The sequence below is a fragment of the Salmo salar genome, chromosome ssa01 (assembly GCF_905237065.1).
Source record: "Salmo salar chromosome ssa01, Ssal_v3.1, whole genome shotgun sequence".
NCBI classification, from domain to species: Eukaryota; Metazoa; Chordata; class Actinopteri; order Salmoniformes; family Salmonidae; genus Salmo; species Salmo salar.
The window spans coordinates 48,833,401-48,905,489 of NC_059442.1; the positions used below are offsets into that span (position 1 = coordinate 48,833,401).

Genomic DNA, 72,089 nt, shown 5'->3' on the forward strand with positions numbered 1-72,089 from the left:
ATCCCATCTGGTTTGCACTTAGTGGGACTATCATTTGTTTTTCAACAGGACAATGACCCAACACACCTCCAGGCTATATAAGGGCTATCTGACCAAGAAGGACAGTGATGGAGTACTGCATCAGATGACATGGCCTTCACAATCACCCGACCTCAACCCAATTGAGATGGTTTTGGATGAGTTGGACCACTGAGTGAAGGAAAAGCAGCCAACAAGTGCTCAGCATATGTGGGAACTCCTTCAATACTGTTGGAAAAGCATTCCTCATGAAGCTGGTTGAGAGAATGCCGAATATAAGGCAAATTTTTCATCAAAGAAAAGGGTGGCTACTTTGAAGAATCTCAAATATATTTTGATTTGTTTAACACTTTTTTGGTTACTACATGATTCTATATGTGCTATTTCATAGTTTTGATGTCTTCACTATTGTTCTACAATGTAGAAAATAGTAAAAATAATGGAGAACCCTTGAATGAGTAGGTGTGTCCAAACTTTTGATTGGTACAGTATATCTTTTTTCATACATATTTGTTTTTTTTTTTAGATCTGGCTACTGTCCCCCTGCAGTACCTCAGAATTCCACTTTAAGAACCCCTACCATAGTAGTGCGCAATATACTCTTTACGTTTTATTTGAGAATGGTCTACTAAGGAAGAATTTATTTATCAAATCAGTGTAATGACTTATCAATGTTTGCTTGCACTGGACACTTAACAAGCTACATTAGACCCCATCAGTCTAAAAGCCCCACCTGAGAGAAACCTATAGCCAAACAGTGGCCACAGTTCAGAATAGAAACATTCCATGATTCCTCAGTTAAAACACACCAAATATATCTACCCGAGTTAAGACAACTATAGAATGAATATGCATCTTCTTTTTTTTATGTAACCTTTATTTAACTAGTCAAGTCAGTTAAGAGCAAATTCTTATTTACAATGACGGCCTACTGGGGAACAGTTCGGGGGCGGAACAACCTTGCCAGCTCGGGGATTCGATCCAGCAACCTTTCGGTTACCGGCCCAATGCTCTAACCACTAAGCTACCTGCCACCCCGTCCCTGCCGCCCCATCTTGTTCAATTAAGGATCCAGAATTTGAAAAGTATAATATTTAAATTGTCTCTGTTGCAGACTGGACGTGTATAACATGAAGGATGATGCTGCAATCTTCACTGGGAAGCGAGCACTCATCTCATTCCTATCTTGGCTCGATTACTGCGACCAGCTCATCAAAGAGGCACAGAAGGTACAGAGCAACAACATTGACACACCATTGACTGGTAAATGCTTTAAATAGAAGACAGTGGCTTGAAAAAAGTTACTTACATTTTTTGGGGAACAACAAAGACAGAAGATAATACAATTAGCTATACATACAAGACTCGCATTACATACATTTTCTATCATGAGTTTTTATATCAGTGACTTCGGGAGTAATGAAATGTTTCCTGGTCTTGTACCCTCAGACTGCAGCTGTAGTGTTGGCTAAAGTAGTGAGAAAGATGTTCTTTGTGACGGTCATGGAGCCCCAGCTGATGCAGACGTAAGTACCCATTCAGAATCATCAGGGGAACACTCATAGATGCCTCTTTGTGTGTGTATGTCTGCCCAATACATCCATTGACAATGAACGAAGACTTGGTCATAATGCCAACACACGTCATTCAGTGATGAGACATTGTTATGGGGATGTGGGTATAATCTAGGGCTGACTGACTCCAATTAGTCGACTGGTCGATTGTTTGGGCGACCGATATTTTTTTTAGTCGAGCAGGAGCAAATATATATCTATATATACAGGCCATACAAACGCTTCACACCGCGTGGCCGTTGCCACTCTAACCTGGTGGTCCCAGCGCGCACGACCCACGTGGAGTTCCAGGTCTCCGGCAGCCTCTGGAACTGCCGGTCTGCAGCCAACAAGGCTGAGTTCATCTCAGCCTATGCTACCCTCCAGTCCCTAGACTTCCTGGCGCTGACGGAAACATGGATTACCACAGATAACACTGCTACTCCTACTGCTCTCTCTTCGTCTGCCCACGTGTTCTCGCATACCCCTAGAGCATCGAGCCAGCGGGGTGGTGGCACTGGAATCCTCATCTCTCCCAAGTGGACATTCTCTCTTTCTCCCCTGACCCATCTGTCTATCTCCTCATTTGAATTCCATGCTGTCACAGTTACCAGCCCTTTCAAGCTTAACATCCTTATCATTTATCGCCCTCCAGGTACCCTTGGAGAGTTCATCAATGAGCTTGACGCCTTGATAAGTTCCTTTCCTGAGGATGGCTCACCTCTCACAGTTCTGGGTGACTTTAACCTCCCCACGTCTACCTTTGACTCATTCCTCTCTGCCTCCTTCTTTCCACTCCTCTCCTCTTTTGACCTCACCCTCTCACCTTCCCCTCCTACTCACAAGGCAGGCAATACGCTTGACCTCATCTTTACTAGATGCTGTTCTTCCACTAATCTCATTGCAACTCCCCTCCAAATCTCCGACCACTACCTTGTATCCTTTTCCCTCTTGCTCTCATCCAACACTTCTCACTCTGCCCCTACTCGGATGGTATTGCGCCGTCCCAACCTTCGCTCTCTCTCTCCCGCTACTCTCTCCTCTTCCATCCTATCATCTCTTCCCTCTGCTCAAACCTTCTCCAACCTATCTCCTGATTCTGCCTCCTCAATCCTCCTCTCCTCCCTTTCTGCATCCTTTGATTTTCTCTGTCCCCTATCCTCCAGGCCGGCTCGGTCCTCCCCTCCTGCTCCGTGGCTCGACGACTCACTACGAGCTCACAGAACAGGGCTCCGGGCAGCCGAGCGGAAATGGAGGAAAACTCGCCTCCCCTGCGGACCTGGCATCCTTTCACTCCCTCCTCTCTACATTCTCCTCTTCTGTCTCTGCTGCTAAAGCCACTTTCTACCACTCTAAATTCCAAGCATCTGCCTCTAACCCTAGGAAGCTCTTTGCTACCTTCTCCTCCCTCCTGAATCCTCCTCCCCCTCCCCCCCCCTCCCTCTCTGCGGATGACTTCGTCAACCATTTTGAAAAGAAGGTTGACGATATCCGATCCTCGTTTGCTAAGTCAAACGACACCGCTGGTCCTGCTCACACTGCCCTACCCTGTGCTTTGACCTCTTTCTCCCCTCTCTCTCCAGATGAAATCTCGCGTCTTGTGACGGCCGGCCGCCCAACAACCTGCCCACTTGACCCTATCCCCTCCTCTCTTCTCCAGACCATTTCCGGAGACCTTCTCCCCTTCCTCACCTCGCTCATCAACTCATCCTTGACCGCTGGCTACGTCCCTTCCGTCTTCAAGAGAGCGAAAAACAAAAATCTGAAAAAACCTACACTCGATCCCTCCGATGTCAACAACTACAGACCAGTATCCCTTCTTTCTTTTCTCTCCAAAACTTTTGAATGTGCCGTCCTTGGCCAGCTCACCTGCTATCTCTCTCAGAATGACCTTCTTGATCCTAATCAGTCAGGTTTCAAGACTGGGCATTCAACTGAGACTGCTCTTCTCTGTGTCACGGAGGCTCTCCGCACTGCTAAAGCTAACTCTCTCTCCTCTGCTCTCATCCTTCTAGACCTATCTGCTGCCTTTGATACTGTGAACCATCAGATCCTCCTCTCCACCCTCTCCGAGTTGGGCATCTCCGGCGCGGCCCACGCTTGGATTGCGTCCTACCTGACAGGTCGCTCCTACCAGGTGGCGTGGCGAGAATCTGTCTCCGCACCACGTGCTCTCACCACTGGTGTCCCCCAGGGCTCTGTTCTAGGCCATCTCCTATTCTCGCTATACACCAAGTCACTTGGCTCTGTCATATCCTCACATGGTCTCTCCTATCATTGCTATGCAGACGACACACAATTAATCTTCTCCTTTCCCCCTTCTGATAACCAGGCGGCGAATCGCATCTCTGCATGTCTGTCAGACATATCAGTGTGGATGACGGATCACCACCTCAAGCTGAACCTCGGCAAGACGGAGCTGCTCTTCCTCCCGGGGAAGGACTGCCCGTTCCATGATCTCACCATCACGGTTGACAACTCCCTTGTGTCCTCCTCCCAGAGTGCTAAGAACCTTGGCGTGATCCTGGACAACACCCTGTCGTTCTCCACTAACATCAAGGTGGTGACCCGATCCTGTAGGTTCATGCTCTACAACATTCGCAGAGTACGACCCTGCCTCACACAGGAAGCGGCGCAGGTCCTAATCCAGGCACTTGTCATCTCCCGTCTAGATTACTGCAACTCGCTGTTGGCTGGGCTCCCTGCCTGTGCCATTAAACCCCTACAACTCATCCAGAACGCCGCAGCCCGTCTGGTGTTCAACCTTCCCAAGTTCTCTCACGTCACCCCGCTCCTCCGCTCTCTCCACTGGCTTCCAGTTGAAGCTCGCATCCGCTACAAGACCATGGTGATTGCCTACGGAGCTGTGAAGGGAACGGCACCTCCATACCTTCAGGCTCTGATCAGGCCCTACACCCAAACAAGGGCACTGCGTTCATCCACCTCTGGCCTGCTGGCCCCCCTACCTCTGAGGAAGCACAGTTCCCGCTCAGCCCAGTCAAAACTGTTCGCTGCTCTGGCACCCCAATGGTGGAACAAGCTCCCTCACGACGCCAGGACAGCGGAGTCAATCACCACCTTCCGGAGACACCTGAAACCCCACCTCTTTAAGGAATACCTAGGATAGGTTAAAGTAATCCTTCTAACCCCCCCCTAAAAGATTTAGATGCACTATTGTAAAGTGGTTGTTCCACTGGATATCATAAGGTGAATGCACCAATTTGTAAGTCGCTCTGGATAAGAGCGTCTGCTAAATGACTTAAATGTAAATGTAAATGTAATGTAAATGTACACAATATATTTTTCAATAGCTATATTTTGTTTGTTTTTAGTCCTGTCCTTCCTCTACCCTCAACGTCACCCATGTATTTCTTATGTCCATCCAATTTGATTTATATTTGCCATATATTTTTAAACTGTGCTGTTTCACAAAAGTTCTGAACCTCTATACATTTTACAGACACAGTATATTTTACATCAGTTATCTTGTTGTTATTAGTCCCACCCTTCAGCTCCATTCTACCTCTCCCATCTATCCCTTAACACCATCCATATTGGATTTCTATTTGTCATATATTTTTCAACTGTGCTGTGACAAAAGTTCTGAACCTTTCTATTCTCATAGTTTCTACAGATTGTAAATTAAAGAACATTTTTTGCTAAAAGTATTACTATATTATTGATCGATTGACTATGACTTCTCAAATCACCTAGTAGTGCTTTCTGCAGAGTTAGCTCCAGGTAAATGTTGCAATTCTTCAGCCATTCCTGGACCTGTGACCAAAAACATGCTACTACATATGGACCGTGCCAAAATAAATTATCTAATTACTTTTTCTCTTCGCAACAAAGTCGGCAGAGCTGGGAAGGTTGTATCCCCCATTTTATATAACATTATATTGCAAGAATTTTGAATCTGGCTTTTTGAATACATTTTGCGTATCAGTTCATAAACCATGGAATCAGTACATCGAAAATCTCTTCAACAATTTTATAATCTATATAGCACAGCTGTCAATTGTTTTGGTCCTTAATTAAACTGGTATACTTTACTATTTACCACAATTTTCTTTAACCAATTTTGGTCGTTAATGCTGGGCCGACAGACAAGTTCCTTACTTTTTCCCAATTCCACTTCCCTCTTTCATTTGTGCGGTAATGCTGCAATTAGTTGGTTGTAATTTTGGGTAGAGCAGACATTCCCATATATTTGTGTTAGCTGCATGTATGACATAACTCCACCAGTCCTATTTAATGATATAATTTACAAAGATAAAAAAAATGTTTTTATCAATTAGTATATTTGAGTTTAACCACAATATTTGTTGTATTATTTGTTCTGACTTTTCCGGTGGATTCAACTGAAATTCAACCAACTTTCTATGGCTTGTTTTAAGAATAGTGATATTTTGGAGATTATATCATTTTCAAATAACTGAAAGTGAGAGGTTGTAATCTGAATAAAAGGAAAAAGGCCATTCTTGAACATGGGGTGATACATTCTTACTAATTTACTAGAGAACCAGTTCGGATTTAAGAATACATTTTGTATGACTGAAGCCTTTAGTGAGAGGTCTAATGCTTTAATATTTAATCATTTCTGCCCTCGAATTCATATTCATTATAAAAATAGGCCCTTTTAATTTTGTCTGGCTTGCCATTCCAAACAAAATTGAATATTTTTTGCTCATTTGATAAAATAGTTTTTTCTTTTTTGAAACAGGTCTCTAGGTGTAGGCAAGACCATAAGCAAATCAGTAAACTGGGATATGACTAAAGAGTTTATCAGGGTGATTTTTCCACAAATAGACAGGTATTTTTCTTTCCATGGTAGCAAGATCTTATCTATTTTTGCTTACTTTATATTAAAATGTATTGGAGTGAGCAATTCTTTCTTTTGGGATATGTATACTGAGTATGTCCACATCACCGTCAGACCATTTTATTGGTATACTACACGGTGATGTAAAAGTTTTTTTTTGTGTGTGTGTTCCAATACGTAATATAATCCAGAGGTTAGAAAAGGTATTGAGATCCTCAATGAGGCTGTGGAGGGATCCAAATTGTGGATTTAAAAGAAAACATGAATCAGCTTACAATGACACCTTTTGTTTTTAAGCCCTGGATTTCTAACCCCTTGATATTATTGTTGGATCTGATTTTAACAGCTAAAATGGCAATAATAATGGCAATAATAAATAGATATACCGATAGTGGACAAACTTATTTTACGCCTCTTGAGTTTAAAACCTGAGAAGTAGCCATTATTTCCAATTTTACATCTAGGGTTACTATACATAACTTTAACACATTTCATAAGCGATTCTCCAAAATTTAAGTATTCCAGGTATTTATAAATAAACTCCAGTCGTACAATATCAAAAGCCTTTTCAAAGTCAGCTATGAATAGTAGAACTGGTTTCCCAGATATTTCATATTGTTCTATTGTTTCCAGTACTTGTCTTATATTATCACCAATGTATCGTCCATGTAAAAAAACCTGTCTGATTAGGATGAATAATATCCGACAAAACCTTTTTAATTCTACGCACTATACATTTGCACAGAAGTGTAAGAGGTCTCCAATTGTTTTAATGGACTGTGTCTTTATACACACACACACACACACACACACACACACACACACACACACACACACACACCACTTGGATCCTGTTTCAGTAATAATGAAATAAGACCTTGTTGAGTGTCTGATTATCTACCATTTATATAGGTGTGGTTAAAACATGCAAATAATGGTCCTCTGAGTACATCTGTTACGTACGCCTCTTGGAGGGAACGCAACACCCCGCTACATCTCAACACCCCGTGGAGTGATAAAAAGTATGTGATCGTAGGTGCGGGGAAGGACAACAGAGGCAAAGAAAAATACCTTTGGACGGAAAGGGGCTGGACGGAACTAAAGCAAAGAAAGTAAAAGTTGAAGAGGCCTTCCCACTTCTTACCTAACCTTTAGCACCACCTGGCACGCTAAACAAAATATAGGGGGTGGTCTGCCAAGGTCTTACCTAGTGTGCATAGACAGATTAAATACTACGGGTTACGTATGCCCGCAGGCCTCTTGCCGAAACACTTCCAAGGTGCATTCCCCTTCCCCCCTGGTAACAAATGAAACAGAATAACTACCAATACTTTAAGTGAAAAATGTCATCAACCAAAAACACTAAGTCCTATTGGCATACACATATCTCTGAAGGAGTGGCTACAATACAAAATAATATCAACAAAACTTTTACTGACCACCACAACAACCAACACAGGACATAACAAAAAGAAGCTCTTCTCCCTAAGGGAGGAACACTGGCTTTTATCAAGCTGGAGAACGAGTTGGTAATTGAAGAGACAGCTGTATCCCCTGACAAGAGGGAGGGGTCAGAGCGCCAATCAGCGATGGGGCCGACCAATCAGCTGCTTTTGGAATCCAGGAAGCCATTTCCTGAAATACACACACTTACAAACCCAAAACAACACAAACTGTGGAATGTAACAATATCAAAAAAAGGTTTGGTATACCTCCACCGTTATGCCATCCAGCCCTGGAGTTTTCCTGGACTTAAAAGCTTTAATTGCATCAAGAATTCTCTGAAATGTGTCTTTTACATTATTAGCAGAAAAAAATCCACACAATTAGCTTTGGTTAGTAGAGATGGAGGAGACTGAAAGGAAAGCATATGCTTAAAGTACTTCCTCTTTCAAAATATTGTTTGGTGAATCATGGATGACAAGTACAGTAAATTATTTTTGGTAGCATTTCTATGTTGAAGATTTTCATGTTCCATCCAGTCCACTTTATATGTATAGTATATAACACTTGATCTTTGTTGAATAAGTTCCTCCATTTCTTTTTGTTTTTTCCAACTTATTCTGAGCCTCAATGGTACAGTTTTTATTGCTATCTATCTGTACTGTTAGTCCTTCCATTTCCTTTGTTAATATGGACTCTTTTAACCTAAAAATGCTTTTCTTTTAGAGATGAGTACTGAATTGCATGGCCTCTAAAGGCACATTTAAAAGTGTCCCATATAATAAGGGGTTCTGCTGTACCTACAGTTGAAGTCAGAAGTTCACTAAGTTGACTGTGCCTTTAAACAGCTTGGAAAATTCCAGAAAATGATGTCATGGCTTTAGAAGCTTCTGATAGGCTAATTGACACCATTTGAGTCAATTTGAGGTGTACCTGTGGATGTATTTCAAGGCCTACCTACAAACTCAGTGCCTCTGTGCTTGACATCATGAGAAAATCAAAAGAAATCAGCCAAGACCACAGAAAAAAAAATTGACCTCCACAAGTGTGGTTCATCCTTGGGAGCAATTTCCAAACGGCTGAAGGTACCACGTACATCTGTACAAACAATAGTACGCAAGTATAAACACCATGAGACCACGCAGTCATCATACCACTCAGGAAGGAGACACGTTCTGTCTCCTAGAGATGAACGTACTTTGGTGCAAAAAATGCAAATCAATCCCAGAACAACAGCAAATGACCTTGTGAAGATGCTGGAGGAAACTGGTTTCAAAATTAGCTATATTCACAGGAAAACGAGTCCTACATCGACATAACCTGAAAGGCCGCTCAGCAAGGAAGAAGCCACTGCTCCATAACCGCCATAAAAAAAGCCAACTACACATGGGGACAAAGATTGTATTTTTTGGAGAAATATCCTCTGGTCTGATGAAACAAAAATAAGACTGTTTGGCCATAATGACCATCGTTATGTTTGGAGGAAAAAGGGGTAGGCTTGCAAGCCGAAGAACACCATCCCAACCGTGAAGCATGGGGGTGGCAGCATCATGTTGAGGTGGTGCTTTGCTGCAGGAGGGACTGGTGCACTTCACAAAATAGATGGCATCATGAAGAGGAAAATATTGTGGCTATATTGAAGCAACATCTCAAGACATCAGTCAGGAAGTTACAGCTTGGTCGCAAATGGGTCTTCCAAATGGACAATGACCCCAAGCATACTTCCAAAGTTGTGGCAAAATGGCTTAAGGACAACAAAGTCAAGGTATTGGAGTGGCCACCACAAAGGCCTGACCTCAATCCCATAGAAAATGTGTGGGCAGAACTGAAAAAGTGTGTGCGAGCAAGGAGGCCTACAAACCTGACTCAGTTACACCAGCTCTGTCAGGAGGAATGGGCCAAAATTCACCCAATTTATTGTGGGAAGCTTGTGGAAGACTACCTGAAACGTTTGACCCAAGTTAAAGGAAATGCAACCAAATACTAATTGAGTGCATGTAAACTTCTGACCCACTGGGAATGTGATGAAAGAAATAAAAGCTGAAATAAATAATTCTCTCTACTACTATTCTGACATTTCACATTCTTAAAATAAAGTGGTCATCCTAACTGACCTAAGACAGGGATTTTTTACTAGGATTAAATGTCAGGAATTGTGAAAAAATGAGTTGAAATGTATTTGGCTAAGGTGTATGTAAACTTCCGACTTCAACTGTATGTTATGTCGGAAAAAGTCAGTTATAAATGATTCTGTCCTATAGTTATCATCCAATAGGCTTTGATTCAATTTCCAATATCCTCGCCCATGTGGAAATCCAGTAAGAGTAATATATATGCCAATTATTTGATGGTCCGACCGCATTCTGTCCCCTATCAACACATTTGGTGCCAGAGAGAATGACGACTAGCATGATTGAGCCTCCGCCATGTGTATCTCACTAGGTCAGGATATTTAAGCCTCCGTATATCCACTAGTTCCTATATATCCATGACATTTGCGATTTCCTTAAATGCGTGAGGGTGATAGTTTGTAGTGTGATTTCCTTTACAGTCCATAGAGGATTTTAAAACAGTATTATAATCTCCCACCATAATAATAGAGTCTTGTATTGCTTGCAGGGTTGATAAATTATTATATATTTTTAAAGAAGTGTGGATCATCATTATTTGGACCGTATAGGATAATGAGCCACATCTGTATATGGTCCAATAACTACCTTGAGGATCTGTTTGAACAATCAAAATTACTGTTCATTAATATCATCACCCCTCTTGAATTTCTTTTTGCCCATGGGAGAAATATATTTTGCCCGTCCAGTCATTTTCCCCCACAACAAAATTGAATGAGTTTCCTGTAAAGAATAGATATGCTTTTCCTCCTCTTTTAGCCAGGTAAATACTGATCGTCTTTTCTTATTATCTTGCTAAACCATTATAATTATAACTGACTCTACTTATTTCACCATTTACAATAATGAGATACAAGTTTCAAATCCATTTATCACAATATATGTTTGTAAACCCACCAAGACTCTTCCTAGAGCTGGGCACCCGGTCAAACTGAGCAATCGGGGGAGAATGGCCTTGTTCAGGGAGGAGACCAAGAACCCGATGGTCACCCTGACAGAGCTATTGAGTTCCTCTGTGGAAATGGAAGAACCTTCAAGAAGGACAACCATCTCGGGAGCACTCCATCAATCAGGCCTTTATGGAAGAGCGGCCAGACGGAAGACACTCCTCAGTAAAAGGCACATGAAAGCCCGCTTGCAGTTTGCCAAAAGGCACCTAAAGGACTCTCAGACTATAAGAAACAAGATTCTCTGGTCTGATGAACCCAACATTGAACTCTTTTGCCTGAATGCCAAGTGTCACCTCTGGATGAAACCTGGCACCATCCCTACGGTGAAGCATGGTGGTGGCAGCTGTGAGGATGTTTTTCAGCGGCAGGGACTGGGAGACTAGTCAGGATTGAGGCAAAGATGAACGGAGCAAAGTACAGAGAGATCCTAGATTAAAAAATGCTCCAGAGCACTCAGGACCTCAGACTGGAGCTAAGGTTCACCTTCCAACAGAACAATGACCCTAAGCACACAGCCAAGACAACGCAGGAGTGGCTTCAGGACAAGTTTGTGAATGTCCCTGAGTGGCACAGCCAGAGCCCGGACTTGAACCCGATCAAACATCTCTGGAGAGACCTGAAAATAGCTGTGCAGCAACGCTCCCCGTCCAACCTGACTGAGTTTGAGAGGATCTGCAGAGAAGGATGGGAGAAACTCCCCAAATACAGGTGTGCCAAGCTTGTAGCGTCATACCAAAGACTCGAGGCTGTAGTTGCTACCAATGGTGCTTCAATAAAGTACTGAGTAAAGGGTCTGAAAACTTATGTAAATGTGATATTTCAATGTAGCATTTGAGTCCTGCCTCAAGCAGGGCAGATACACAGTTTCCAATAGGCCTATGGACGCATTACCGCTTGACCGACATCACTGGTATAGAGACGGACACCGTGGAATACTGCATAAATCCTGTCTTCAATCATTAATTTCGCTAAATGGATAGGCTATACTTTTGGCCTATTCAATAGTAGCTTTTTTGTATCGTAGGCTAATTGTCCAGTAGCCTATACTTATACAGAACATTTCCCTGACAATCAAGGCTAGGATACTGCAAAAATACCAATGTGTGAAATCACTGGGAAGTAATTTATCCGATGCCCCCCATCAAGCTATATGGCGAGCTGCTCTGCGCCCCTGCATTGTAAAGGCATAGTAGCCTACATATTTAGACAAATAAACGTTGTAAATTATAGCTTAATAGCATTGCCAACTTGGCTGTTGAACTGTGAGGGACTTTTCCCCGGGAATGTCACCTAAGGTGATGCAGTCCAGGAGAGAACGGACGGGTCAGGTCTTAAACACTCGGTTGCGCATCTGAGAGTTTCAAAGGACACATCATCTCATAGGTCTGTTGAAAGAGCTAAGTTTTTATATCATACCTAATTATTGATGTAGGTTTATAGGCTCATCAGAAATATCCAGATCCTGAAATCGACAAAACTAGAAACTGTTCACCCTTGGTTATGACCACTGTGTAAATCATTGGTCATTGGCACGAATTTTACCAGACCCCGGCTTGCCTGCCCATGGTAAATAATGCCTCTATAATTGAATATCGAATGACATTCATGCTTTCCTGTAAAATCTATTGATTGTTGTCTAAGCTCGTAGGCACTGAAGCTTGTGGTGATGAGTTGCATGTTATTGAGCCTATCCACAAGACTACAGGTTAAAGTGCTTAAGGTTGTAAAAGTTGTGGAAGTGGCTGTCTCACTGACCTAGGCAAATTTGGACTGGTCACATGACCCAATACCATAAGTTATTCTGTGGGTTTTATGGCAGCAGGTAGCCTAGTGGTTAGAGTGTTGGGTCAGTAAGCAAAAGGTCACTGGTTCAATTCCCAGAGCCGACTAGGTAAAAAATCTACTGATGTGCCCTTGAGCAAGGTACTTTGCCCTAATTGCTCCTGTCTGCGAAATGACTAAAATCTAAATGGTGTATTATAACCCAAAAAGCCTCCACCAACTGGAAGGGGTTGAAAAAAAACAAGGTAAAAAGAACATCCATAGGTGATAGGGGAAACTAACAATCCATTCAAGTAAAAATTGTACAAAACCAAGACTCCCACTTCAAATGTCCATATCTCAGGCTCTAGGCCAGGGCCTGAGAGGGTTGGTAGGGCTTGTGACAATACTCCATTCAACTCCTCTGCTGAGAAGTCTTTCAGTCTCTGGAACTGCTCTGTTGCATCCATAATGATATCTATTTTCTAGGACTTCCTCTCCACCTTGGCAGTGGCTATAAAGGCCACAAATTCCACCTTCTTAACCTTTAAAATATCTGGGCACTGCTGGTGAAAGGCATCCCCTGCAGTGAAGGCCTATCCACCACCATGGACTCTTCAGGAGCACCATTCAAACCCTCAACCCTTTTAACAGTTGTTGCATATGAAATTCTCTAGACAGCCCTGACTTTGGCCACCTCATTCTCTTTCACTTTTGTTGCGTATTCCAAAGACGTGGCTTCATGGTTCCCACCACAATTGCAACATGTCACATTTTCATCACTTTTAAAACATATGATACTTTCCACAACTTGTACATCTTGGCTTCTCCCTTCTGCAAACACTTGAAACATGTCCAAAAGCTTTAGTGATCACACTGCATTGGTTTTGGGTTAAATGCTCTGACTCTGTAGTTTATATACCCCAACTGCACTTGAGAAGAGAGACTCCACTTCAAAAAACTAAAGAACAGATACTCTTCACTTTTTCTTCATTCACCACATGATTCACCCTACATGCATCAATCATTCCAGGAATATTTTTCATTTCTGCAACATCGACTTCCCTCGAGACGCCAGATATTATCCCCTTGAGTGGGCCTGTTCCGAAGAGACACACACGACATGTTAAACTTCTCAAATCGAGTGAGATGCAACACACGTTCCTTCCGATCCTCAGAAGTACAAAACATCTAAACAAGCCCGCCTCTCGTGATCCTCATAGCCTTCACTTTACCCAGAACTCTCCACCAGTTTGGATATCTCAAATGGATTCTTCAATTTTGGTAAGAAGGGACATTCTCAGCATTGTACGCTACTTTGCTCCATTTTCCATTCTTTTAGACAATATTACAATTCTCCTTGATTACACCATTAGATTCAAGATCCACATCAGCGTCCACTTCCGCCATCTTTTCCTTCTTCTTCCAACATCTGTTCGCCACTACAATGACTGTCAATGATCACATCATTGGAATGAGAAGAAAAAAAGAATCAATAGGCCTAAATAATCTTTATGTTTATTCAATTACATAATATGTAAGATAAAAATCATGAAGATCAACCCATTTATAATTTTCTGTGTTGTTAGAAAGTCACAACTATTAATAGGCCAAAACGTGTGCATGGGTTGAACCAGAACTTATAATTAAAAACAATATATTTGAATAATCAAACCATTATTCAGTTTCTCGTTATTTCATATTTCCTTTAATTTAAACAATAAAAACTAAACCGTTTGTGTTGTTTGACTTCAAATTCAAATCAAATAAACAAAGAACGATCCTGTACTCGTTTTGTATCATGTCTAATATGAAATATTAATTGGCCAAAAAGTACACGGACCTTTAAATATATCTTATGTCAATTTGTAATTGATAACCACGAAAGTTTGTTGTTGACTAAGTAGGAAACCGTTGAACTGTCGCACGTTTTGAACGTCATGGCCGTGTGACAACGAGGCACTTTCCGCGTTCAAAACAACTGGGAACGAGGAACTCGTGAAGCTCCGACTTCAGTGCGTTCAAAACAACTGGGAGCTCGGGGAAAAAAACTCCGTCTGGGAAAAATTATTTTGTACGGTCATCCAACTCGGAATTCCAACTTGGGCACTTTCTCTTTATTTGACTTCCTATTTTCCGAGTTCCCAGTTGTTTTGAACGCGGCAACTCTGCCTTGGCATTACACGGCCATGACGTTCAAAACAACACACTTTCGTCGTTATCGGTTCGTAATGTCAGAGAACTTGGTAGTGACATAAAATCCTCTTTCGCAAACTAGCTACAATGCTGAAGCCTGAATTGATACAGATTTTGACAGCGAGTGATTTGGTTGATTTACGAATCGACGAAATTCCTAAATTGCAGGTGGGCTTCAGACCGGGGAGTTTGTTCAGTTCGTTCACATCACAGGACAGGGAGGCGAGGTTAACGTTCACCTTCATTCCACATCAAATACTGCTCAACAAGGACCACGAGTTTTTTGAGGTAATCTAGCTGCTGCTGCTGCTAAATCTATAACTGCTGAAAAACTGAATGTAGCCTATGTGTTCTGTGTTTTTCACCAATTTTGTTACGGAGTCTAGTTGATAGGTAATCGACTAGCCGGACTGTTCCCCGGACTCCGCGTGTAGGGATTTGTACAATGCATGAACAAGGCTATTGAACTAGACATTGGTGTCTGTCTTTATTACTTTATCCAATATATCATACTGAAACATGGTGTCAGAAGTGGGATCGTTTCAATGCTTGGTTCAGATGCTTTGGGTCGATGCAGACCCTCAGCTTCTCTGGTTTTTTTCACTATGACCATATTGCTGATCCAGTCAGTTGGTTCGGTCACAGATGTCATGTGGCCATCGGCCTCATACTTGTCCAGCTGGGCCTTCACAGCCACTTTCATTGCAATGGGCACATTGCGAGGAGCACACTGGACTGGAGTGATGCTCTCATCCACTTCAAAGTGTACCTCACCAGGCACTGATTCAACGGGCATGTTGAATACATCGTCATATCTGCTGAGTAGTTGTTCTTTGGACAGGGGTCCATGCTGGACATGATCCACAATGTGCAGGTCATTTGGTACAGTGAACTGCATCAGTCCCAGGCGTTCGCATGTAGAGCCTGAGAGGAGAGGATGTTGACTGGTTTTCACAATCTCAAACTCCAGCTTGTGTTTGCGTCCCCGAATAACACATTCGGTCTCAAAGGTGCCCATAGAGCTCATTAGCTCTCCTGAGTACAGCTTTAGTCTAGTATCGCTGGGCAATAGATGTGTGTCAGGTGCCAGATTGATTTTGTCTTTGTAGCTCATTACATTGCATGTAGCACCGGAATCCAGTTGACATTGTTGTTGCTTGTTGTGTAATCGTAGTGTCACAAACCATTTCTTCCCTCTTGAGTGTACAGCCCCAATGGATTCATGCATGTAAATGTCACTTTCACTGTTCAGCTCTGAACATTGAGTGACATCATCAACACAGTGAATCTTGCCCTCACTCACCCTTCTTTTGCTTTTGAGACACACTTTTGCAAAGTGATTATTAGTTCCACAAGCTCTGCATGGTTTTCCATAGGCAGGGCAGTGCTCTTTGCCACGTGTGTGCGTATTCCCACATTATTTACATGCTACTGGGCTCTCTGTGTTCACCGTTCGTGGTGAATTACTCTGCCTTGATTGGTTTTGCCTGAATGTCTGCCTAGCAACAGCGTGAACAGTGTCAACGTCGGAGCGTGGGGTTTCGATTTCCATTGCTCTCATTCTCATGTCAGTGACTTCAGCAGTGCGGCACATTTCGATGGCAGTTACTAATGTTAAGCCTCTCTCTCTCAGTAGACGCCGGCGTGTATGCTCATTTGCAATTCCCAGTACTATTTTGTCACGAATCAATTCATCTTTCAATCCCCCGTATTCACAAGTGGCAGATTTTTCTCTCAAACGGGTTACAAAGTTGTGTACTGACTCACCCTCTTCCTGTTTGCAGCTTCCGAAAACGAACCGCTCGTAAATTACGTTTCTGGCGGGTTTGAAGTAATTCTCCAATGCATCCAATATAGCCTTTGCATCACACTGTTGTCGCGCTGTGAGGGTGAGATTGTGCCGGTAGATATGCCTGCATTCGCTGCCCATTAAACTCCTCAGAGTTGCCGCTTGTACCTCGTTGGGTTTCTCATGTAGACCGGTCGCCAGCGCATAGTCCTCGAATTCATCCCTGAAATTGTCCCAATTAGTATTCCAGTCCCCTGTGAGAACCATGGGATTAGGTGGCGGAATGTTCGCTGCCATAGCGATGGAATAGGAGACTTTGCCTTCAGTCATCGAGGTAGGTAGTGATGCTAGCTAACCAGCTAACAACTAGTTGATCAGTGTTGTGAGTAGGAATCTGCGTGTGTTCGCATATGGAACGTAACCGCGCCTATACTGTACTTAGCTACAAAAATAACAAACGTATGGTTTTCGAGCCACTTCTGATACCATGTTTCAATTCTGCACAAGATGACAATTAAAGAAAAAAGAAAAATAAAATTTAAAAAGAAAGGAAGATGACAACTGAAGTAAAAAGAAAATGTCATGCGTTCTTAATTGTTATGACTTGATTGTTAAGAATTTAATGTTATGCTGTTATGTTTGCACTTTCTATTGAAAAGGATGATGTTACGGAGTCTAGTTGATAGGTAATCGACTAGCCGGACTGTTCCCCGGACTCCGCGTGTAGGGATTTGTACAATGCATGAACAAGGCTATTGAACTAGACATTGGTGTCTGTCTTTATTACTTTATCCAATATATCATACTGATATATTTAGCATTTTGATGACCGCAGATAAGGAAATGCAACCAGGTCAACCGTTTCATATTATTCTGTCCATTTAACGTAGTATTGTATTCATTTGTGGATGTCCATCACTCATTTCGTATATGTAACAAATTACTATTCATATTATGTTACGAATTTTCAAAACGTTCAATATTTTAAGTATTTGCTAAACGTATATGTTCAGATTCTAGTTAGGTGGCTAACTTTAGCTAGACAATGGGTTAGTCTTAACTAAAATAGTTAAGGTTAGGGGAAGGGTAACCATCTGTCTTATGTAACCATAGTAATTATATTATATGCTATATAAGATGGGCTATTCGGGGTAATAAAATGTATGTTTATAATAACTAAAACAATACATATTTTTTTACAGTGTGGTAATACACCATCATTGCCACCACCAGCAGTGTTATAGTCACATGCAGAGAAGCTACAGCAGTGTAACTGACGTGTGTGTGTGTGTGTGTGTGTTAGGATGGGGACATACATAGACACCTGTACCTCCAGAACCTCTCAACCTGCCCAGCTTATGACTCACCTACAGCCAGGTAACAATATTATCATTATCATGGTGATCAACAACAGATTTTACAGTATAACCCATTCACATGGTAATACAGTGGGGCATGGGAAAGAAGGACGTATGTGGAATAATGTTACAAATAGCTGATGACTGTTAAAGAGCAGTATTTTCAGATAAGTTTACTTAGTCAGGTGACAGACTTGAGTCAGTTAAAAAAAAGTTAAAGTCAGAGGCACGGTCGAAGTAACAGCTTTAACACAGTGTTCTGGGTACATGCAGTCACATTCACAAATGCAAGATGCTAAGACAAGTCACATTCAAGATAGGATGGCTTCCTTAGTCTTGATTATTCAATGTCTTCCTGGCACAAAACATAAGTTTATTGTCAGTGTCTAGTTTCTGCTAAATGGCATTAGGCCTAATTGATAGAGAGCTGATCTTCAGCTTCTGCCTTCTCACATGGAACTAAAAGTATCTTTTGACTTCAGCTACTTTTTATTTCTGTCCCATGGTGTCCAGTATACAGATCAGCAGTTATATTAGTACAAAGTTAAATTGTGGAGGGATTCATGAGACTGTTCTGTGTCCCGTGATATCTGGAGAAACACTGACATAGTACTTCAGACAGTTTTTTTAGTAAGTCAATTGAAGTCATTAGAATAACCTTCATGTTGACTTTCCGTTTTTCTCTCTTCCCCCCTCCTTTTTTTCCTTCTCTCAGGCAGTGTGAGTTCAGGTGTCATATATCTGGCTGTAGCCAGGTGTTCAGTACTGTGGAGGACTATGAGCATCACTATAACATGCTCCACAGACACGTGTGTTCTTCCTGCCAGAGGTCGCTGCCCTCCGCTCGCCTGCTCGACATCCACATCCAGGAGTGGCACGACTCGCTCTTCAGCATTCTGGCTGAAAGGCAGGACATGGTAGCTAACATACATGCACACAAACACACGTGCACACACACTCACTATGTTGCTCACTCTGGCCTTGACTTGGACCAGTCTATGCACCCTGTTTCTCACTCTCTCTTTTTCCCCCCAAGTACCAGTGTCTAGTGGAGGGTTGTGGTTTGAAGTTCAGAACCAGAGAACAGAGGAAAGACCATATGATCAAGATCCATAAGTACCCTTCTGACTTCATGTTCGACAAGGCGAAGAGGATCAAGAATATCAAAATGTAAACACAAATTCAAGGGTTGTTCTCACTGTGTCCAACAGGTGGTGGAAGCGTGTCAGAATGAGTCATCTATCAGCATTCAGGACTGGGTAAAATCTGTGATTGAAGTATGTGTGTGTAGAGGATAAAGCATTCCCCCCTGTCTTACAGAGCGAAGAAGAATATGCCACAGAAAGGCACAAGTATGGAGGTGTCCATGAGTGTGAGTGAACCTGAGGGTGTGTGTGAGGTGTTGCCTGACCAACCAGAGGAAGAGGAATATATGGAGATAAATCACTCTCTGGAACCAGGTATCCTGGACCCTGCAGGAATCCCAATTAACACAGTAGAGCTGCCCACAGATCATGATACTGCCCCAATCCTCTCTGTCACCATCCAGCCCACCACAAACCAACAGAGACCACAGCACAACAGAGAGAGACACTCCTACAGGTCAGTATTCACTTCAAATCTCAAATGGCACACTATTTCCTACATGGTGCACTACATTATTCTACTGTATTTCCCTTAGACCTACAGTCGATGTGCAATGACCCTGAATGCATACATGAATATAGAATAATACATTTGAAGTGGGACTGGTGAACTGCAATGCCTTTACATAGTCCATGCAATTTTTGTTATATTTTTTTAACTATGCAAAATGAAGCCAAGTCCCACAACAATGGGAGGGGTATAGCTGGATATACACAACCGCTGTCGTGGGACGCGGTAGTGCACTTCTCAGGAACGGATTGTGTATGTTTAGTGGACTGTGTTCTGTTCCACCAGGGTTCCTAGGACGGTGTGTTTCGGCCAGGGTTCTGTCCAAGGGTTCAGAGGTCGTGGCAGGAGGATTTAGAGAATCTTTAAAGGTGATGAGTCTTAGACAGGATGCGACCCTTGCATCGGTCTGGTCTGGCGTGTGTTTTAAAAATAATATTTTCGACAATAAATCATGTTTGTTAAACTCAAGATAATGTGTCAAATGTTATCGCACTGGTAATGCCCTAGCTAGCTCAACACCAATTTAAAATAAGCTACTAAAATCATTCCAATCCAGATTGAAAAGGCAAAGGCGATTACAGACCTGCCAACATGCATGCATTTTGCGTACCAGCTACGCAATTCTCTGTCCATGTAAGCAGGTACGAAATCCAAGTTAAAAGTACGCAGAAATGAATACAGCCAGATAAAAATGTTTTTTTAATGTGTACTTTTTTGAAAAAACTAAATTCATAAAAAATAAATCCACTGAGTAAATCTAACATCCCGATTCTTGAGCTGCAACACACAGACATGTACGGAGTTTGTGTCAACGGACATGGAGATGAATACATCATTATTCGACGTAGCTACCCCGTGTCTGCCCCTCCTCCTGTTTGTTGTGATGCCAAGTTTGCCGACTGTCAGCTGTACGTAAACACATGGACAAATCCCTTTTCGACTCTGTGTGTTGTGGAAAGGTAAACACTAATTGCTTCAAGCTAAAGTTATCGAACATAAGATGGACATTCAGTAGGCTCTAAAGTGCCAGCAGTTCACTCACATTTGCTAGTGAAAGAAATTAAATGCAAATATGAAAAAGAACGGGTCGCATTTGTGCGAGTGTGATATACATTTGATTCTATGTCCCATTAGTTGTATTTTCCACGTAACATTATGAGGATCACGCAAACCTGATAGACTAACTATAATCCACATCACAGAAAGCATTACAAAAGTATAATCAAAAATAAATATAAACATCATGGCATTAAATGGAGTCGGGAGTTTAGAAGACTGCGCGATGAAGAATGAATGAGTGTCCGGTGTTAGCTATAGAGGCAATGCTTGTAAAATGTCTTTGCACAAGATTTGAGATCAATTTAAAAAATCTGAAATGTATATGCTGCAAAGAAATACAATAGGCACCTTTACATAGGCTGAAGCACCGGACTCTTCTAGCGAACAGTGTTCAGATTCCCTTTGCAGTAGCCTACTTAAGCTTTGTGTAGCCAGTTTGGTCTGTGTCGATGTGATTTTATTTAATTTTTTTCCCAAAAAGATTTAGCTTTTAGTGTTGATTAGGAACCGTGTCTAAAAAGCCTATACTTGTGAGCTGGCCCTAGTGGTTGGCCCTGTTTGAGAGGTGACAACGCGTTCCTCTACTATAGAGACTAAATTTGGGGGCATGTGCTAATTATCTACAACGTTTTTTTCTTATCTCCATTCTACACTGTACATGTAATGGAATAAACATAGACCGTCTGTGCTAATTCCACAAAACATATATTTATTTTATATGTTCTGTACTCATCAGTATGAATCTATTATTTATGTTCTGTAAATACATTTTCAGAGGACTGATCTGAACCAGGTGTGATCCATAATGTCTAAGCACATGAATCTCCAATTTGCCCCGTGCGTCTGGTACTCTAAAAAGTTTCACAGTGCTGTCAGGTCTGCTATTAGTGTTATTAGAGGCTTGCTTTAGGACCATGCTGACGGGCAGGCTGTTTAGCGGTAGTAGAGAGTATGTTTTAAGACCATGTGGACTCCTCGGAGCAGGTGGGAAGGCTGTATGCCTGGCTGGCTTTAGGACTATGGAGAGTACATGGATGCAGCTGCAGTGAAGAGCAAAACTTTTCTCTCAAAACAGTGCAGAGGTGGAGATGGCTGTAGATGTCTTGGTAACTTCTGTTTGACATAGCATGAACCTAAACTACAGTTATTAATCCCGGTGCTGAGCTAGTGCGTAGCAGCTAATTGCTTTATGACATGTTTGTAGAATGTTAAGTCCCCTGTCGACTGAGTTAACCTCTCTTGGGTATGTGGGACGTGACCGTCCCACCTGCGGGACACACTCCCAACAGCCAGTGAAATAGCAGGGCGGCAAATTCAAAACAACAAAAATCTCATAATTCAAATTTCTCAAACATACGACTATTTTACACCATTTTAAAGACACACTTCTCCTTAACCTGTTAGGGCTAGGAGGCAGTATTTACACCACCGGATAAAAAAACGTACCCGATTTAATCTGGTTACCACTCCTACCCAGTAACTAGAATATGCATATACTTATTAGATATGGATAGAAAACACCCTAAAGTTTCTAAAACTGTTTGAATGGTGTCTGTGAGTATAACAGAACTCATATGGCAGGCAAAAACCTGAGAGATTCCTTTACAGGAAGTGGCCTGTCTGACCATTTATTGGCCTTCTTTGTCATCTCTATCCATTACAAAGGATCTCTGCTGTTACGTGACACTTCCTACGGCTCCAATGGGCTCTCAGAGCCCGGGAAAAACCTGAATGACGTAATTCAATGCCCTGGCTGAAACACACGAGCGATTTTGCTAAGTGGTCTATCAGAGGACAAAGGGCTTAGGCTCGTGCACTGGCCGCCCCCGCCTTTCTGTTTTTCCCTCTATTTACCGAAACGCAGATTCCCGGTCGGAATATTATCGCTTTTTTACGAGATAAATTGCATAAAAATTGATTTTAAACAGCGGTTGACATGCTTCGAAGTACGGTAATGGAATATTTAGAATTTTTTTGTCACGAAATGCGCCATGCGCACGACCCTGATTTACCATTTCGGATAGTGTCTAGAACGCACGAACAAAACGCCGCTGTTTGGATATAACGATGGATTATTTGGGACCAAACCAACATTTGTTATTGAAGTAGAAGTCCTGGGAGTGCATTCTGACGAAGAACAGGAAAGGTAATAACATTTTTCTTATAGTAAATCTGATTTTGGTGAAGGCTAAACTTGCCGGGTGTCTAAATAGCTAGCCCGTGATGGCTGGGCTATGTACTTAGAATATTGTAAAATGTGCTTTCACCAAAAAGCTATTTTAAAATCGGACATATCGAGTGCATAGAGGAGTTCTGTATCTATAATTCTTAAAATAATTGTTATGCTTTTTGTGAACGTTTATCGTGAGTAATTTAGTAAATTGATAGTAAATTCCCCGGAAGTTTGCGGGGGGTATGCTAGTTCTGAACGTCACATGCTAATGTAAAAAGCAGTTTTTTGATATAAATATGAACTTGATTGAACAAAACATGCATGTATTGTATAACAATGTCCTAGGTGTGTCATTTTCCCTGTAGTTTGGAAAGGGAATTAATTTTAAAAAACTACAGCCTCAGATTTTCAACTTCCTGGTTGGATTTTTTCTCAGATTTTTGCCTGCCATATGAGTTCTGTTATACTCACAGACATCATTCAAACAGAGTGTTTTCTATCCAAATCTACTAATAATATGCATATTCTAGTTTCTGGGCCCGAGTAGTAGGCAGTTTAATTTGGGTATGTTTTTCATCCGGCCGTGAAAATACTGCCCCCTACCCAAGAGAAGTTAAATGAAGCTACAGCAGCCAACGTAATGGTTGGACTAAATGTAGCTTGTTTTTTGTAATCCAAATACTATTCGTTTTTACATTGTATAGAAATGCAGTAAATGAGCTTCAACTTCATAAAAATAAAGTTGAAGCTCACCCTAGGTTTATCTGAAAAAGGCAAGCCAGGAGACTAGGCCTACATTGGCCCAATTTTGCCATTCTCCCATATGATGGCGCTGCAATATCAGCAACCACTGACTTATGAGTAAATATCGGCAGCAACATGTTGCAGATGTAGTCTCGAAAACAAGACCCTAGGCAACAGTAGCTATGTTTCCATTAACCTCTATGGGCTAGGTGGGACGCTAGCGTGCCACCCGTGGTGCACTCCATCAACAGCAGGTGCATTTCAAGAGCGGCAAATTTGAATCCAAATAAATGTCAAAATTCAAATTTTTCAAACATACAACTATTTTACACCCTTTGAAAGATAAACATCTCCTTAATCTAACCACGTTTTACGATTTCAAAAAGGTTTTACGGCGAAAGCATAAATTTAGAGTATGTTAGGACAGTACATTTACAAGAGTTGTGTGTAATGTTTTGTCAAGTCAAAGACAGGGTCACCAAAACCATAAAACCAGCTAAAATGATGCACTAACCTTTTACAATCTCCATCAGATGACACTCCTAGGACATTATGTTAGACAATGCATGCATTTTTAGTTCTATCAAGTTCATATTTATATCCAAAAACAGCGTTTTACTATGGCATTGATGTTGAGGAAATCGTTTCCCTCCAATAACCGGCAGTCAAGTCAGCGTCACAAATTAAATAATTAAAATTAGAAAACATTGGTAAAATATTATATTGTCATTTAAAGAATTATAGATTTACATCTCTTGAACGCAATCAACTTGCCAGATTTAAAAATAACCTTACTGGGAAATCACACTTTGCAATAATCTGAGCACTGCGCCCAGAAAAATACGCGTTGCGATACAGACTAGACGTCATGTTGGGGAGATCTAAAATCGAAAATACTATGTAAATAATCCATTACCTTTGATTCTCTTCATCAGATGTCACTTCCAGGTATCACAGGTCCATAACGAATGTAGTTTTGTTCAAAAAAGCTCATCATTTATGTCCAAAAATCTCCGTCTTGTTAGCACATGATCTAAGCCAGCCGGACTTCTCGTCATGAACGAGGGGAAAAAAATATATTTACGTTCGTTCAAACATGTCAAACGTTGTATAGCATAAATCATTAGGGCCTTTTTTAACCAGAACATGAATAATATTCAAGGTGGACGAATGCATACTCTTTTATAACGTATTGGAACGAGGGTACCCAACATGAACTCGCGCCAGGTGTCTAATGGGACATCATCGTTCCATGGCTCTTGTTCGGTCAGATCTCCCTCCAGAAGACTCAAAACACTTTGTAAAGGCTGGTGACATCTAGTGGAAGCAATAGGAAGTGCCAAAATATTCCTCAGCCCCTGTGTTTTTCAATGGGATAGGTTTAAAGGTAATACAACACATCAGGTATCCACTTCCTGTCAGAAAATGTCTCAGGGTTTTGCCTGCCAAATGAGTTCTGTTATACTCACAGACACCATTCAAACAGTTTTAGAAACTTTAGAGTGTTTTCTATCCATATATAATAAGTATATGCATATTCTAGTTACTGGGTAGGATTAGTAACCAGATTAAATCGGGTACATTTTTTTATCCAGATGTGCAAATGCTGCCCCCTAGCCCTAACAGGTTAACTTGTCCAGTAATTGTTTTTGTCGACATTTAGAAAGTTTACATAGAAAACAGATTCGATAATTTGTGCGTGTCTAATTAACAATCTTGTGTCAATTAAAAACAGCTGGAAGTAATGACTTCACACCATTTAGGCAAATTGCGCATTTAATAAATTGTTGACGGCCTGTATGCCCCCCCCACACCTACCTGTGTCTCGGGCAGCATGAATAGAATGCAAGAATTTACTAATATTTGTCATGCTGATGGACGAGCTCTCTCCACACTTTCAGTCTGTATATTTGCATTGTGTCCTGCTACCATGTCCCCCATGGCAAGGGGTTGTTAACAATGATGTGCATTTGGAAAGTATGTTACGTTACAGCCTTATTCTAAAATTGATAAAAGTACTTTTTTTCCTGATCAATCCACACACACACACACACACACACACACACACACACACACACACTACCCCATAATGACAAAACAAAAACAGGTTTGTAAAATACAGAAATTCCTTATTTACATACGTAGTCAGACCCTTTGCTGAGACTCGAAATTGAGCTCAGGTGCATCCTGTTTCCATTGATCATCCTTGATGTTTCTACAACTTCATTGGAGTCCACCTGTGGTAAATGGTAAATTCAATTGATTGGACATGATTTGGAAAGACACACACCTGTCTATATAAGGTCCCACAGTTGATAGTGCATCTCAGAGAAAAAAACAAGCAGTGAGGTCAAAGGAATTGTCTGTAGAGCTTCGAGACAGGATTGTGTCGAGGCACAGATCTGGGGAAGGGTACTAAAACATTTCTACAGCATTGAAGGTCCCCAAGAACACAGTGGCCTCCATTTATTCTTAAAATGGAAGAAGTTTGGAACCACCAAGACTCTTCCTAGAGCTGGCTGCCTGGCAAACTAAGCAGTCGGGGGAGAAAGGCCTTGGTCAGGGAGGTGACCAAGAACCCAATGGTCAGTCTGACACAGCTCTCGAGTTCCTCTGTGGAGATCGGATAACCTTCTAGAAGGGCAACCATTTCTGCAGCACTCCACCAATCAGGCCTTTATGGTAGAGTGGCCAGACGGAAGCTACACCTCAGTAAAAGGCACGTGACAGCCCGCTTGGATTTTGCCAAAAGGCACCTAAAGGACAAGATTCTCTGGTCTGATGAAACCAAGATTGAACTCTTTGGCCTGAATGCCAAGCGTCACGTCTGGAGGAAACCTGGCACCTTCCCTACGGTGAAGCATGGTGGTGGCAGCATCATGCTGTGGGGATTTGTTTAGTGGCAGGGACTGGGAGACCAGTCAGGATCGAGGTAAAGATTAATGGTGTAAAGTACAGAGAGATACTTGATGAAAACATGCTCCAGAGCGCTCAGACTGGGGCAAAGGTTCAACTTCCAACAGGGCAACGACCCTAACAAGCAACCGGGAGTGGCTTCGGTACAAGTCTCTGAATGTCCTTGAGTGGCCCGAACCTGAACCCGATCGAACATCTCTGGAGAGAACTGAAAATAGTACCTGTGCCTAAGGAAGCGAAGGTAACCTGCCTAAATGACTACCGCACCGTAGCACTCATGTCGGTAGCCATAAAGTGCTTTGAAAGGCTGGTCATGGCTCACATCAACACCATCATCCCGGAAACCCGAGACCCACTCCAAATCGCATACCGCCCCAACAGATCCACAGATGTTGCAATCTCAATCGCACTGCCCTTTCCCACCTGGACAAAAGGAACACCTATGTGAGAATGCTGTTCATTGACTACAGCTCAGTGTTCAACACCATAGTGCCCACAAAGCTCCTCACTAAGACAAGGACCCTGGGACTAAACACCTGCAACTGGATCCTGGACTTCCTGACAGTCCGCCCCCAGGTGGTAAGGGTAGGCAACAACACATCTGCCACACTGACCCTCAATACGGGGGCCCCTCAAGGGTGCGTGCTTAGCCCCCTCCTGTGCTTCCTGTTCACCCACGACTGCGTGGCCAAGCATGACTCCAACACCATTAAGTTTGCTGATGACACAACGATGGTAGGCCTGATCGCCGACAAGCAAGGAGGCCTACAAACCTGACTCAGTCACACCAGCTCTGACAGGAGGAATGGGCCAAAATTCACCCAACTTATTGTGGGAAGCTTGTGGAAGACTACCCAAAATGTTTGACCCAAGTTAAACAATTTAAAGGCAATGCTACCAAATAGTAGTTGAGTGTATGTAAACTTCTGACCCACTGGGAATGTGATGAAAGAAAGCTGAAATAAATCATTCTCTACTATTATTCTGACATTTCACATTCTTAAAATAAAGTGGTGATCCTAGCTGACCTAAAACAGAGAATTTTTTTCTAGGATTAAATGTCAGGAATTGTGAAAAACTGAGTTTAAATGTATTTGGCTAAGGTGTATGTAAACTTCCGACTTCAACTGTATATTCTAGACGGTGTCAGAGGAATGCCCCCAAAAATTGTCAGACTCCAGTCACCCAAGTCATAGACTGTTCTCTCTGCTTCCGCAACTGAGCGCCAAGTCTAGGTCCAAAAGGCTCCTTAATAGCTTCTACCCCCAAGCCATAAGACTGCTGAACAAGTTATTCAATTGGCCAAACTGCCCCCCCCAGACCCCTCCCCCTAAACCTATTTTTGCTTTGTCATTATGGGGTATTGATGAGAGGGGGAAATGATTATCAATTTTAGAATAAGGCTGTAACGTAACAAAATGTGGAAAAGGTCAAGGGGTCTGAATACTTTCCGAATGCAATTTGTTTAATAAAGCTGAAATGTTGATTGATATGTCTCTTGAGTTTCAACTGTTATTAGGTCATGGCTAGATGGGATACAGCTTTTGACAGATTTTACTTTTCGTAGGTCAGGTTAGAAGGGTTTGCAACATCAATAACAAAGTCACCTTTTGACATTTGTTTGAGAAATGCTGTATTGGTTCTAGCCATGACCCTGCTATGGGATTTCAAACCATGAATAAATTAATTGTCAATCAGCTGCCCCCTTTGTCTTCCCCTCAGAAGTGCACTTGTGAGAATAAGCTTATTAGAGAGAGCGGTAGGTGAAGTCTCAGTAACAGATGAACATAGAAAATATGATTGTTTAGGATGTATTACCTATCATTACAATGGAAAACATTGCAATCGTCTTTGGTTGATATATCAAAGCGAGCGCTCAGACTTGTCTACCTTACATCACTTCTGGAGGTTGTTCACCTCAGAGAGAGTGCTATGTCAGTAGGTCGATTTGCAGGAAATGCTATTGAGGGTCCCCACTTACCCCAAATTGGTCATTGCATCGGTCAATAGGGGCCCACTATGTTTCATTTCAAACCTCTAAGGTACAGTATAGATTAGGTTGAAGGCCTACTGTTAAATTTGTGCCCTGTCATGTATAGCCTACATTGTTTCATACCGCAATGCTCACTGTACTAACCCAGGGTCCTATGTTTCTAATAAATATTCAAACGGTTTTCTTTTCTGGGGCAAAAGGATCCAGTACAACCCTCAGATTGTGTTTTCAATATTGATGTTATTCTAATTTCTTGATTTTAAAGCTTAAAACTAGTTTCATTTGACTTAATGGATGGACCCACCTCCAAGGTAGTCATCATAAGAACGATGCTCCAGCACACTGGACACAATTTAAATATTTTTGTTTTATTTAACTAGGCAAGCCAGTTAAGAACAAATTCTTATTTACAATGACGGCCTATGAACCGTGGGTTAACTGCCTTGTTCAGGGGCAGAGCGACAGATTTTTACCTTTTCAGCTCGGGGATTCAATCTAGCAACCTTTTAGTTACTGGCCCAACGCTCTAACCACTAGGCTACCTGCCACCACAATAACATGACTGAAGAGCAGAAAAACAATAGGATCCACCCATACCTGCTGTCCTACATTGCAACCTGGACTCAGGGGTAGACGTAACATAGTAAACAAATCTGTTACACTCAAATTAGTATATGTATTAATTTGTGGATGTCCATAATCCATTTTGTATGATACAGTGCCTTCAGAAAGTATTCATACCTGTTGACTTAATCCACAGTGTGTTGTGTTACAGCCTGAATTCAAAATTGATTAAATATTTTTTTAAATCTCACCCATCTACACACAATACCCCATAATGACAAAGTGGAAGCATGTTTTTAGAAATGTTAGCAGTGTATTGCAAATGAAATGGTCATCTCATTTACATAAGTATTCACACCCCATTGCTATGATACTCTAAATTGAGCTCAAGTGCATCCAATATCCATTGATCATCCCTGAGAAGTCACTACAACTTGAGAACCTGCCAGAAAGACAACAATCTCTACAGCGCTTTACCAATCTGAGCTTTATGGGAGAGTGGCCAGATGGAAGCCACTCCTGAGAAAAAGACACATGACAGCACGCCTGGAGTTGCTAAAATGCACGTGAAAGACTAAGACCATAAGCCAAAAGATTCTGTGGTCTGATGAGACAAACATTTTACTCTTTGGCATTAATGCAGTGCTATGTCTGGAGACAACCAAGCACAACTCATCACCCTTCTAACACAATCCCTACCGTGAAGCATGGTGGTGGCAGCATCATGCTATGGGGATGTGTTTCAGTGGCAGGAACAGGTAGACTGGTAAGGATAGAGGGAACAATGAATGGAGCCAAATACAGGCAAATTCTTGATGAGAACCTGCTTTAGGGTGCAAACGATCTTAGACTGGGGTAAAGAATTATGTTCCAACAGGACAATGAACCAAAGCATACAGCCAAAGCAATGCAGGAATGGCTTCAGAACAAGAATGTGAAGGTCCTTGAGTGGCCCAGACTTTAATCTCATTGAAAATCTGTGGAAAATTTGAGATTGCTGTTCACTGCCGCTCCCCATCTAACTTAACAGAGCTTGAGAAAATCTGCAAGGAAGAAAATCCCCAAATCCACGTGCAAAGCGGACATACCCAAGACGACCCAAAGCTGTAATCGTGGCCATAGGTGCTTCTACAAAGTATTGACTCAGTGTGAATATCTGTCTGGCCACTACCATAAAGGCCTCATTGGTGAAGTGCTGCAGAGATTGTTGTCCTTTGGAAGATTCTCCCATCTCCATAGAAGAACTCTAGAGCTTTGTCAGAGTGACCGTCGGGTTCTTGGTCACCTCCCTGACCAAAGTCTTTCTCCCTCGATTGCTCAATTTGGCCGGGCGGCCAGCTCTAGGAAGAGTCTTGGTGGTTTCAAACTTCTTCCATTGAAGAATGATGGAGGCCACTGTGTTCTTGGGGACCTTCAATGCTGCAGACATTTTTTGGTACCCTTCCCCAGATCTGTGCCTCGACCCAATCCTGTCTCGGAGCTCTACGGACGATTCCTTTGACCTCATGGCTTGGTTTTTGTACATACACTGTCAACTGTGGGACCTTATATAGACAGGTGTGTGCCTTTCCAAATCATGTCCAATCAATTGAATTTACCACAGGTGCACTCCAATGAAGTTGTAGAAACAGCTTAAGGATGATCAATGGAAACAGGATGCACCTGAGCTTAATTCTGAGTCTCACAGCAAAGGGTCTAAATACTTATGTAAATTAGGTATGCTTTTTAATTTTAATACATTTCCAAAATATTCTATGGGGTATTGTGTGTAGATTACTGAGATTTTTTTTATATATTTTTTTTTATCCATTATAGAATAAGTAATGTAACAAATGTAACAAAATGTGGAAAAAGTCAAGGGGACTGAGTCCTTTTCAAAGGCACTGTTTCTGGCACTAATAGTGGAATGATAGTGTTTCACAGTATTACTTACCCATTGTTTTCTCCCGCCGGAGTGGCATCTGTCAAAGTGCGAAAGTTGTTCAAGCTGTGGCGAACTGCTATCTCAAGGCCCTCCTCATCCATCTACTTTGGCAGTAATTGTCCTGACGTCTCTTTGGCCACTGTTCACTCTGACGTGCCACACGCTCCTTTGCTTGGCGTCTACAACATAAAAATCACAGGGTAGTGCAAAGATGAACTAAAAAAGAAACTAGTTCTAAACTGGGTGACATTAAAGCAATAGAAACTGTGTAAGAGAATAATTACATGCTTGGTCTTTGAATGGACATGTTTGACGAAGGATGACATCCTCATCTTTTTCCAGAAAGAAGCCCTTTTAGCACTAAATAGAGTTAGACTGCAATATTACATCAAACCAAAGCACCAAGGAAGGGGTGGCAGTTAGCCTAGAGTTTAGAGAGATGGGTTTGCTAGTTCGAATCTCAAATATTTGACCATGTTACTCCAACGTCCCTGTGTGTGTTTGTGTGTGTGTTGGAGGGGTTTGGATAAAGCAAAGACAAATCACAGTCCCACAATTTTTCTTCATGGAAAATTACTGCTACTAAAAAGAAGACCAACTGCAATCTAACATCACAAACATACACTGACTGAGTGTACAGTCGTGGCCAAAAGTTCTGAGAATGATACAAATATTAATTTTCACAGTCTGCTCCCTTAGTTTGTATGATGGCAATTTGCATATACTCCAGAATGTTATGAAGAGTGATCAGATGAATTGCAATTAATTGCGAAGTCCCTGTTTGCCATGCAAATGAACTGAATCCCCCAAAAACATTTCCACTGCATTTCAGCCCTGTCACAAAAGGACCAGCTGACATCATGTCAGTGATTCTCTCGTTAACACAGGTGTGAGTGTTGACGAGGACAAGGCTGGAGATCACTCTGTCATGCTGATTGAGTTCGAATAACAGACTGGAAGCTTCAAATGGAGGGTGTTGCTTGGAATCATTGTTCTTCCTCTGTCAACCATGTTTACCTGCAAGGAAACATGTGCCATCATCATTGCTTTGCACAAAAAGGGCTTCACAGGCAAGGATATTGCTGCCAGTAAGATTGCACCTAAATTAACCATTTATCCGATCATCAATAACTTAAAGGAGAGCGGTTCAATTGTTGTGAAGAAGGCTTCAGGGCGCCCAAGAAAGTTTAGGAGACGGTCCTGGGGCTTGCTGAAGTTGATTCAGCTGTGGGATCGGGGCACCACCAGTACAGAGCTTGCTCAGGAATGGCAGCAGGCAGGTGTGAGTGCATCTGCACGCACAGTGAGGCGAAGACTTTTGGAGGATGGCCTGGTGTCAAGAAGGGCAGCAAAGAAGCCACTTCTCTCCAGGAAAAACATCAGGGACAGACTGATATTCTGCAAAAGGTACAGGGATTGGACTGCTGAGGACTGGGGTAAAGTCATTTTCTCTGATGAATCCCCTTTCCGATTGTTTGGGGCATCCGGAAAAAAGCTTGTCCGGAGAAGACAAGGTGAGCGCTACCATCAGTCCTGTGTCATGTGTGGGGTTGCTTCTCAGCCAAGGGAGTGGGCTCACTCACAATTTTGCCTAAGAACACAGCCATGAATAAAGTATGGTACCAACACATCCTCCGAGAGCAACTTCTCCCAACCATGCAGGAACAGTTTGACGAACAATGCCTTTTCCAGCATGATGGAGCACCTTGCCATATGGCAAAAGTGATAACTAAGTGGCTCAGGGAACAAAACATTGATATTTTGGGTCCATGGCCAGGAAACTCCCCAGACTTTAATCCAATTGAGAACTTGTGGTCAATCCTCAAGAGGTGGGTGGACAAACAAAAACCCACAAATTCTGACAAACTCCAAGCATTGATTACGCAAGAATGGGCTGCCGTCAGTCGGGATGTGGCCCAGAAGTTAATTGACAGCATGCCAGGGCGGATTGCAGAGGTCTTGAAAAAGAAGGGTCAACATTGCAAATATTGACACTTTGCATCAACTTCATGTAATTGTCAATAAAAGCCTTTGACACTTATGAAATGCTTGTAATTATACTTCAGTATTTCATAGTAACATCTGACAAAAATATCTAAATACACTGAAGCTGAAAACTTTATGGAAATTAATATTTGCGTCTTTCTCAAAACATTTGGCCACGACTGTACAAAATATTAGGAACACCTGCTCTTTCCATGACATAGATGACTAGAGAATGACTTTTGAGCCTTGAGACAATTGAGACATGGATTGTGTGTGCCATTCAGAGGGTGAATGGGCAAGACAAATATTGAAGTGCTGTTGAACGGGGTATGGTACTACATGCCAGGCGCACAGGTTTGAGTGTGTCAAGAACTGCAACATTGATGTTTTTTTTACATTGAACAATTTACCGTGTGTATCAAGAAGGACATCCCTAAGGACATCCAGCCAACTTGAAATCAAATAATTTATCACATCCGTCGAGTACAACAGATGTAGACCTTACCGTGAACTGCTTATTTACAAGTCCTTAAACAACAATGCATATTTATTTATTTAATTAAGTATATAAGTGCACTCAGGCTATCCGGAATGCCAAAGTGAGTTACTTTAAGGAGCAGTTCTCTCTCTCTGGGTCTAACCCCAAGAAGTTCTGGAAAATGGTTAACCTGTTAGGGCTAGGGGGCAGTATTGACACGGCTGGATAAAAAACGTACCCGATTTAATCTGGTTACTACTCCTGCCCAGTAACTAGAATATGCATATAATTATTGGCTTTGGATAGAAAACACCCTAAAGTTTCTAAAACTGCTTGAATGGTATCTGTGAGTATAACAGAACTCATATGGCAGGCAAAAACCTGAGAAGATTTCATGCAGGAAGTGGCCTGTCTGACAAGGTGTCGTTCTTCTTGTCTCTGTTTATTGAAGAGTGAGGATCTTAGCTGTCCCGTGACACTTCCTACGGCTGCCATAGGCTCTCAGAAGGCGGCAAAATGCTGAATCGTGGCTTTGCAGGCTCTGGCTGAAACAAAGTAGCGCGTTTGGGTAGTGGCTGGTTACAGTACTGTGAGACTCAGGCTCGTGCCCGCGTCGACCGAAAGCTTTGTTTTCTTTCCTCTGTTTAGCTAAATGGACATTCCCGGTCGGAATATTATCGTTTTTTTACGAGAAAAATGGCATAAAACAGCGGTTGACATGCTTCGAAGTGTATTTAGATTTTTTTTGTCACGAATTGCGCCATGCGCGCGACCCTGATTTACCATTTCGGATAGTTTCTGGAACGCATGAACAAAACGCCGCTATTCGGATATAACGATGGATTATTTTGGACCAAACCAACATTTGTTATTGAAGTAGCAGTCCTGGGAGTGCATTCAGATGAAGACAACAAAAGGTAATCAAACTTTTGTAATAGTAAATCTGATATTGGTGAGTGCTAAACTTGCCGGGTGTCTAAATAGCTTGCCCGTGATGGCTGGGCTATGTACTTAGAATATTGCAAAATGTGCTTTCACCAAAAAGCTATTTTAAAATCGGACATATCGAGTGCATAGAGGAGTTAGTGAATAGAGGAGTTAGAGGAATTGTTAGTGAATTCGCCGGAAGTTTGCGGGGGGTATGCTAGTTCTGAACGTCACATGCTAATGTAAAAAGCTGGTTTTTGATATAAATATGAACTTGATTGAACAAAACATGCATGTATTGTATAACACAATGTCCTAGGGTTGTCATCTGATGAAGATCATCAAAGGTGAGTGCTGCATTTAGCTGTCTTCTGGGTTTTGGTGACATTATATGCTGGCTTGAAAAATGGGTGTCTGATTATTTCTGGCTTGGTACTCTGCTGACATAATCTAATGTTTTGCTTTCGTTGTAAAGCCTTTTTGAAATCGGACAGTGTGGTTAGATTAACGAGAGTCTTGTCTTTAAATAGCTGTAAAATAGTCATATGTTTGAGAAATTGAAGTAATAGGATTTTTAAGGTATTTGAAAATCGCGCCACTGGATTAGACTGGCTGTTGCGTAGGTGGGACGAATTCGTCCCGCCTAGCCCAGAGAGGACTTCTACTTCAATAACAAATGTTGGTTTGGTTCAAAATAATCCATAGTTATGTTCAAATATCCTCTGTTGTGTTCGTGCGTTCAAGACACTATCCGAAGGGTGACGCGCCCGACACGTTTCGTGACAAAAAAATTCGAAATATTCCATTACCGTACGTCGAAGCATGTCAACCGCTGTTTAAAATCAATTTTTATGCTATTTTTCTCGTAAAAAAGCGATAATATTCCGACCGGGAAACCCTGTTTACGTTCAAAAACAGAGAAAATAAAAACATGGTGTCGCCTCGTGCACGCGCCTCAGTCTCATTGTCCTCTGATCGACCACTTACCAAATGCGCTAATGTTTTTCAGCCAGGGGCTGCAAAGACATCATTCAGCTTTTTGCCGCCTTCTGAGAGCCTATGGGAGCCGTAGGAAGTGTCACGTTACAGCAGAGATCCTCAGTTTTCAATAAAGAGAATGTAGAAGCCCAAGAAATTATAAGGAATCTTCTCAGGTTTTTGCCTGCCATATGAGTTCTGTTATACTCACAGACACCATTCAAACAGTTTTAGTGAACAGGGAGTACAGGAGGGGACTAAGCACTTTCCCCTGAGGGGCCCCTGTGTTGAGGATCAGCGTGGCAGATGTGTTGTTGCCTACCTTTACCACCTAGGGGTGGCCCGTCAGAAAGTCCAGAAAGTCAGAAAGTCCCAGGGACCTTAGCTTCGTGATGAGCTTTGTGGGCACTATGGTGTTGAACGCTGAACTGTAGTCAACGAACAGCATTCTCATGTAGGTGTTCCTTTTGTCCAGGTAGGAAAGGACAGTGTGGAGTGCATTAGAGATTGCGTCATCTGTGGATCTGTTGGGGTGTTATGCAAATTGTAGTGGGTAACGGGTTTCTGGGTTGATGGTGTTGATGTGAGCCATGACCAGTCTTTCAAAGCACTTCATGGCTTTAAACAACTGTGGGAAGCATTGGAGTCAACATTGGCCAGCATCCCTGTGGAACACTTTTGATACCTTGTCTAGTCCATGCCCCAACTAATTGAGGCTGTTCTGAGGGGAAAAGGTGTTGCAACCCAATACTAGGAAGGTGTTCCTAATGCTTTGTACACTCAGTGAATACTTCATAACAAAAAGAAGACCAGAATGCACTTTAATCCTTCAGAACAAACATCTCACTTTTGGAAATATTTAATACCAAACCTGACATTTTGGAGAGCTGCTTCACAATATCACATGCCCATCTAGCTTGTGACATATAAAAAAAGAGAGGTGTCATCTGCTAATTGACTTTGAGAAACTAATGAGCATAAGGTTTAAAATACTAACAGAAATAAAAACGGTGAGATTGGACAACCTTGTTGTATTCCTTTATGAATGTTAAATCTTGAGGATGTTCCATGACAGAGTTTGATATAGATATTGCCACCATTATACAAAGTTCTAATAGCATCGACCAAAAGATTACCCAGCTTAAAAATGCTCAAGACAATCAAAAATGAAATTGTAACTTACGGTATCAAAAGCTTTCTGAAAATCCAAAAATAAGATAACAGGGAAGTCAGTCCCTCGACTTCTTGGCGCTGACGGAAACATGGATTACCACAGATAACACTGCTACTCCTACTGCTCTCTCCTCATCTGCCCACGTGTTCTCGCACACCCCGAGAGCATCTGGCCAGCGGGGTGGTGGCACTGTAATCCTCATCTCTCCCAAGTGGACATTCTCTCTTTCTCCCCTGACCCATCTGTCTATCGCATCCTTTGAATTCCATGCTGTCACAGTTACCAGCCCTTTCAAGCTTAACATCCTTATCATTTATCCCCCTCCAGGTTCCCTTGGAGTGTTCATCAATGAGCTTGACGCCTTGATAAGTTCCTTTCCTGAGGATGGCTCACCTCTCACAGTTCTGGGTGACTTTAACCTCCCCACGTCTACCTTTGACTCATTCCTCTCTGCCTCCTTCTTTCCACTCCTCTCCTCTTTTGACCTCACCCTCTCACCTTCCCCCCCTACTCACAAGGCAGGCAATACGCTTGACCTCATCTTTACTAGATGCTGTTCTTCCACTAATCTCATTGCAACTCCCCTCCAAGTCTCCGACCACTACCTTGTATCCTTTTCCCTCTCGCTCTCCTCCAACACTTCTCACTCTGCCCCTACTCGGATGGTATTGCGCCGTCGCAACCTTCGCTCTCTCTCTCCCGCTACTCTCTCCTCTTCCATCCTATCATCTCTTCCCTCTGCTCAAACCTTCTCCAACCTATCTCCTGATTCTTCCTCCTCAACCCTCCTCTCCTCCCTTTCTGCATCCTTTGACTCTCGACGACTCATTGCGAGCTCACAGAACAGGGCTCCGGGCAGCCGAGCGGAAATGGAGGAAAACTCGCCTCCCTGCGGACCTGGAATCCTTTCACTCCCTCCTCTCTACATTTTCCTCTTCTGTTTCTGCTGCTAAAGCCACTTTCTACCACTCTAAATTCCAAGCATCTGCCTCTAACCCTAGGAAGCTCTTTGCCACCTTCTCCTCCCTCCTGAATCCTCCTCCCCCTCCCCCCCCTCCTCCCTCTCTGCGGATGACTTCGTCAACCATTTTGAAAAGAAGGTCGACAACATCCGATCCTCGTTTGTCAAGTCAAACGTCACCGCTGGTCCTGCTCACACTGCCCTACCCTGTGCTTTGACCTCTTTCTGCCCCCTCTCTCCAGATGAAATCTCGCGTCTTGTGACGGCCGGCCGCCCAACAACCTGCCCGCTTGACCCTATCCCCTCCTCTCTTCTCCAGACCATTTCCGGAGACCTTCTCCCTTACCTCACCTCGCTCATCAACTCATCCTTGACCGCTGGCTACGTCCCTTCCGTCTTCAAGAGAGCGAGAGTTGCACCCCTTCTGAAAAAACCTACACTCGATCCCTCCGATGTCAACCACTACAGACCAGTATCCCTTCTTTCTTTTCTCTCCAAAACTCTTGAACATGCCGTCCTTGGCCAGCTCTCTTGCTATCTCTCTCAGAATGACCTTCTTGACCCAAATCAGTCAGGTTTTAAGACTGGTCACTCAACTGAGACTGCTCTTCTCTGTGTTACGGAGGCTCTCTGCACTGCTAAAGCTAACTCTCTCTCCTCTGCTCTCATCCTTCTAGACCTATCTGCTGCCTTTCATACTGTGAACCACCAGATCCTCCTCTCCACCCTCTCCGAGCTGGGCATCTCCGGTGCGGCCCACGCTTGGATTGCGTCCTACCTGACAGGTCGCTCCTACCAGGTGGCGTGGCGAGAATCTGTCTCCGCACCACGTGCTCTCACCACTGGTGTCCCCCAGGGCTCAGTTCTAGGCCCTCTCCTATTCTCGCTATACACCAAGTCACTTGGCTCTGTCATATCCTCACATGGTCTCTCCTATCATTGCTATGCAGACGACACTCAATTAATCTTCTCCTTTCCCCCTTCTGATAACCAGGTGGCGAATCGCATCTCTGCATGTCTGGCAGACATATCAGTGTGGATGACGGATCACCACCTCAAGCTGAACCCCGGCAAGACGGAGCTGCTTTTCCTCCCGGGGAAGGACTGCCCGTTCCATGATCTCGCCATCACGGTTGACAACTCCATTGTGTCCTCCTCCCAGAGTGCTAAGAACCTTGGCGTGACCCTGGACAACACCCTGTCGTTCTCCACTAACACCAAGGCGGTGACCTGATCCTGTAGGTTCATGCTCTACAACATTCGCAGAGTACGACCCTGCCTCACACAGGAAGCGGCGCAGGTCCTAATCCAGGCACTTGTCATCTCCCGTCTGGATTACTGCAACTCGCTGTTGGCTGGGCTCCCTGCCTGTGCCATTAAACCCCTACAACTCATCCAGAACGCCGCAGCCCATCTGGTGTTCAACCTTCCCAAGTTCTCTCACGTCACCCCGCTCCTCCGCTCTCTCCACTGGCTTCCAGTTGAAGCTCGCATCCGCTACAAGACCATGGTGCTTGCCTACGGAGCCGTGAGGGGAACGGCACCTCCGTACCTTCAGGCTCTGATCAGTCCCTACACCCAAACGAGGGCACTGCGCTCATCCACCTCTGGCCTGCTGGCCCCCCTACCTCTGAGGAAGCACAGTTCCCGTTCAGCCCAGTCAAAACTGTTCGTTGCTCTGGCACCCCTATGGTGGAACAAGCTCCCTCACGACGCCAGGACAGCGGAGTCAATCACCACCTTCCGGAGACACCTGAAACCCCACCTCTTTAAGGAATACCTGGGATAGGACAAAGTAATCCTTCTAACCCCCCCCCCCCCTCTAAAAGATTTAGATGTACTATTGTAAAGTGGTTGTTCCACTGGATATCATAAGGTGAATGCACCAATTTGTAAGTCGCTCTGGATAAGAGCGTCTGCTAAATGTCTTAAGTGTAAAAAAAAAATAAAAAAATCCCAATACTCAACCAAATCTAACACCAGCATCAAATTATTAGATATATAGCCCCCTTTCATAAACCCTGATTGACATTCATCAATCGGATCATTCAAGCCTGACTTTAACCTTTTCGCAAAGATTGAGGCTATAATTTTGTAGTCGTTATTGAGGAGTATGATTGGATGCCAATTATCAATAATTAAGAGATCCTTGTGTGGTTTAGGTATGAGAGTAATAAATCCCCTTGCTTCAGACAGGCAGGTAGGTGTCCTTTTTTATAGCCTCCTTTTTTTAAGTAAATATTGTGCTATTTCTTCATAGGTTTTGTAGGTTTGTTCGTTTTTAATTGAGCAGTCCCATATTGGATGCCCATAATTGACAAATCTTGACAGCAAGTCCGATTAGATTCTTCACTAATAACCGAGTTAACATTATCTATAGAATCAAGGCGTTCTTTAGAGTCATTCAAACTTATCTAAGGAGTAAAGATTCTCATAAAACATAATGGTAAAGTCTGATATCAACTCTCTATCCTCAATGGTTACCCCATTAATCTTACATTTCTTTTCTACTGTTCTTTTCGCCTTTTTCAAGACATTGTTTTCTGGATCTCATGAAGGCTCCTCTAGCCTTTTCATCATATAATTTATATAGTTAATTATCTACATTTTTTTTATTCAGCTTTCTCACTAAGATCAAGATGCTCAATCTCTGTGATATCAGCAATTTTCTTAGAGAGCTCAGTTACCTCACATATCCTTCTTAAAGAAAACTGCTTCCTATAAGTAATACAGTCTGACATTTTTTAATTCAGCAGTTCCCAAAATTTCCTATATTCTGCATTAGAGGTAGCTAAATTCCAATAAACAGAAATTAGATTCTTAAATCATCATGCAATAAGAATTCATTATTCAATTTCCAATAACCATCGGTGTATTTCTTGTTATCATCACTGCACATTCTTACACCCATATGACTTTCTGATCCATCAGGACTGCAGGCAGTATTTTTACCTCTACAGTGTTGGGCTCAAGGCTAGAGGTTATCAACCACAAGTCAATTCTTGATTTTAGTGAAAGATCTTTATTACTCCATGTGTACTGTTTCTCTTCAGGGTTTTTAATTCTTCATATGTCAATTCCAAGTCCAGGCTTTGGCACAAATTCACCAATTTGTTCAAACCAATATTAGGTCTTTGGGGAAATCTATCAGTCTCATTATAACAAACCATATTAAAGTCCCCACCAACTATAAGCTGCCGAGATGGATATCTTCCCAGAAGACTTTTAAGAATTTCCATGATTTCCTCTAGAAGTAAATCATTTGGAGGACTAGAACAGTATCCATATACATTACACAACACAAATAATCTGTCCATGTGGTTGATGACAGCTTCGAGCCAATGACCATTGGTGTCCGTTTGAGTAAACAAATATGTTCCTTTTAAATTGTGTGCTAAAATTGCAACTCCAGCTGAATGATTATTCCCATGGGCCAAGAAAATGTCACCGCCCCACTGATTTTTTCCAGAAGTTATAGACCTCTTTGCATGAATGTGTCTGTTGAACGAATACAAGATCTGCATTGCAGTCCTTACAAAACTGAAAAAAAGCTTTCCTATTCAACTGGTTTCATGTCCCCCAGTCCATATATACAACATAGAAAAAATATCCTATGCAATCTTAACTCTGCCTACTGTATAAAAAGGTGCTTCATAAATGTATGAACAGAAGTCTTAACTTGTAAACCAAAGCACCACAATTCAAAACTAGAATGCTCAGTTTATTGTGGGGGGTGGGGCTACAAATCACCCTGGTTGAATGAATTTCCATCTGTTTATGGAACAGATGGAGAGGTTGTTGTGTAAAACGACAATAGGGAAGATGTTGACGTTTTTTCAATTTCCATTGTTTTCGGGCTTGTTGTCTGCTGCAGGTCCTCACCAAGTTCTCTCCTTCAGAAAGGCGCTTTCCTTTCCTTTTTTCGAACTGCATCTCTCGCTGTGCGGAAAGCAAACTGGATGAGGATCGAGCGGCTGCCGATGGCATCATGCTTCTTCCCAATACGATGTGCGATATCCACAGCCATGGCCATGTTATCATTCAGGAAGTCCGGGGCCATATGGTTACAGATATCAGTTACTTTGCGCTTCACATTCTCACCCTGGTCCATCGGGGACACTATAAAGCCATAACCCCCACCTTCTGTGGTATCACTCTGCTTCTGTCAGGATTCACCTACCGGTCATGATTTGGGGCTGTACAAATGTTTGATGTATTAGAATAATTGATTATGCTTATGTTATATTAATAGAAGGGGAGGGGTTATAAGATCCCTCCCTCCTTACATTTTATAGGGTCCTAGACTACAGATTAACAAAATATATATTAATTATATAGTTTTAGAGTTGTTCCACAGTTGTTTGTTCTCGCTCTCGCTCTCATAATGTGTGACTGAGACAGAACTCTGCAGGGGAGTGTGGGAGATAAGAGACTACTCAGACATTCCACAATAAATCAACTTTGGGGATGGGACATTTATTGCCTAGCTTTTAGATAAACACAAACTCTATGTTTGTTTAGCTATAGATGCAGGGTTTTGGTCTCAGGAGTAATTTACTCAGAAACATGCGTGCTATGTTCCTGTTTGTCAACATCTGTCTGCAACAGCATTAATAAAGGTTTTTGAATGATTTAATTAAAGATATTGTCATAATGATAATTTCACCAATGAACCAATGATTGACAAAGGACGTAAGAAACGAAACCTAACATTTGGCGAGCTTGCCAGGAGTGAGTGTCCCTCGGTTGGTAGAGATTCCACACCACGTTGCCAGAGCTCAAAATGAAATAAGGTAAGCAGACACCCGTTTAAGTCTGTAATTAAATGGCATTTACTGGTGTGGTTTCCCTCTAACAAGCAAGTGGCACCTCACTCGATCTAAATTATAGGCATACGCTTTGAATATGACGTAGTCGGATTTTAGTTTGGTACATTTACGTAACGGGATGAATGAAACGAAAGCTTGATTAATTTTATTTGTTTACTAGTTATTTTATTATGCAGAAGTGGTTTGACGAGGCCATCTAAGGCTTTCCCTATCCTACGGGGGTTGCCGGTATTATTTGAGTTATTGTGCAGAGGTGGTTTGACGAGACTAAGTCTTTCCGGGTTAGAGTAAAATACTAGTTAGTTTTGCAGAGGTGTTTCAGCGTTAATCACCCAATTTTATTTGAGGTAATTACCCAGATACTAGTTATTTTTTATTATTTTGTAGAGGTACCCAATGAATGGGTTGAGTTGGTTATGAATAGTGGTAATTTTGTGTTAAATTTACCAAGTGAATTGAGTTGAGTTGTTTATGTATAGTGCGTTGTATGTTTCATTGTTTGTTTGTCTGGATTATGGCGGGAGTTATTGGGTAATGGCCCAATAGTGGAATACAAAATTAGGAGTAGGACAGAAGTTATTCTAATAAAACATTGAACGTATTTGTTAGTGACAATTTCCTACCATAGGACAGTATTGGAAATGTACAACCCCTTAGGATATTAGAGAATTATAAAGTCGTTATATGGACAGTTTAAAAATACAATTAAAATTAAGTTATTTTGTGATCCTACACCATGGGCACTGGTGTATGACATAACTATTACTCTTCACTCTTGAGATTAAACATTAGAAATTTAAGTTTACCATGAGGTTGTCTCTCTGGGGCCTGTGTGTGAAATATATTTGAGTATAAGTAGAACCATTTACTATAGCCTGGATCAAGTGAGAGTAGAAATAGGATTGCAGTATCAACCACTGTTATTTAACACACACTGAAAGGAGATAGAGAGGAATATATATATAGGCATGGACTGAGATGGCAGGAGAAAGTAGATATCCAATAGCTGGTTCATTTAACAAGACTAGGTTGGATTTAGTCAAGGAGATAATTCAGACAATAAAAATGGACAAACAGAAGGAGATGACGAGTGCCCTTGTCTCAGAAACTGTGATGGGAATGATGGTGCTAGAAGAAAAAGGAGGCACAGTTCCTGGAGGGAGTTTTCCCTAGCCACCCCAACTCACTCTACAAAAAGGAACAGACTGGAAGATGCAAGACATCTGCTCAATTTGTTCCCACAGGCTCACCACAACCACAACCTGCAGGCCCCCCACAGTCACATCTGGTACCCCTGAACCTGGTGCCTGCACGGTCTGTGCCTTTCCCCATTCAGCCTTATGGTGACACAAAAACATGGTATGGCAAAGGATATGGGCCCGCTAGAGCTCCTCGTGACTGGAACACTCAATGCTGGACCTGTGGGAAGTTGGGGCATATAAGTTCACAGTGTGGGGGAAATGGAAGAGGAAGATGTTATAGCAGTGGCAAAGGACAATTTAGGCCTGGAAGAGGACACTTTGCAAATGACAGAGGACAGCATGGCCAATGGGAAATCAGAACATCAACAGATCTCATTTCCCTCAGAATCAACAATGAAGGTGCCTGACTCCCCTGCTCCAGTATGAATTCAATGATGGAAGAGAAGAGCCAATGGATACTCTTAATGTTATGGACATGACCTATCATTTATAATAGACACTGAAACTCACTGTTCCTGTTTAGGAAAACCTGGACAATTTGTTGGAGCATCCCTGAGCAAATTATTAGTAACAATAACAGGGACATCTGGACAGCCCAGGAATGTGTACCGGACAAAAACTTGTTTGAAGAACCTCTGCTTGACTCTGACATGGTGCTGTTCGTTGATGGTTCTGCTTATATAGATCAAAGCTCAGGGTAGTAACATGTGGGAGGTGATATTGAGGTTTTACAGCCCCTACCAGACCATTTATCAGCGCAACAGGCAGATTTATTAGCTCTGACCACAGTTTGTGAATTGGGGGAAGGGAAGCCTTTACTGGCTACTCTGACTCAGCATATGTTATTGGGGTTTGTTTGTTTACTAATTCCACGGACACACTTATTAAAAACAGACCTTTTGTTGAACAGTTGTTTGAAGCTTTGTGAAAACCTAACACATTGGCTATTGTTCAGGTTGAGGCATACATGGGTTGGTGTGATAATGCTAGAATTAGTAACAGCATAGCTGATGAGGCGGCCAAATTGCTGTTTCCTTTTGTCACACACATGCGTTTTATTTTTTTAGTCGTTTGTGTCATCTGAAACTACTGATCTTGAGAAACAGCAGCAGGCTGATATTCTCAATCACCAGGTGTGGAGGGAGAGAGGGTGTGCTCTCTGTCCTAGGTCTGGCTGATGGCTACATCTTTTGTCTAGTATGCCCTGTTTAGGATCAACCATGATTTTATTATTTGCCGATTGGCTCATGGAGTGAGCCATTCGTCAAAAGGGGGATATAAGAGGAGAATGGAGGAGGAGGAGAATGTTTGAAAATTTGAAGCGGCATGTAAAACAGTTAATTTATCGTTGCGCGACATGTTTATTATATAATATAGACAAGGGAACTCCACTACAACCAGGGAAGTTCCACACTCCAAAAGGATCTTTTGTCAACATAGCTATGGATTTTATAGACATGATAGAGCGAAAAGAAAGAGATACTGCCTGGTGATAATTGACAGGTTTACCAGGTGGGTGGAACATCCAACTGCATTGCGCAATTAGTTGCAAAATTACTAGTTAGGAAAATTATACTCAGGTTAGGAATGCCTGAGGTTTGTCTGCAGACAATGGGACCCATCTCATAGGAGATGTGGTTACCCAAATGGCCAAAATGATGGGTGTTCACCAGAAGTTTGTGTCCATCTATCAACCGCGGAGTAATGAGAGTTACTGAGGGCTAATCTGGACCCTGAAAGGCTCCCTTGTCAAACTATGCCATTCCACAGGAATGACATGGGTAGAGGGATTACCTTTTGTCCTCATGAAAATGCACAGCAGCCTTAACAAAGGTATTGGGTGTACACCTTATTAAATGTTAACAAGATGACCAATGAACACCCCAGGGGTGAGACCTATGACTGACCGATAGATAGACATAACTGAGATATAGTGTGACCATCTTAAGTACATGAAGGAACTAACTTCTGTTGTAAGTTTTCTCCACTCTCACACTAGGAACCAATACCAGGTGAAGACCCTGACGGGCTACCCACAAACTTTGGAGAATGGGTGAAACTCAGGGTCCAAAAGCGAAAATAGAACCAACCACGATGGATGGGTCTGTTCCAGGTAACCATGGTAACACCAACAGCCCTGCAGGTAGAGGAGAGGTCCGGCTGGCATCATCTCTCCCACTGCAAGCATCTCCCAGAGTGGAAGCCATGGATGAGCGACTGGAGGGAGGGAGAGCAGGGCCCCGAGAACATCTGAAGGAAGAAAAAGATCCGAGCCACAGGACAGGAGCAGAAGGCCGAGACAAAAGGCCATAAGAACCATACAGAGGGTTCATCCACAGAACCTGAAGAATCATCAAATGTCGAGGAAATCATCATATACACACTCTATGGTTGTGAAACAAGAAAATCGCAACCGTGGAAATAAACATGCAGGGTATTTATTGCTCTCCAAATCTTACCCGTTCCCTTTGTGGACAGGGATGAGGAGAATAATAAATGGGTAAAAACAGTGACATACATTGGATTACAGGGGAGGGGGAACACATCTGGCACACGGGTAATTATTTTCCAGAAACCCACCTCCACAGCATTTCTGTGGGGAACCCAGGCAGTACCAATTGGAAAGAATGATTTTGGATGTAGATTACTCCAGTTTATGAAAAGGTACAATACTAGGGCTCGACAAAGAAAAAGCAATTATACTATTCTGATGTTGGTCAATAAGGGGAAGGAAGCAACATGGGAAGGTGGATTATCCAATAGGTAATAGTTCAGATGCAGCTGAAGAATTTAAGGAGGGTGGGAACATTGAGACTGAATGGCCAAGGTAGGAGAAGGTTCATAGCTTACAACCAGGTAACAATTCCCAGCTGATTAAAAGCATAGGACCTCCAAAAGTACAATGGGGAGAGTATCTGACTGGTAGTGTAAAGCCCTAAATGATAAAGGAGATGTTGTGTTGGCAGGATTAAAACCCACAATAACGCCCCCTGTTTGTATCTGCAACTCAGGGAATGTGGATGTAGGAAACACCACTAATTGCCTGTCTTACACAGACCTAAAAACAGATACAAATAGTTTTGATGTACTGGATGGGCAACAATTGATAACTAGGGTAAATATGTCAAACATAGGCAAAGGCATGGGGACACCTCCGGATCTTCTCTGGATCTGTGGGGGTAATGGCTACATTTTCCTCCCCATGGGATGGAAAGGGTGTTATTATCTGGGGAAAACTGAACTGACAGTAGCAACATTACTTGCTTCTGCGTTGCTGAATATGTCTTTGCAAATTAGTTTCAGATTGAATGGCAGAGCTAAAAGAGCAATGGCTCAAAATAATGAAGCTTATGGACATGTGCTGTCTCAGGTAGAGATGTCAGCCCTAGTAATATTCCAGGTGTAGGAGTTGTAGTAAAGGGGATTAACAATTTGACATATTCCATGTAGGCCCTTACTAATTTGATAGTACAGGGTTTTACTCAGTTGTCAATAGATGTGCAGAATTTGAAGGCAGTAGTGACCAGAGACAAAATGGCACATATTGGCTAAAGACTGAGTGGTCTACAGGTCCCTTGGAATAAACAATGAGGATTACTGTGTCATGTTGCTTCTTGACTCCTCTTACGACATGACAGCTATTATTAATGACCTGGCTAAATTAGGAGGTACTCTGGGAAAAGCTGTCAACACCATCTTTGACCAAATTGGACACTGGTTTAATGGTGTATTTGGAAACGTGATGGGGAAGGTAATGATGTTCCTGTTTGCCATGATTGTTCCACTCCTGGTAGGACAACTGTGTTTTGCTTTTGATTTATGTATAATAAAGTGCTTTGCTAGAAAGACTGTTGAAAATTTGGGGATTATGGAACACATGTATGTTGGGGTGGTCACAAGAAGGGAGAAAACTTACCTAATGTGGTAGAGGGAAGATATGAGAGATACTAGAGCTTGTCATGAATATATGGGTCAACTGAGAGAAGAGTATAGTGATAGCAGAAACTATGATAAAGGGGATTTTAGTGTGTTAGACTTACAGGTGACAGGTGTAAACTTTTCCAGGATAGAGGAAGGCATGGGAGCACTTTTTGAATGAATGTGAGTATGCAGTCACTGATCTTTTCAATGAAACAGGTAAAACCAACTCTGGGGAACCGAAGCATGACAAACGACTCATCCCAGACAATCAGGAAGCCTATGGTCATGTCCTACACCCGGGTGAGATGTTGGTATGTCAATCATACCCTCCTGGGGTGTGGCTGTTCTGGGAAAGTGGGTGAATAATTGAACCTACTCTTTACAGGCCCATATGAGTTTAACGATCCGAGGATTTAGTCAACTCTCATTAGATGTCCAAAATCTGAAAGCAGTCGTCAGCTGCCATGAGTTGGCTATAGATTATCCTTTGGTGAAGGAAGGAGGATACTGTAATGTACTAGGTATTATTGATCCTGAAAATTGTGTTATGCTTCTCCCTGACTCCTCTGAGAATATGACTGTAATTATTGATATGATTGCTGATCTTAGTATAACTCTCAAAATCTGAAAAATCTGTTTTGACAAAATTGGTGACTGGTTTAATGCTATATTTGGAAATGTGATGGGAAAAGTTATTTTGACTATGTTTTTATTTTTTATTGCTATACTGGTGGGAGGTTTGGTGACTGGTTACTGTTTATATTTGTAAGAAAATGACTAACTGCTCTTGAACATGCTGGAATGATGGTGTTGGTGGAATCTGATACAAATCGTGCTGAAGGTGATACCTGTTAATTTCTCTTAATCCCATTGTTTATTTAACTCTGTGGTTCTTCCCTGGACACAAGAGGAATGGGAGTATAGCCAGATTCACCCACCCCCAACAGCATTCCAGGAACCTCAGGAGTTTTTTCTCCTTTTAGAATCAACTGGGATCAACTGGATCTGGGGGATATGCCTAATCTATTTGATTTCAGAGGAGAATATTATGATTGAAGCTGTGAGACTAATTAGTCTCAAAGGGGGAAATGTCAGGATTCACCTAGCGGTCATGATTTGGGGCTGTACAAATGTTTGATGTATTAGAATAATTGATTATGCTTATGTTATATTAATAGAAGGGGAGGGGTTATAAGATCCCTCCCTCCTTACATTTTATAGGGTCCTAGACTACAGATTAACAACATATATATTAATTATATAGTTTTAGAATTGTTCCACAGTTGTTTGTTCTCGCTCTCATGATGTGTGACTGAGACAGAACTCTGCAGGGGAGTGTGGGAGATAAGAGACTACTCAGACATTCCACAATAAATCAACTTTGGGGAGGGGACATTTATTGGCTAGCTTTTAGATAAACACAAACTCTATGTTTGTATAGCTATGGATGCAGGGTTTTGGTCTCAGGAGTAAAAAGATAATGACGTAGTCAGTGACATCACTAAGGCGGGACTTCGGTTTAATAAAACAACTTCAGACCTTTTGTTTGATGCAGAACTTACTCAGAAACATGCGTGCTATGTTCCTGTGTGTCAACTTCTGTCTGCAATTGCAGTAATAAAGGTTTTTGAATTATTTAATTAAAGATATTGTCATAATGCTAATTTCACCAATGAACCAATGATTGACAAAGGACGTAAGAAACGAAACCTAACGCTTCCCACAAGTGCTCTTGCATGTTGGTGATGGACTTCTTCTGTGTAGTACATTTATCAGTGAGTGCAGTATTTGCACTTTTAAGATCTTTGATACTCTCATATGCATGTTTCAGGGAGTTTTCGAGGTCAACGATTTTGGATGTGTTTTCGCGTATCATTTTCTCCAGACCATCGGTTCTTTCGTTTATCTTTACAGTGACAGCATCAATCGGAGTTTGCACAAAGACAAATCTTTCTTCGTCTTTTTGGGTGCAGGGTTATTGACCGGGGTATCTGAATAAACACAATGTCCAGATTCCTCAATTTCTTCTCCTGAGGAGTAAGATGGCGGTTTCTCTCCAGTGTATAAGTGGTTATCTACAGTTGAAGTCAAAAGTTTACATACATTTAGGTTGGAGTCATTAAAACTTGTTTTTCAACCACTCCACAGATTTCTTGTTAACAAACTATAGTTTTGGCAAGTCAGTTAGCACATCTACTTTGTGCACGACACAAGTCATTTTTCCAACAATTGTTTACAGACAGATTATTTCACTTATTTCACTATCACAATTCCAGTGGGTCAGAAGTTTACATACACTAAGTTGACTGTGCCTTTAAAAAACAGCTTGGAAAATTCCAGAAAATGATGTCATGGCTTTAGAAGCTTCTGATAGGCTAATTGACATAATTTGAGTCAATTGGAGGTGTACCTGTGGATGTATTTCAAGGCCTACCTTCAAACTCAGTGCCTCTTTGCTTGACATCATGGGAAAATCAAAAGAAATCAGCCAAGACCTCAGAAAAAAAGTTGTAGACCTCCACAAGTCTGGAAGCAACATCTCAAGACAACAGTCAGGAAGTTAAAGCTTGGTCACAAATGGGTCTTCCAAATGGACAATGACCCCTAGCATACTTCCAAAGTTGTGGCAAAATGGCTTAAGGACAACAAAGTCAAGGTTTTGGAGTGGCCGTCACAAAGCCATGACCTCAATCCTATAGAAAGTTAGTGGGCAGAACTGAAAAAGCGTGTGCGTGCAAGGAGCCCTACAAACCTGACTCAGTTACACCAGCTCTGTCAGGAGGAATGGGCCAAAATTCACCCAACTTATTGTGGAAAGCTTGTGGAAGGCTACCCAAAATGTTTGACCCAAGTTAAATAATTTAAAGGCAATGTTACCAAATACTAATTGAGTGTATGTAAACTTCTGACCCACTGGGAATATGATGAAAGAAATAAAAGCTAAATAAATCATTTTCCACTATTATTCTGACATTTCACATTCTTAAAATAAAGTGGGGATCCTAACTGACCTAAAACCGTGAATTTTTACTAGGATTAAATGTCAGGAATTGTGAAAAACTGAGTTTAAATTTATTTGGCTACGGTGTATGTAAACTTCTGACTTCAACTGTAGTAGCAACTGCCTTCTCCTTCCTTTGCTCTTTCGCATTTGTTTGTTGTTGTTGTTGTATTTAAGTAAGAGTTTTGTTACATTTAAGTAAGTTTGAGAGGGATAAAAAGTGAAGGTTACTCGGAGCTGGATAAGTTCCCGTCTGCACTCGCCGGAACCAACCTGCTAGCTACAGTTGTCTTGATCATGCACTGCCTGGACGTCACTCTTTTTGTTTCCAGGTGGTTGGCTGAGTCAACCAATAGTGTTTTACTCCTCCATTGTGCTAAAGATGAAGGGGGCAACGCTATAGGCTGTGAATGAGAAGCTAAAACTAAACTAGCTAGCTGTATTTGCCAGCTAAGTAAGTAAAACTGGAAAAAATGACACTCTCCATATCTCTCACTTGCTTGTCCTTAATTTTTGAAGAAATGAATTAATTAAAAACTGTTCAACTATTGTCTTTCTCTCTCTGAGTCAACTACTCACCATATTTTATGCGCTGCAGTGCTAGTTAGCTGTAGCTTATGCTTTCAGTACTATATTTATTCTCTGATCCTTTGATTGGGTGGACAACAAGACAGTTCATGCTGCAAGAGCTCTGATAAGTTGGAGGACGTCCTTCCGGAAGTTGTCATAATTAATGTGTCAGTCTATAGAATGTAGTGAGAACCATGAGAACATGTACTGAAGTCAATGTACAGAGTGCTGTTGAAGCAATTGTAGACCTTCATTGCAAAACAGCGTGTTTTAATCAATTATTTGGTGACGTGAATATATTTAGTATAGTTTTACATAAAAAGGATAACTTTTTAAATGTTTTTTTGGATGGTCCTCCCCTTCCTCCTCTGAGGAGCCTCCACTGATGGAGATGATTGGACATGGTTGACAGCCTAACGTGAGTATAATAGCGCCACGCTCTACCAACTGAGCTACAAAGCAACCACACATAAGATAATGAGCATGATGACTGGTATTTGTTGTATTACATTTTGTAGGCCTACATTCATTGTATAGCTTATTTGTACAGATGACTAAAATATATATACAGTGGGGGAAAAAAGTATTTGATCCCCTGCTGATTTTGTACGTTTGCCCACTTACAAAGAAATGATCAGTCTATAATTTTAATAGTAGGTTTATTTGAACAGTGAGAGACAGAAAAACAACAACAAACAAAAAAAAACGCATGTCAAAAATGTTATAAAATGATTTGCATTTTAATGAGGGAAATAATTATTTGACCCCTCTGCAAAACATGACTTAGTACTTGGTGGCAAAACCCTTGTTGGCAATCACAGAGGTCAGACGTTTCTTGTAGTTGGCCACCAGGTTTGCACACATCTCAGGAGGGATTTTGTCCCACTCCTCTTTGCAGATCTTCTCCAAGTCATTAAGGTTTCGAGGCTGACGTTTGGCAACTCGAACCTTCAGCTCCCTCCACAGATTTTCTATGGGATTAAAGTCTAGAGACTGGCTAGGCCACTCATTTACATTTACATTTTAGTCATTTAGCAGACGCTCTTATCCAGAGCGACTTACAGTAGTGAATGCATACATTTCATACATCATTTTTTTCAAAAAAAATTCGGTACTGGTCCCCCGTGGGAATCAAACCCACAACCCTGGCGTTGCAAAACCCATGCTCTACCAACTGAGCCACACGGGACCAGGACCTTAATGTGCTCCTTCTTGAGCCACTCCTTTGTTGCCTTGGCCGTATGTTTTGGGTCATTGTCATGCTGGAATACCCATCCACGACCCATTTTCAATGCCCTGGCTGAGGGAAGAGATTCTCACCCAAGATTTTACGGTACATGGCCCCGTCCATCGTCCCTTTGATGCGGTGAAGTTGTCCTGTCCCCTTAGCAGAAAAACACCCCCAAAGCATAATGTTTCCACCTCCATGTTTGACGGTGGAGATGGTGTTCTTGGGGTCATAGGCAGCATTTCTCCTCCTCCAAACATGTTGAGTTGATGTCAAAGAGCTCCATTTTGGTCTCATCTGACCACAACACTTTCACCAGTTGTCCTCTGAGTCATTCAGATGTTCATTGGCAAACTTCAGATGGGCATGTATATGTATTCTTGAGCAGGGGGACCTTGCGGGTGCTGCAGGATTTCAGTCCTTCACGGCGTAGTGTGTTACCAATTGTTTTCTTGGTGACTATGGTCCCAGCTGCCTTGAGATCATTGACAAGATCCTCCCGTGTAGTTCTGGGCTGATTCCTCACCGTTCTCATGATCATTGCAACTCCACGAGGTGAGATCTTGCATGGAGCCCCAGGCCGAGGGATATTGACAGTTCTTTTGTGTTTCTTCCATTGCGAATAATCGCACCAAATGTTGTCACCTTCTCACCAAGCTGCTTGCCAATGGTCTTGTAGCCCATTCCAGCCTTGTGTAGGTCTACAATCTTGTCCCTGACATCCTTGGAGAGCTCTTTGGTCTTGGCCATGGTGGAGAGTTTGGAATCTGATTGATTGCTTCTGTGGACAGGTGTCTTTTATGCAGGTAACAAGCTGCTGTTCGGAACACTCCCTTTAAGAGTGTGCTCCTAATCTCAGCTCGTTACCTGTATACAAGACACCTGGGAGCCAGAAATCTTTCTGATTGAGAGGGGGTCAAATACTTATTTCCCTCATTAAAATGCAAATCAATTTATAACATTTTTGACATGCGTTTTTCTGGATATTTTTCTTGTTTTTCTGTCTCACTGTTCAAATAAACCTACCATTAAAATTATAGACTGATTTCTTTGTCAGTGGGCAAACGTACAAAATCAGCAGGGGATCAAATACTTTTTTCCCTCTCTGTACAAGGCCTCAGGGGGAGACGGACTACCAGAATGACAAACTGGCAAGTGTCTTCACTGATATTTTCAACCTCTTCCTGTCCAAGTCTGTAATACCAACATGTTTTAAGCAGACCACCATAGTCCCTGTGCTCAGAACACTAAGGTAACCTGCCTAAATGACTACCGACCCATAGCACTCACGTCTGTAGCCATGAATTGCTCTGAAAGGCTTGTCATGGCTCACATCAACACCATCATCCCAGAAACCCTAGACCCACTCCAATTTGTATCAAATCAAATCAAATGTATTTATAAAGCCCTTCGTACATCAGCTGATATCTCAAAGTGCTGTACAGAAACCCAGCCTAAAACCCCAAACAGCAAGCAATGCATGTGAAAGAAGCACGGTGGCTAGGAAAAACTCCCTAGGAAAAACTCCCTAGAAAGGCCAAAAAACTAGGAAGAAACCTAGAGAGGAACCAGGCTATGAGTTGTGGCCAGTCCTCTTCTGGCTGTGCCGGGTGGATATTATAACAGAACATGGTCAAGATGTTAAAATGTTCATAAATGACCAGCATGGTCAAATAACAATAACCATAGTAGTTGTCGAGGGTGCAACAAGCACGTCCGGTGAACAGGTCAGGGTTCCATAGCCGCAGGCAGAACAGTTTAAACTGGAGCAGCAGCATGGCCAGGTGGACTGGGGACAGCAAGGAGTCATCATGCTAGGTAGTCCTGAGGCATGGTCCTAGGGCTCAGGTCCTCCGAGAGAAAGAAAGAAAGAGAGAAAGAGAGAATTAGAGAGAGCATATTTAAATTCACACAGGACACCGGATAAGACAAGAGAAATACTCCAGATGTAACAGACTGACCCTAGCCCCCCGACACATAAACTACTGCAGCATAAATACTGGAGGCTGAGACAGGAGGGATCAGAAGACACTGTGGCCCCATCCGATGATACCCCCGGACAGGGCCAAACAGGCAGGATATAACCCCACCCACTTTACCAAAGCACAGCCCCCACACCACTAGAGGGATGTCTCCAACCACCAACTTACCGTCCTAAGACAAGGCCGAGTATAGCCCACAAAGATCTCCGCCACGGCACAACCCAAGGGGGGGCGCCAACCCAGACAGGAAGACCACGTCAGTGACTCAACCCACTCAAGTGACGCACCCCTCCCATGGACGGCATGGAAGAACACCAGTAAGCCAGTGACTCAGCCCCTGTAATAGGGTTAGAGGCAGAGAATCCCAGTGGAGAGAGGGGAACCGGCAAGGCAGAGACAGCAAGGGCGGTTCGTTGCTCCAGCCTTTCCGTTCACCTTCACACTCCTGGGCCAGACTATACTTAATCATAGGGCCTACTGAAGAGATAAGTCTTCAGTAAAGACTTAAAGGTTGAGACTGAGTCTGCGTCTCTCACATGGGTAGGCAGACCATTCCATAAAAATGGAGCTCTATAGGAGAAAGCCCTACCTCCAGCCGTTTGCTTAGAAATTCTAGGGACAATTAGGAGGCCTGCGTCTTGTGACCGTAGCGTATGTGTAGGTATGTACGGCAGGACCAAATCGGAAAGATAGGTAGGAGCAAGCCCATGTAATGCTTTGTAGGTTAGCAGTAAAACCTTGAAATCAGCCCTTGCCTTAACAGGAAGCCAGTGTAGGGAGGCTAGCACTGGAGTAATATGATCACATTTTTTGGTTCTAGTCAGGATTCTAGCAGCCGTATTTAGCACTAACTGAAGTTTGTTTAGTGCTTTATCCGGGTAGCCGGAAAGTAGAGCATTGCAGTAGTCCAGCCTAGAAGTAACAAAAGCATGGATTAATTTTTCTGCATCATTTTTGGACAGAAAGTTTCTGATTTTTGCAATGTTACGTAGATGGAAAAAAGCTGTCCTTGAAACAGTCTTGATATGTTCTTCAAAAGAGAGATCAGGGTCCAGAGTAACGCCGAGGTCCTTAACAGTTTTATTTGAGACGACTGTACAACCATCCAGATTAATTGTCAGATTCAACAGAAGATCTCTTTGTTTCTTGGGACCTAGAACAAGCATCTCTGTTTTGTCCGAGTTTAAAAGTAGAAAGTTTGCAGCCATCCACTTCTTTATGTCTGAAACCCAGGCTTCTAGCGAGGGCAGTTTTGGGGCTTCACCATGTTTCATTGAAATGTACAGCTGTGTGTCGTCCGCATAGCAGTGAAATTTAACATTATGTTTTCGAATGACATCCCCAAGAGGTAAAATATATAGTGAAAACAATAGTGGTCCTAAAATGGAACCTTGAGGAACACCGAAATTTACAATTGATTTGTCAGAGGACAAACCATTCACAGAGACAAACTGATATCTTTCCGACAGATAAGATCTAAACCAGGCCAGAACTTGTCCATGTAGACTAATTTGGGTTTCCAATCTCTCCAAAAGAATGTGGTGGTCGATGGTATCAAAAGCAGCACTAAGATCTAGAAGCACGAGGACAGATGCAGAGCCTCGGTCTGACATCATTAAAAGGTCATTTACCACCTTCACAAGTGCAGTCTCAGTGGTATGATGGGGACTAAAACCAGACTGAAGCGTTTCATATACATTGTTTGTCTTCAGGAAGGCAGTGAGTTTTTCAAAACATTTTGAGAGGAATGGAAGATTCGATATAGGCCGATAGTTTTTTTATAATTTCTGGGTCAAGATTCGGCTTTTTCAAGAGAGGCTTTATTACTGCCACTTTTAGTGAGCTTGGTACACATCCGGTGGATAGAGAGCCGTTTATTATGTTCAACATAGGAGGGCCGAGCACAGGAAGCAGCTCTTTCAGTAGTTTAGTTGGAATAGGGTCCAGTATGCAGCTTGAGGGTTTAGAGGCCATGATTATTTTCATCATTGTGTCAAGAGATATAGTACTAAAACACTTTAGTATCTCCCTTGATCCTAGGTCCTGGCAGAGTTGTGCAGACTCAGGACAATGGAGCTTTGGAGGAATACGCAGATTTAAAGAGGAGTCCGTAATTTGCTTTCTAATGATCATGATCTTTTCCTCAAAGAAGTTCATAAATGTATTACTGCTGAAGTGAAAACCATCCTCCATTTGCGAATGCTGCTTTTTAGTTAGCTTTGCGACAGTATCAAAAAGATATTTCGGATTGTTCTTATTTTTCCTCAATTAAGTTGGAAAAATAGGATGATCGAGCAGCAGTGAGGGCTCTTCGATACTGCACGGTACTGTCTTTCCAAGCTAGTCGGAAGACTTCCAGTTTGGTGTGGCGCCATTTCCGTTCCAATTTTCTGGAACCTTGCTTCAGAGCTCGTGTATTTTCTGTATACCAGGGAGCTAGTTTCTTATGACAGATGTTTTTAGTTTTTAGGGGTGCAACTGCATCTAGGGTATTGCGCAAGGTTAAATTGGGTTCCTCGGTTAGGTGGTTAACTGATTTTTGTCCTCTGACGTCCTTGGGTAGGCAGAGGGAGTCTGGAAGGGCATCAAGGAATCTTTGGGTTGTCTGAGAATTTATAGCACGACTTTTAATGCTCCTTGGTTGGGGTCTGAGAAGATTATTTGTTGCAATTACAAACACAATAAAATGGTGGTCCGATAATCCAGGATTATGAGGAAAAACATTAAGATCCACAACATTTATTCCATGGGACAAAACTAGGTCCAGAGTATGACTGTGGCAGTGAGTAGGTCCAGAGACATGTTGGACAAAACCCACTGAGTCGATGATGGCTCCGAAAGCCTTTTGGAGTGGGTCTGTGGACTTTTCCATGTGAATGTTAAAGTCACCAAAAATTAGAATATTATCTGCTATGACTACAAGATCCGATAGGAATTCAGGGAACTCAGTGAGGAACACTGCATATGGCCCAGGAGGCCTGTAAACAGTAGCTATAAAAAGTGATTGAGTAGGCTGCATAGATTTCATGACTAGAAGCTCAAAAGACGAAAACGTCATTGTTATTTTTTTTGTAAATTGAAATTTGCTATCATAAATGTTAGCAACACCTCCGCCTTTGCCAGATGCACGGGGGTATGGTCACTAGTGTAACCAGGGGTGAGGCCTCATTTAACACAGTAAATTCATCAGGCTTAAGCCATGTTTCAGTCAGGCCAATCACATCAAGATTATGATCAGTGATTAGTTCATTGACTATAACTGCCTTGGAAGTGAGGGATCTAACATTAAGTAACCCAATTTTGAGATGTGAGATATCACAATCTCTTTCAATAATGGCAGGAATGGAGGAGGTCTTTATACTAGTGAGATTGCTAAAGCGAACACCGCCATCTTTAATTTTGCCCAACCTAGATCGAGGCACAGACACGGTCTCAATGGGGAAAGCTGAGCTGACTCCACTGACTGTGCTAGTGGCAGACTCCACTAAACTAGCAGGCTGGCTAACAGCCTGCTGCCTGGCCTGCACCCTATTTCATTGTGGAGCTAGAGGAGTTAGAGCCCTGTCTATGTTCGTAGATAAGATGAGAGCACCCCTCCAGCTAGGATGGAGTCCGTCACTCCTCAACAGGCCAGGCTTGGTCCTGTTTGTGGGTGAGTCCCAGAAAGAGGGCCAATTATCTACAAATTCTATCTTTTGGGAGGGGCAGAACACAGTTTTCAACCAGCGATTGAGTTGTGAGACTCTGCTGTAGAGCTCATCACTCCCCCTAACTGGGAGGGGGCCAGAGACAATTAATCGATGCCGACACATCTTTCTAGCTGATTTACACGCTGAAGCTATGTTGCGCTTGGTGATCTCTGACTGTTTCATCCTAACATCGTTGGTGCCGACGTGGATAACAATAGCCAGCACCGTCTTTAGATTAGCCTTAACGTCGGTAGCCCTGCCCCCTGGTAAACAGTGTATGATCGCTGGATGATTCGTTTTAAGTCTAATACTTGCGGGTAATGGAGTCGCCAATGACTAGGGTTTTCAATTTGTCAGAGCTAATGGTGGGAGCCTTCGGCGTCTCAGACCTCACAACGGGAGGAGTAGAGACCAGAGAAGTTTCGGCCTCCGACTCCGACTCGCTTAATGGGGAGAACCGGTTGAAAGTTTCTGTCGGCTGAATAAGCGACACCGGTTGAGCATTCCTACAGCGTTTCCCTCTAGAAGCCATGAGAAAGTTGTCCGGCTGCGGGGACCGTGCGAGTGGGTTTATACTAACGTTACTATCTGTACTTACTGGTGGCAAAGACGCTGTTTCATCCTTTCCTACACTGAAATTACCCTTGCCTAACGATTGCGTCTGAAGCTGGGTTTGCAGCACAGCTATCCTTGCCGTTAGGCGATCGTTCTCCTGTATATTATAAGTACAACGACTGAAATTAGAAGGCATCATGTTAATGTTACTTAGCTTCGGCTGTTTGAAGTCCTGACGAACCATGTCCAGATAAAACCTCCGGGGTGAAAAAGTTGAATGAAAAAAGTTGAGTGAGGGAAAAACTAAAAATATACGGTAATGAAAAAGTAAAAACCGTGAGGTAGTCAGGTAGCAAAGTAAGATCGGCAACAAAACGCACAGCAGCACGTAAACAAGTCTGCAAGTTGTGACCGGAAACTAGACTCCTAGTGGGACCACACCCTTTACCACCCCAACAGATCCACAGATGATGCAATCTCTATTGCACTCCACACTGCCCTATTGCACTCCCACCTGGACAAAAGGAACACCTATGTGAGAATGCTATTAATTGACTACAGCTCAGCATTCAAAACCATAGTGCCCTCAAAGCTCTACAATAATCTAAGGGCCCTGGGACTAAACACCTCCCTCTGCAACTGGATCCTGGACTTCCTGGCGGACCGCCCCCAGGTGGTAAGAGTAGTTAACAACACATCCGCCACGATGATCCTCAACACAGAGGCCCCTCAGGGGTGCGTGCTCATTGCCCTCCTGTACTCCCTGTTCACTCATGACTGCACGGCCAGGTATGACTCCAACACCATCATTAAATTTGCTGATGACAAAACAGTGGTAGGCCTGATCAACGACAACAACGAGACAGCCTATAGGGAGGAAGTCAGAGACCTGGTCGTGTGGTGCCAGGACACCAACCTCTCTCTCTCAACGTGATCAAGACAATGGAGATAATTGTGGATTACAGGAAAAAGAGGACCGAGCACGCCCCCATTGTCATCGATGGGGCTGCAGTGGAGCAGGTTGAGAGCTTCAAGTTCCTTGGTGTCCACATCACCAACAAACTAACATGGTCCAAGCACACCAAGATAGTCGTGAAGAGGGCACGACAAAACCTATTCCTCCTCAGTAGATTGAAAAGATTTGGCAATGGTCCTCAGATCCTCAAAAGGTTCTACAGCTACACCATCGAGAACATCCTGACTGGTTGCATCACTGCCTGGTATGGCAACTGCTCAGCCTCCGACCGCAACGCACTACAGAGGGTGGTGTGAACGGCTCATTACATCACTGGGGGCATGCTTCCTACCATCCAGGACCTCTATACCAGGCGGTGTCAGAGGAAGGCCCTAAAAATTGTCAAAGACTCCAGCCACCCTAGTCATAGACTGTCCTCTCTGCTACCGCACGGCAAGCAATACCTGAGCGCCAAGTCTAGGTCCAAGAGGCTTCTAAACAGCTTCTATCCCCAAGCCATAAGACTCCTGAACATCTAATCAAATGGCTACCCAGACTATTAGCAGTGCCCCCCCACCCCCTCACCGCCTCTTTACACCACTGCTACTCTCTGTTGTCATCTATGTATTGTCACTTTAATAACTCTACCTACATGTACATAGTACCTCAAATAACCGGTGCCGATTGAATCTGTATCGGTACCCCCCTGTATAAAGTCACGCTATTGTTACGTTACTGCTGCTCTTTAATTACTTGTTACTTTTATCTCTTATTCTTATTCATATTTATTTTTAACCTGCATTGTTGGTTAGGGGCTCATACAGTTGAAGTCGGAAGATTACATTCAGCTTAGACAAATACATTTCAACTCAGTTTTTCACAATTACTGACATTTAATCCTAGAAAAAATTCCCTGTTTTATGTCGGTTAGGATCACCACTTTATTTTAAGAATGTGAAATGTCAGAATAATAGTAGTGAGAATCATTTATTTCAGCTTTTATTTATTTCATCACATTCTCAGTGGGTCAGAAGTTTACATACACTCAATTAGTATTTGGTTGCATTGCCTTTAAATTGTTTAACTTGGGTCAAACGTTTTGGGTAGCCTTCCACAAGCTTCCCAAAATGAGTTGGGTGAATTTTGGCCCATTCCTCCTGACAGAGCTGGTGTAACTGAGTCAAGTTTGTAGGGCTCCTTGCTGCACACGCTTTTTCAGTTTTTCCCACTAATTCTCTATAGGATTGAGGTCATGGCTTTGTGACGGCCACTCCAATACCTTGACTTTGTTGTCCTTAAGCCATTTTGCCACAACTTTGGAAGTATGCTAGGGGTCATTGTCCATTTGGAAGACCCATTTGTGACCAAGGTTTAACTTCCTGACTGATGTCTTGAGATGTTGCTTCAATATATCCACATAGTTTTCCTCCTCATGATGCCATCTATTTTGTGAAGGGCATCAGTCCCTCCTGCAGCAAAGCACCCCCACAACATGATGCTGCCACCCCTGTGCTTCACGGTTGGGATGGTGTTCTTCGGCTTGCAAGCGTCCCCCTTTTTCCTCCAAACATAAAGATGGTCGTTATGGCCAAACAGTTCTATTTTTGTTTCATCAGACCAGAGGACATTTCTCCAAAAAGTACGATCTTTGTCCCCATGTGCAGTTGCAAACCGTAGACTGGCTTTTTTATGGCAGTTATGGAGCAGTGGCTTCTACCTTGCTGAGCGGCCTTTCAGGTTATGTCGATATAGGACTCGTTTTACTGTGGATATAGATACTTTTGTACCTGTTTCCTCCAGCATCTTCACAAGGTCCTTTGCTGTTGTTCTGGGATTGATTTGCACTTTTCGCACCAAAGTACGTTCATCTCTAGGAGACAGAACGTGTCTCCTTCCTGAGCGGTATGATGGCTGTGTGGTCCCATGGTGTTTATACTTGCGTACTATTGTTTGTACAGATGAACGTGGTACCTTCAGGTGTTTGGAAATTGCTCCCAACGATGAACCGGACTTGTGGAGGTCTACAATTTTTTTTCTGAGGTCTTGGCTGATTTCTTTTGATTTTCCCATGATGTCAGGCAAAGAGGCACTGAGTTTGAAAGTCGGCCTTGAAGTACATCCACAGGTACACCTCCAATTGACTCAAATTATATAAATTAGCCTATCAGAAGCTTCTAAAGCCATGACATCATTTTCTGGTATTTTCCAAGCTGTTTAAAGTCACAGTCAATTTAGTGTATGTAAACTTCTGACCTACTGGAATTGTGATACAGTGAATTATAAGTGAAATAATCTGTCTGTAAAGAATTGTTGGAAAAATTACTTGTATCATGCACAAAGTAGATGTCCTAACTGATTGGTCAAAACTATAGTTTGTTAACAAGACATTTGTGGAGTGGTTGAAAAACGAGTTTTAATGACTCCAACCTAAGTGTTTGTTTACTTCCGACTTAAACTGTATATTGACCGGTATACCGCCACACCCACACGAATCTGTTGTTTGTGAACAGGACAAGCATGGGTACAAAGAAAAGCTGCTTTTTAACATACTTTATTACTCATTTCAATCATATTGTAATTCATTATTCAGTAATATTTCATACAAATCTTGAACACTGGACAGCTACTTTAAGTGAAAGATTTTTTACCCACAAATAATGTGATGCTGACTTGTCAACACTCCTTTTAACTTATACATTTTAGTTTCCACCATTGTCTGGCCATCCTGACTTCTGACCCAGAGGCTAAACAAGCTTTGCCTCTCCAAGGTATGATAACAGACTTGTAGAACAAGCCACAAGGCTCCTCTACATGTATGCTGATTTTTTTGCCTTATTAAGTCATAAATATCATTATCTAACAAATATACGCATCTAAAGTATATTCTCTAATACGTGAACATATCTGGGGAATACAGAAGTGACGATGATGACAGAGATGTATGAGAGTGACGGTTGGTTCTGATTGGATCCTGACACTCTGGTCATGTAGCAAACAGTCCTATTGTAATCCTCCCCATCATAATCCGAGTTGACATGACTGCACCGGTAGGCTGAGCGGTACAATCTATCAGCTGTTAATGCAACTGCCGCACCAGCAGCCGCCGCGCTCGCAACACGCACTGGGGATGAGCGCCCAGGCATGGTCTTGAACCAGGCCTTTGTTGAATGGGTCCTGATACGGAAACGGCCACTGCTACGAGACGAGCCCCGAGATGAACCCCTGCCCCCCCCGCGGCCGCCCTTGGACAGGACAGGCTCACACAGCAAGGCAAAGAGCAGGAGACACAACCAGCACGTAGCCACCAGCCGCTGCTCCATCACCAGACGCCTATCTGTCTGGAAACAACAGGACAAGACATAATGGGGTTAATCTCCATACAGCGGCTTCCTCTCCTCCATCTCAATAGTCTACAGTGGATTTCTCTTTTGTCCTTTACTTCATCTCAATAGTCTACAGTGGATTAATCTCACTCGTCTTCAGTGGCTTCATCACCTCTTCGTCATCCTCCATCTCAATAGTCTACAATAACTTCCTTTCCACTCCTCCTTCTCAATTTATCTACAGTGTCTTCCTGTCCTCTATCTCAATTAGGGTTGCAAAGCTACCGGTAATTTACTAAAGTTACCGGAATCTTCAGTAATTTTGGTAATTAACAGAAAATATATGGCAATCTATTGTTATTTAGGTAATTTATACTTGAATAACTTTAAAAAAAAATATTCATATATATTATTAATTTTCTATCTGTGTCCATAACTGTCAATGAGTTTCTAGTAGATAGCCTAATTAATGAAAAAAGCATCTAATCAACAATGACATTATTTTCAATTACCTCTGCAACTCGTCCAACTATGGACTTTTTTCACAACTGCCACCAGTTCGATGCCTAAACATTGACAACAAATACATATTGACAGAGTAAAATAAATAAAAGTGTGTAAAAAAATATATCTAGGATATTTCATGCTGAAACACAGATATTAAACACCAATGTTATTCACTAAATTAATGGGTTTATATTTAGGATAATGTTTTACAGCTTTGTAATTCTCTTTTTTGTCATCTTATTTAATTATTTCATATACTGTATATTACATGTGATAATGTCAGAGAGAGGGCCAGAGATAATTACAGCCGCCTGTGATAATCTGAGCACCAAAAAGGGCCACTGAATGTCTTGTGATAGATTGCGTACAATTCTTGAAAGATACCAAAATACTGGTAGTTTACTGGTAGTTTCCAGTAATATACCCTCCCTTTGCAATCCTAATCTCAATAGTCTACAGTGGCTTCCTTTGCTTCCACCTGTCGAGTTATTTTACATCAGCACAGTTGAAGGAATGGAGGCACAGAGAGGAAGCCACTTTAGACTATTGAGATGAAGCCTTGATGTACAGCCTGCTCACATCTCTAGTCCCCCCTTTTCATTGAGTATGCCAAGTTGTTGCGGTCTTGGGGCAGGTCTTTCTTTTCAAATATATGTTTTTATTTCAATGATCATCTACAGGTATAAAGGATAAATAAAATACAGTTCACCCTACCCTAGATATCATGTATAGATATTAAAATGACGTCACTGGTCCACTCCCCCCATGCAATGGCATGGATAGAGGAACAGCAGCTGAGACGTTGAACGAAGGAGAAAGACTGTACATCCCAAATGGCACCCTATTCCCTATAGTGCACCATATGGGTTAAAGTAGGTCAGTTATAAACAGAACAGGCAACAACACAGAGGATGCTCTCTCTGGCTTTCTCTAACGCTCTACTTCTCTGACTCACCCTCTACCTCTTCCCGTCTCCCGAGTAGACTATATGTAATGCCCGATATAGATGCTTAATTCTCTATAACACATCTTGTGTCAGGTGAACAAATAACTTGGTTGAAAATACAATATAGTAATTGGTTTGCTTATAGCGATAGAAAGAAATGTGAGTTTGAATAGGGCTGTGGGAACACAATATATAACCAATATTACGCGCTTGATTCGGAAAGATGTAACGGTTTTTTAATGCCTTTCGTGCGCATTGATGAGAGATGAGCCATTTCTGTATCTGTATCGCCATTTCTTATTTCCTGCTTACTTTATTTTACATTGCACATCTATTTTATTGTCGGGAATCAGACTACTATAGTTCATAAGAATTAAGATTATAATGATGGCAATGTACTGCTCATAAATAGACTAATTATAAAAACAAATGTATAGTCTTACCCCACAGCGCTAGTTTTCTTCCACGGAATGTTGTTGGAAATAACCAATAATCAGTCCGTTAAACCGGAATCAATAGCCAGGCTCACAGCTAGTGAGACGGTAGAATAAACCACGTGATATCCCTCATGAGCCTGAAGATGACAAAACATGGTAGAAGCTATTCTTATCTAATTGAGAGAGAAAACATTATTGTTTATCATAAGTGATGAGCTCTATCTGTGGCAGAAATGATTGAGGTGTGGTGATGATGATGAAAGATAGGATGTTAATTATATAAATGATGGTAGTGATGATGATGAATGGTGGTGTTGCTGCTTCTGCTTCTTGTTCACTTTATGTGCCCATATCCATATTGTATAATCTAAACATAAAACATAAATGACATCTCAAAGACAAACCTACTGGGCACAGACGTGAATTCAACTTCTTTCCATGTTGGTTCAACATAATTTCATCGAAATGATGTGGACACAATTTTGATTCAACCAGTGTGTGCCCAGTGGGAAGACTGGAATGAAACAATGTATTATTTTGAAAAAATCTATTCATAAAAATCAACAGCAAAATAGATTGAATAGCAAAAACAAAGACCTAATCAATCAAATTAAATCTCAGAGTCAGTGGATACATGCATGAGAGTCAGTCAATCCCCATAGAGCTAAAATCCCTGTTTTCCTGAACAGCTACCAACCTACCCTTCCTACCATCAAAGTTGGAACCAACCATAGAAATATAATTATATTGTTGAAACACCACAAAAGTTGTGTGGATCAAGCAATTTCCCCTAGCCATAGGAGTCTAATTGTTGGGGTATGTCTGAATTAAATGGTTCACTCAATCATGGTATGTGTTGAGTACTTATGGCTCCCTCACCTTCGCAGTAATCAGTAGTAAATGGACTACTCATCACTATCAAAGCATAATTGAAATATGTTCACTTTTAGGGAAATTTTAATAGTGTTGATGAAAAACAATAAAAGCAAAATAAAGGGTGAAAAAAAAGGAGGAAGTGTGTGTGAGTAAACACAATTCCTGTGTGTACACTACTGTTACATCTCTCTCGGTCTGTCTGTCTGTCTGTCTGTCTGTCTGTCTGTCTGTCTGTCTGTCTGTCTGTCTGTCTGTCTGTCTGTCTGTCTGTCTGTTACATTTACATTTTAGTCATTTAGCAGACGCTCTTATCCAGAGCGACTTACAGTAGTGAATACATACATTTCATACATTTCATTTTTCATTTCATGCATTTAAAAAAAAAATGTTCCGTGCAGGGGCGGAAATCCGGGGGGGACGGGGGGACACGACCCCCCCCTTCCTGGGAAAAATATGATTTGTCCCCCCAATATATCACTGAAACATAACTATGTAATTTAAATAATATTAATAATACGCAATCAAAGCAATTGTGCTGATTATAGACCCTTAATAGCGCGTTTTTAAGTTTCAAAAGATTGCGACCCCCCCGCCCTTTGCCTCACAATGGTTTGATCCACTGCCAGTTCCTTAGTTTGCACGTAACTGCCGTGAGGTTCATCCAGTCAATCGCGCACACACACACTAGCTGAATATGCAGCGCTAGCGCGCAAATATTAACTATTAAGCTAGATAGTACCTATTCCATTTATGTGGCATTGTCAAAGATGGAATCAGCATGCAGATGATGTAAGTTAGTGCTTCAAAGTCCCTGTGATAAGGTTAGCGATAAACTGAAGTCCAAACTGAACAGAACTACACTCTCATCTACCATTGTCTTAAATATATTTAATGGTCTCGTTGCAAAAGCTAAATTGTCGCAAGGGAACTTTTATTTATTTATTTTATTTCACCTTTATTTAACCCGGGTAGCAAAGATTATAGCAAACACCACTGAAACTGAATTGGTGCTCGCTAGCTTTGCAAATTCAGCTATTGTTGGAAGCCAGCCAATATGAAACAAACTATTAAAATTACAAAAGGTTGCAGCATATGTTGTGTAAATGGTGAACTCATACAGCTGTCAACTCTTGTCATTTTAATCCGTTTCACATTTGCTAGCTACCTTTTAGATCGAAGCCCAAATAGAATGATTGAAGATGATAGAAGCCCATCTCCTACTGTAAATAACCTACACACTGTGTGTGTAGCCAGCCAGCCAGCCAGGTAGAAAAATGGCAGAAAAATAAAAGACGGACATCAGAGTATTTTTCAATACACCAAAACGCATAGTAAGAACCCTAGTAGCCTAATATCTCAAAGACTAGTTGATAAAACGTTCATAAGAAAGAAATGAAATTCTAATGGAAATGTTTCACAATGATGTCATTAGGCAGAGCAGGCAACAGATGGCACACAGACAGCAGAGTTGGGGACAGATATGCAGGGACAGACTGGCAGAGACAGGGAGTCTCAGGTAAGTTTGTTGAGTCTTTGTTTGGCAACATTATGAAAGGTTCTCAATTTTTTTGACTTGTAAAATAGGAACATAATTGGAAAATGCCATGGATACCCCCACTCTCAACTTAGACTGGTGACTGAACTAAGATTTGTTAAAGGCAATGGTATTGCTGTTGTGATTAGTTGTGTAGTTTTGGGTACCGGTAGTTAGGAGTACGGCAAACACCTTATTTCTTTGGTTCCTCAATATACATTTACCATATTACAATGTAGGCTATGTGTTACAGCACTACTTTTGGTGTCCCCCTCAGGAATTGCTCTTGAGAAAATGTCATGTAATTGTCCCATCCAAAGTGGATATCAGATTTTCGCCCCTGCCCCCGTGGAAATCGAACCCACAACCCTGGCGTTGCACACACCATGCTGGCGTTGCAAACACCATGCTCTACCAACTGAGCACATGGTTGACCTGAACCTTAAAAGTAACACACCCATATATCCAACCTCAGAAAATATATGGATAATAAACAGTCTCTGTACAGTTGGTACAGTCAGTCAAGGCATTAAAGAATATGTGTGTGTGTGTGGTGTTAACATGGGGTGAAAAAGTCACATTACCATTTGGTACGAACCAAACGTTGACACAAGGTTACAGCTTGTCATGCTCTTCCTTATCAAATCATGCCACAACTCTTACTGCTTATTCGCCTCATTGATTTGAACTTTTGGTGTGAAACAGATAAATGAATATCTTATAAACATGACTCACTCAAAATGGGATGTTTTTGATGCCTATGGGGTTGTCTATCTGCGGAGAAGAGAGAGGAGCACAACTCTCAGTCATTCTGATTGGTCCCAGAAACCGATGGGGTGGGCCAGAGCCAGAATACGTGGGTAAAGTGGCAGTTTGAAAATGTGTCATTGGCTTTGATACTCTGATTGGTTAGAGATGATCCAATCGCTGATTACTTTGTTTTGTACAACACTCCTCATTTTGACATCACCACAAACGACTTCAATGGTGGCAGTCTCAGACTGAAATGTGCAGTGAACAATAGAGTCTACAGGCAAAGGCCTAGGCCCTGCGCTAATTGTTATTAATGCATTCCTGTTTTTAAAGTGCTGCTGATTAGGGTGGGAGGAGAGGAGAGGAGATTAGAAGAGTGTATCGGGAGGGGACTCCCTAAAACACGCCATTTCGATACAGCTATGACCAGAATGGACTTTTCGTAGCAGGTTAGGACAGCATTTTTGTAACCCTAACCCTTTTCCTAACCTTAACCTAATTATCCTAACCTGCTAAATTAATTCTCTTAACTTGCTGCTTAAGTTCTCATAACATGCTACAAAAAAGTTACTTCCAGTCATAGCTGTATCGAAGTGGAGTGTTTTTTAGGGAATCTTGTATAGAGAAGAGAAGGAGAGGACTACACTAGCTGCACTTTTGGAATGTTGGAACTCATCCTATGTGCCTCTAACCCAGTGGTCACCAACCAGTCGATCGTGATCTTCAAGGCATTCCTAGTCAATCACCAAACATTTCTGTACAAAAGCAAACGATAAAGGCATAAAGGCTTGAACTCCTTTTTTCCCCCGTGTTGCGCTGTTGGCAGTAGGTGCACTTGATTCAAAAGCCCTGCGCTGATGGCGGTAGGTGCACTTGATTCAAAAGCCCTGCACATCGGGCAGGCAAAGTGTTCCCATTTTGAACCATTTCATTTGTAAGAAAAGACAAGATCTGCCCACCTGGCGGACCAGGTGGGCAGTAATGAGGAGCTTAAAAAACATGAGCTGGTGCACACCCAGAAACATGTGTTTGTTTGGAGGTGCTGACAAATGACGAATAAACTATCAAAATAAAGAAAGTCACACTCCATATATAAACTCCCAGGAATTTATTGGGTATTTACCAATGTTTTGGCATCACTGTGCCTTCTTCAGGGTGATGTCATGAATACTTGAACCAGGTTATGTAGACAAACAGTGCAATTAGTGCGACCAATGACAATAGTGTGGGGTGTGTTATAATGATTAAGTTAATTAGAATGAATTAGTGAAACTGTTAAAAAAACAACTTTACGGCATATTAAATATATTAGGCTATTGTTATCATATAGAAACAGATTTCAATATTGTACATCATATTAGCATCAACATACATTTTTGTTTAATTAAATTTCACATATTTAATTGTTTCATATTTCATTTCATATTTGTTACATGTAATCTTTTGGTTCAACCTTCATGTATAATGAGCATAATCATAATAAGCTGTAGAGAGAATATATCAATTTATAAGACTTGTTCATAAAATAATTGTTCATAAGATGGGCCTGAGATCAAAGTCAATATTCAGACCACTAGGTTGTAGTGGTCTGGGTGTAGCTGGTGCAGAGGAGTCAGGCGCATGACAGCAGAGATGAGTAACACAAGTAACTTTACTCAAATATTCCAATAACATGTCGTAATACCGAGCCCACAATAACAGACCGAACATACATAAAACAATCACACACAAAAACCATGGGGAAAACAGAGGGTTAAATAATGAACATGTAATTGGGGAATTGAAACCAGGTGTGTAAAACAAAGACAAAACAAATGGAACATGAAAAGTGGATTGGCGATGGCTAGAAGGCTGGTGATGTCGACCGCCCAACGCCGCCCGAACAAGGAGAGGAACCGACTTCGGCGGAAGTCGTGACATAGGTTTAATGTTTTTAGATAGGATATCCAGTAAGCCTCCCTTTGTAGTAGTAGGATCTCGATGTTACCTCCTCTCCTTGGTAGAGCAACATGCTCAATGCCTGTGTATTTGAGGGAGGAGATTGGATGGTTAGCTTAAACAAAGTGAGCTGCTACTGGACAGTCAATGTTCTTACACCTGATGGAGCTGCGGTGTTCAGCTATGCGTTGTTTTAATTGTCTTTTGATTTGTCCTACGTAGGCTTTTCCACATGAACAGGAGATGAGATAGATTACTTCCTTGGTCTTGCATGAGATGATATCCCTAACAGGGATTTTTCGACCTGTATGTGGGTGTCTGAAGAAGGATGTTTTTATAGTGCTGTTGCACTGTGCGCATGAGCCACATTTGTAGTTCCCATTTGAGATAGGTGTCAAGAGTGTCTGAGTGGGCTCAGGGGGCATGTCATCTCACCAAGCTATCTCCAATACTGCGAACACGCTTATAGACCACCAGTGGGGGTTCCTTGAAGAGGTGTGTGATTTATTATTTCTAAAATTGTCTGATTGCAGAATATGCCAGTGCATTTTCAGGATTGCTTTCATTTTCTCCGAACACTTGCTGTACTTACTGCAAAAGACGGTGGCGTTGTTTTTCTTCTTTGGTTGAGTTTTTAGTAATTCCTCTCTTTGTTTTTGAGTAGCAAACAGAAACTGCACCTGACACATTTATGAAATTGCTTATTCCAGTTACTAATAAGCATGCAACCATTAAGAAAATGACTAAAAACTATTAAATCCCCGTGGATTGATGAGGAATTGAAAATTATATGGTTGAGAGGGATGAGTCAAAAAGAATGGCAAATATGTCTGGCTGCACAATCGATTGGAAAAAGTATTGTAAATTGAGAAATCATGTAGAAACTAAACTGAATATAAAAAGAAGAAACTACACTATGAAACAAAGATAAATGACAAAGATAGTAAAAAGCTTTGGAACACCTTAAATACAATTTTGGGAATCAGATGGCTCATTCATCTAAAAAACAACTGATATTGCCAACTACTTTAATGTTTTTTTAATTGGCAAGATTAGCAAATTTAGGCATGACATGCCAGCAACAAACGCTGACACTACACATCCAGGTATATCTGACCAAATTATGAAAGACAAGCATTGTAATTGTAAAGTGAGTGTGGAAGAGGTGACATTTTTTGTTGTTGTCTATCAACAATGACAAGCCACCGGGGTCTGACAACTTGGAAGTAAAATGACTGAGGATACTTACTGGGGACAATTTAAGGCTACTAGAAAGTGTATGCTTGGAGGGAAGCAAAAGTTATTCTGCTACCTAAGAACAGTAAAGCCCCCTTTACTGGCTCAAATAGCTGACCAATCAGCCTGTTACCAACCCAAAACACAAAAACACATTGTGTTTGACCAGACACAATGCTATTTTACAGTAAACAAATTGACAACACACTTCCAGCATGCTTATAGGGAAGGACATTCAACAAGCACAGCACTTACACAAATTACAGATGATTATTGGCTGAGAGAAATTGATGATAAAAAGATTGTGGGGGCTGTTTTGTTAGACTTCAGAGCAGCTTTTGACATCATCGATCATAGACTGCTGCTGGAAAATCTAATGTGTTATGGCTTTGTGGATAAAGATTTAACTGTCTAACAGAACACAGAGGGTGTTATTGAATGGAAGCCTCTCCAACATAATCCAGGTAGAATCAGGAATTCTCCAGGGCAGCTGTCTAGGCCCATACATTTTTTCAATCTTTACGAATTACATTGAGTAAAGCCAGTGTGTCTATGTATGCGGATGACTAAACACTATACATGTCAGCTACTAGAGCAACTGAAACGACCGCAACACTTAAAGAGTTGCAGTTAATTTTAGAGTGGGTGGCACGGAATAAGTTAGTCCAAAATATTTCTATAACTAAAAACATTTTATTTGGGACAAATCATTCACTACACCCTAAACCACAACTAAATCTTGTAATAAATAATGTGGAAATTGTGCAAGTTGAGGTGACTAACCTGCTTGGAGTAACCCTGGATTGTAAACTGTCATGGTCAAAACATATTGATAAAACATATATTGATAAGATGGGGAGAAGTACAGTACCTGTCGAAAGTTTAAAAGGGTTTTTCTTTATTTGTACTATTTTCTCAATTGTAGAATAATAGTGAAGACATCAAAACTATGAAATAACACATATGGAATCATGTAGTAATGATGTATTGTTGTTTCTCTTTGCTTATTTGAGCTGTTCTTGCCATAATATGAACTTGGTCTTTTACCAATTAGG

At 42.0% G+C, this 72,089-nt stretch overlaps 1 protein-coding gene across 3 annotated transcripts; it reads left to right on the forward strand.

The window, feature by feature from the left end:
- Nucleotides 1–14,639: 14,639 nt before the first annotated feature.
- On the forward strand, nt 14,640–49,144 carry znf511 (zinc finger protein 511). Of its 3 annotated transcripts, none has more exons than XM_014198240.2 (7): nt 14,640–15,160; nt 17,965–18,038; nt 18,735–18,936; nt 19,056–19,189; nt 19,340–19,621; nt 19,961–20,043; nt 45,697–49,144. In XM_014198240.2, the coding sequence occupies exons 1-6, from the start codon at nt 14,960–14,962 to the stop codon at nt 20,028–20,030; spliced, it is 963 nt and encodes a 320-aa protein (XP_014053715.1). In that variant the 5' UTR covers nt 14,640–14,959; the 3' UTR covers nt 20,031–20,043; nt 45,697–49,144.
- Nucleotides 49,145–72,089: the final 22,945 nt, after the last annotated feature.

Coding starts and splice junctions, on each gene's coding strand:
- znf511 (XM_014198240.2), top strand. CDS start 14,960: ATGCTGAAGCCTGAATTGATACAGATTTTGACAGCGAGTGATTTGGTT. Junction 15,161..17,964: donor AGGACCACGAGTTTTTTGAG/GTAATCTAGCTG, acceptor TGTGTGTGTTAG/GATGGGGACATACATAGACA. Junction 18,937..19,055: donor TGGCTGAAAGGCAGGACATG/GTAGCTAACATA, acceptor TTTCCCCCCAAG/TACCAGTGTCTAGTGGAGGG.